Below are 72,089 nucleotides of genomic sequence, written 5' to 3' on the forward strand. Positions count from 1 at the left end.
TTCATCTGCTTTAGAGCCTCTTTTACCTCGAAGTCTCGAATCCTTCGATAGTAGTTAAAGTTTTGATCTTCTTCCCTTGTGCATAATCGACCAAGGCTCGGAAGAGTCTTCTGTCCCTCATTAAATAACTCGTAGAAGTAGCTCTTCCACCTTTCATTAATCTTCTCCTCTTGAGCCAACACCTCTCCATCTTTATCCTTTATGCACTTAACCTGATCCAAATCTCTCGTTCTTCTTTCCCGACTCTTTGCGATTCTATATATACCTTTTTCTCCTTCTTTCGTGCCCAAAGACTGGTAGAGACCCTCATATGCTCTTGTTCTTGCTTCACTTACAGCCACTTTTGTCTCTTTCTTAGCCGCCTTATATTTTTCCCAGTTATCTGCATTGCGGCATAAAGACCACTCTTTAAAGCATTCCCTTTTTATCTTTATCTTTTCTTGTATACTCGCATTCCACCACCAGGACTCCTTGTCTCTTGGTCCTATTCCTTTAGATTCACCAAAACTTTCTTTTGCTGTTCTTCTAATAACTTCTGCCATCTCCTTCCACATTTCTTCCGCGCTTCCATTCCCATCCCACTTTGCCTCTTCTTCTACCCGTCTTAGGAAGCTTCTTTGTTCCGCCCCTTTCATCCGCCACCACCTCGTCCTTGGGTTCTTCGTATGATGTCTTTTCCTCAATTTTTGCTCAACGCGAAAATCCATGACGAGCACCCTATGTTGTGTTGTCAAACTCTCTCCCGGGATAATTTTACAGTTAATGCAAAATTTCCGGTCGACTCTCCTCAACAAGAAGAAGTCGATTTGAGAGCTTGTCATGCCACTCTTATAGGTTATAAGATGTTCGTCTCTCTTTTTAAAACATGTATTTGCGATGAGAAGATCAAAAGTTGAGGAAAAGTCCAAAATAGTTTTACCCTCGGCATTGATCACCCCGAAACCATGGCCTCCGTGAATACTCCCATATCCAGTCACTTCTCTCCCAACATGGCCATTTAAATCTCCTCCTAAGAAAATCTTATCTCCCAAAGGTATGCCTTGAACCAAACTCTCTAGATCCTCCCAAAACCTTATCTTGTGTTGTTCGTCCGAACCCACTTGCGGTGCATAGGCGCTAATCACATGGAAAGCACCTCCCTCCACCACAAGTTTGATAGAGATGATCCGATCTCCCACCCTCTTGACATCCACTACGTCTTTCTTCCACTGCTTATCCACAATTATTCCAACCCCATTCCTATTCTTCACCTTTCCTGTATACCAAAGTTTGAAACCAGAAGTATCCAACTCCCTAGCCTTTGCACCAACCCATTTCGTTTCTTGTAGGCACATAATGTTAATCTTCCTCCTTGTCATGGTGTCCACCACCTCCATGGACTTTCCTGTTAGAGTGCCTATGTTCCATGTCCCAAATCTCAACCTTCTGTCGCTTCGACCTTTACCTTTTCCTTTGTGAACTAGCTTATTTACCCTCGTCCGTTCACGAAAACGCGAGAACCCTTGCTCATTTAACACTACATCCGGGCACCGATGCAGCGGCTCTTGCTTCGACACCGTACTCGAGCCATACGGCGCGTTGCTTCCGGGCAACGACCTAGCTTTAGCGCAATAATGTCTTTGATTCATGTCATGGGGGTTCGGCTATATTTTTATGTTGGTTGCCGAAGACCTAACACAACCCTCCTCCTTTATCCGGGCTTGGGACCGGCTATGTACCGCAAGTGTAACATAGGCGGAGTTTTGATTTTGTAGGTATATAAAAAAATTTATTTAAATTCATGTTTCTTTTAGTAATTTTTCATCTAAAAGTGATTTTAAGTAATATAATCCAAACAACATTTATTTTACTATAATCAATTTTGATATAAAGATTGCCAAACATAAATCACGTTAACTCAAACTTACTTATCATCAAAATCAATTTTGTAAAATCAATTTTATGCAAACTCCCGTTTGCAAACTGTAATCCAAACACACACATAATCTCCCTATACTTAATTAAGAGATTGTGGGTTCGAGTCTCCATATCTTCGGTAAAAAAAAAAAAAGATGCTTTTTCTAAAATATATTAGCATGCTTTTTCTAAAATATATTAGCATTGTTAATTTGTGAGTTTTTAATTTGAATATGTAACCAAAAGAAGTGTTGAACTCGCGTATGGGGAGGAGGGGTGCTTCACCTCGTTGTGGGATCAGATGAAGCAGAACTCGGACCCTGCGAGTTGTGTCCGACCATGCAATTTGTGAAGCAAAATTTCATGACCAAAGAACTCGCATGGTCCGAGTTGTGTACTCTGAGTTTTTTCAATTTTTTAACACAAATCGGACCCTCCGATTTGTGTACTCTGAATTTTTTTCAACTTTTTCAACACAAATCAGAAGGTCCGATTTGTGTACTCCCACAATTTAAAAAAACACCAAAAATTATCATGTTAAAATATATCACTTATTTTGCTTCCATATCAAAATTTTTTTGCCTTAATTTGTTATGTTTAATAAGTCAATTCATATTTATTTTTGGAATTCGAATTCCTACACTTGCTTAAATAAATTAGGCATAAAATTCGATACTTTCAGAACGTTTGGATTATTAAATGGTCTAATAACAAAATATTTTTTTAAGTTTTTTAATAATTAATAAATAGTCTTTATTTAATTTTAACTACAACTTAATTTATAACACCTTAACTTTTAGTACTTCATGATCGCACTAAAAGCTCAAACGTTACTTACCTCTAAACCTTTTTATTCTATACTATTTTTATTTAATATTGAGCATTCGCGAATACGAACTGAAACTTTCACCAAGAAAATGAAGAGTCGGTACTTTAAAACATTTAATCACAAAATCATATATATCCGCATAGCATTATATACATAGACTTACTCAAAGATCCTCAAATATAATTTCTACCCTCTAAAAACTAAAACAATAAATGACGAGGGAAAAATAAAATCTAACAACTCAACTTGTAAACATAATCTTCTATGCTCTTGTAGTTCTGCACTAAACCTTCGCACCTGTAGCTGAAAGGGGTGGAGATAGGGGTAAGAATTGGAGAGTTCTTAGTAGGCTCGGGGTGTATAGTTAAGTTCGTTCCATTATGTTCCCAGTCAATAATAACAGTCAACAAAGTATAATCCAAATAAGCAATTACATAACAAGAAATCCAATCACAAACACACACAATCAAAGAAAACACAATCACAAACAAATATGCGTAAAGAAGTATGATGCATGTCTAGTCCTATACAGGCCATGAGTTCATGTGTCGGTTTATTGCCCGATTCCCGACACTGGTTCTGAGATAAGCGTTTCATACCGCCGTCCTTATCTCAGCCAACATCCCCTCCATGAGCGTTACGTATCGCCGTCCTCATGGGAGAACCTTTCTTCCAGTCTCCAGTGAGCGTTACGTATTGCCGTTCTCACTGAGCCGTCCTTATAGTATCAAGTGAGCGTTACGTATCGCCGTCTCCACTAGACACTTGGCACTAAGGCCCAAACAGCATTCAATTTCTTTTCAATCTTTGCTCTCTACTCTACTGCGGTAGAGATCCCTTTAGTTAATACATTCTTTCATTCCTGCCATCTGCTCTCTTGTGGCAGAGGTTCTTTAAATTCTTTTAGTATTTGCTCTCTACTCTCCTATGACAGAGGTCCTTTAGTATTTTTCTTTTATTCTTTTAATTCTTTTGTTCTCGGTTATTTATTGAATTATATTTTCACTTAACTCAGTAACCTTTATCTGAGTTTGGCTTCCAGTATCATAACCTCTGTAAGAAACCTCTGTCTTACAGGTGCGACTCTCTTGAGTCGATGTATGCAAACATAACATCTGTAAACAACCTCTGTCTTATAGGTGAGGCTCTTTCTAGTCAATGTATGTATTGATAACCTTTGTAAGCAACCTCTGTCTTATAGGTGTGACCATCTCTAGGAGTGGTTGATGTATCTCTGGAAAGTGAATCTCAGTGGGCTCACCACCATATCTTTACTTATCTCATTTTCTTTTCGTTCTTTCTTTCTTTCTTATCTTTCTTATCATTTTACAATATAATTTATCCTCGCATCATTTCCTCGTCTTTCCTTAAGTGTCTTATGAAAAAGAATTATAAGGTACTTTAATTAAGTCTACGTTTTTCAAAGCTTTTAAGACCACTCGGTTGCTTTTCTCTAACTTATAATAATATTAATAATATTTCTACCAGTTAATATTCGTAATAAAATGTTAATAATAATAAAAATAGAATAATTTAAATAGTAAATAACTAATATATATATATATATATATATATATATTCTTAAAATGTAGTTTATAAAATTTTATTTTTAAATTTTTATTAATTATTTTTTAAATTATGAGCTTTTTAATATTATATTTTTAACCTTAATATTTTATAAAACTATATTTGAACCCTCACTTATTTTCATATTTATAAAAATAACCCTAAATTTTTATAAAATACCTATTTTTACTCTCGTACTTTATTTATTATCCAGAATCTTATATAATTACAAAATGTACCTCAATTTTTATATACAAACACAATATTACCCTTCAAGAATAAAATGTAATTACTAATCTTTTTTTTATACCAAAACCGAAACCCTTAACCCTTTCCTTTCAAAATATTACTTGTATTTTAATCCATTTTCGAGTCTTTCAGTTACCGATTTTTCTCAACTTTTAATTTAATTTTTCAACCACCAAATTTTATCATTTTTTCTCAAAATACCATATCACAACAGTTTCAAAATCATTAAAATAATCACATCTGAGCTGTTCTTTATAGCCAAACTAACAAATCACAAGTAACAATAATAATTCAACATAAACTCATTTAAACTCAAACAATAGTCATCAAACCAATAATCACACATCAAGAATATATTTAATTCATATTAAAATTACCAAAATCCTACCTTCGTATGAAATTAAATCAACGGGACTTCCAAAAAAATTTTTTGACCGAACTGCTGAAAAAGAAAACGGTAGAAATTTTTTGTGCCTTTTAGAACTCCAATTGACCGAACTCAAGAGAAAAAAAAGCTACATTACTGTCAACTTCTATCGAATAAAAGTAACACTAATGTGTAAAAAAAGAAAAATATTTTTATAGATTAAATTTTTTATTAGAGTTACGAATCTTAAAGATCGAAGCTGAAAAATTAAGGAAGTCACGGTTTCCTCCCTCACCCACCGTCTCTCTTTCTCTTATTTTCCTTAAGCTTAGTTCGGTGGTCAAATTAAAGAAAGAAAGGTGATTGATAATAATTTATAGCCAAGTGTTATTAATTATTAAATGAAAGAAGTATATGTGTCATGATCATGTATATAATTTCATGCATACAAGCCACATTTCATTCTTCCTTTTGTTTTCTTGTGGCTTCGGCCACTTTGTATTTTTTTTTTTTTAACTTTTTAATAATAATAATAATAGTAATAATAATTAAAATTTTTTTTATCTTTTTCGAAATAACTCATCATAATAAAAATTATTTAAAAAATCTAATAAATTTTAAATTCAAAGTATGTACAATTTATTTAATTATTTTTAGAAAAAATATTTTTTTAAATAAAATTCTCAATAAATATAATAAATCGTAAATCACTCATTATTTAATTTTTAAAAATTTAAAATATTATATAATTCTTTATATATTATTTAATTATTAAGTCTATCCTCTATTTTATAAATTATTACTTTATTATTTATCTATCATTTTTATTAATGATTAGAAAAAAAACAATAAAATAGATCTTCTATTAATAAATATTTTGCCAATGCGAATCAACGAATTTTTTCTGTAAACGCCATAAAAATCGTGTTCCTTGGTAATTCAATAGATCGAACGTACAACACAATCGATTGAATTGGACTATCGAACATAAGTTTTTTCTTATTCAATCAATTGGTAGTGTTGTCCAATCGATTGAATTTCACAAAGCAATAAAGATATTTTCTTATTTAATCGATTGGCATAGTAACACAATGCGATTGAATTGTGCTGTAGAGTGAGTTTTCTCAAAATTCAATCTATTAGTTTGGTAACAAAATCGATTGAATTTTGTACGTGATTAAAGTATTTTCGCATTCAATCGTTTGGTATGATAATACAATGGGTTTTTTAGATTTTTCAGAGATTTTTTAGACTTTTTAAAATTTTCTAAGATTTTTTAAGTTTTCTAGGATTTAGAATTTAGGATAATCTAAGTTCGATCCAATTTGTTATAATCATGCAAAACCAATACATCCAATTTGTATCTTCATCATGTATTAAAAGTATATAGATATTATTTAAAGTATAATTTTTAATATTAAAACTGTTTAATTAGCCACAATTAAATAATAATAAAAGTTACAAATCTTCGAAACAAAAATAAAAAAATTTCATGTTAAGAAATCTTTTTTTCAATTGTTTGCCTTCACACTTCATATTCTGTCATTTTTGTTATCTATTTTTTCTCCAATTTTTGTTAAGGAATTCCTTTTTCTTTTCTTTTTTTTTTATTTTGATAAAGTGTGGGTGTTTGAGCAATTCCACAAAATGGGATATAAAGAGGAACAAATCAAATGGAATTAAAAATCAAACTTATTTTAGTCTGATTTATATATAGCCTTAACATGAGAATTGAAATCTTATTAGAATTGAGATCGGTGCTATTTTTTATACCAAAATATGAAATAGAATTTTAATTCTCTAGAGAATTCTATTCCAAGGATTAATCAATGTAAAACATATTACTCTAAAGAATAGTAGGAAATTAAAAAAAAAAATTCTAAGTAGAAATTAAAAAATATCAATTTATGTCACAAACGTCTAAAGAATAAAAATAACATTAATATATGCAAACATATAAATAGAATACAAAAAATAAAAAAAAAATTATAAACAAATAAATTGTACGAAATAAAATATAATTGACAAGACATAATATTTATATGACATAGTTGTTGAAATAATAAATGAAAATGATATTACTTCATTGTAAAAATATGAGTTTTTTAAACTAATAGACTAATAAATCTTATATATTTTCATAAGTATAGGTATAAAATTTGTCCCGATAATAGATTTAGACAAGATATAAAATCAATAAAACACTTATACAATAAGTGGATCATTAGTATGATAAAACATGTATTTGCTTGTTAAATTCAAAACCCTCAAGAAATATAAATTATATATCAAGTTTTCTATTTGCTATTTCTCATTAATAAAATCAAGTGCTATAACCAAATGTTCCAAAACAAACTTTGCCAAATGTTCCAAAACAAATGTTTATATAACTGTATTAGACAATCTATTCTAATTTTTAACAAATGATTATCAAAAAGCTCTACCCATTTCAGCACATCCACCTGAGGAATCATTCAACTTTTGGCTCATCTTTTTCAGTAACTTGGCTGTAAGGTGAAACACAACACTGAGTTATGAAAAAAAAAATTAAATGAACAATGAATGAATCATGCAAGATGCAAGCAAAGGAAGTAAAACAATGCAAAAACCTGTCCAAAAAATCTGCTTTGGGGATCAAGGTGAGTCCTCTAGAAGCAAAATATCCACAGAAATTATGAAGGTTTCTATCGAAGTTCCAAAGACGGCAAAGGAAATTGTTGAACTGTTCTGATTCCTTCAGAGAAAATGCAGATAAGTTTAACCAGTTATATAAAGATGAACCTCAAATAAAAAGTTAACATATAAAGTGATGATTGAAAGTGTGATAAGAAGTAAGATAGATAACTTGATCAACAATGCACTTCTTTTGAAGTGCTGTTAAACATTCCAATGCTTCAGGATAGTTATCACCATCATTTGATTCATCGATCAGTTCAAATATTTTGTTTCTCGTATCATTGATTGCTTTCACAACAGAGTCTTGAGTATTTCTGCTTCCAGACATGGCTTCAAAAACTTGGGGTGGAGTAGGATTGCAGATGCTCTCGACTTTACCTTCGATGAGATTCGAAGGCAGTGGGGTAATGTCTCCATTGCCATCTTCTTCGCTAGAAGAACTCTTCTCAAGCAATAAACGCCTCAATTTCTTATGCTGCAAGATATTTTGAATGTAAAAGTTGTTTATGTTTGCAGACCATAACAACTAAGAGCAAAGTGTACATTCTTACCCTGGGATTTTCATTTGGCTCGAAACACCTCCGAAATGAGTCTATCACAGACTTGTTTTTCAAAACCAGGTTAGAATCAGGCTCTGTAATTTTCTTGAGTGTCTCGTCAATAGGGGGTACTGCAGCACCTGGATTCTTCGACTTCAGCTCAAGACAACGATAAAAGCGCTGAAAAGATTTATGAATGTGTGTTTTAAGATCCACTTGTCAAAATCATATCCTTCTTAGAAAAAATAAAGTCAACAGAGAATTGAAACATGAAAATAAACAGAATAAAAAGGTAGGAAATAAACTAGAAACAAACAAATGGGGCGAATTCATGCCTCTAGGACTGGATTTGGTGTAAGATCAGGTAGCAAAGCTTTCTCTTTTCCACATGGTGCAAGATCAAGCATTTCTACTAAGTTAGATGCTGCCTCTAGCTGCTGCTGATTCGGCTGTAGTGCTGCTGGGAACTTACTAAAAGAAGGGAACTGGAACTCTCGCACATCCTCGGCGAAAGGAAGTACATTGAAGTAAAATGAATCAGGCTGCAACAGCATGATCTTGGAATATGTTAAGTCATTTTAAAACAAATCAAGGTAGGGAAAGTAAACCAACTTAAAAAATGAAAAAAGAAGATTGACAAAACTCACAATATTTTCTTTATCAGATATATTCGGAATCAGGACCCCAATAACAACTTTGGTTTGTCCCCGTCGCCACACACAACGTAGTATCGCCAACTTATTCATTTCCTTCATAGCCCTTGCTAGCGCAGAAAGCGCAACCATGGCTTTCTTATTTTCCGGTTCAGGTATGAAGATATTGACATCTTTCATGTAGTGGTGTCTTTAATAGACATTGTAGGACAAGAGAAAATAGAATAATGATTAAGAACTCTCCATTAGCAAACTCAAATCAAATGAAGCATATTTGTATACATGATCTTTACCTCAATACATTAGAAGAATTAGTAAATCCTAGAAGCTTAACACCCTTTTCAGGTTTGAACTTAACAGCATCCAACGCGACCTTCGATATAGGAACTATTTGAGGACCATAATGATAACCTCTGACCCTTTGATCTGAAGGGACAGCTATATCAGGAAATTCGTAACATTTCTTTAGATTGGGAAGCTCTTCTATTGTTTTCTTATACACCCATACCTGATTATCATGGAAGTTTTCATGAAAACATGAATAAGTAATCATCAATTCTACAATGTTGTTCTTTGCACACAACTGGATTTAAATAACCACACAAACAAAATAGCAAATTGCAGTAGCCAAAATTGAATCAATACCAGAAATATGATACTTATTTTCACAAAGCACAACATAGAAGCAAACAAATACAGTAGAATTGAAATCTCATTAGAATTGAAATCAATGCTATTTTTTTATACCAAAACATGAAATAGAATTCTAATTCTCTAGAGAATTTTATTCCAAGGATTAATCAATGTAAAACATATTACTCTAAAGAATAGTAGGGAATTAAAAAAAATTCTACGTAGGGATTAAAAAATATCAATTTATGTCACAAACAGCTAAAGAATAGAAATAACATTAATATATACAAACATATAAATAGAATGCAAAAAATAAAAAAATAAAAAAAATATTTTTTATAAACAACTTAATTGTATGAAATAAAATATAATTGACAAGACATAATATTTATATGACATGGTTGTTGAAATAATAAATGGAAATGACATTACTTCATCATAAAAATATGAGTTTTTTAAACTAATAGACTAATAAATCTTATATATTTTCATAATTATAGGTATAAAATTTGTCTCGATAATAGACCTAGACAATATATAAAATCTATAAAACACTTATACAATAAGTGGATCATTAGTCTGATAAAACATGTATTTGCAGCACAAATCACAGCACAGAAGCAAACAAAAACAGTAGTATCCTCAGTTCACCATGGCTCAAAGTATCCAACTTAATCAGGGATAAAGGTTCATATTGTCCATGGATAACTCAAACTTAGAGCATTCAATCATCATTGAGAAACAATTATCCTTCCATTGATCATTCTCCTAATTATTAAGTAAAGCAAGAATTGACTACATTTAAGATTCCAAGATATTGAAATTATCAATTTTTTATCAATTATTTACTTTAGGATGATCTAGAAATACTCATAATCATTTATTTACAGAGAGTAAATAGGCCCATTACCTATTAAAAATTAAATTAATATAACAATGGAAATGAGAAACTTTTACTTTAACAAATGGTTTATCATCAATGGTGGTTGAGTAAAAAAAATGAATACAATGAACAATGACACATCAAAAACATTTTCATCATAGGCCTAGAAATTGAACTTATGTTATACATCATACCACAATTCTTACCTTGATCTTCATGTTTGAGCTTAGCTCAAGATCACCTCTGAAAACTGTATGTGGGGATTTATTCTGGGTTTTAAGAGCACCAAACAAAGAAACTGGATTCCCCACATACACTATCCTTGTAGAAGTTTCCTCTGAAAAGATATTTAAAAGGCGATGATTCTCATTCGCTGTAGTCTTATTTGCCTTCTTCTGACAAAGCTTTCCTCTCACAATTATGCTTTCCATCCTTGTGCCATGGACAGACATTTGTTTAGCAATGGTGGTAACTTGCTCTTCTTTTGTTCCTTCCATAGATGCTTTTATTGGACATTGTGCATTCGTAATAAGACAGAGTCGTTTCTTCACCTTATTAGCTTTAGGATACATTTTTATCAGCATATCCATGCCAACAACGATAGCATCAAGAACTAATATCAGAATTAAGGTATCCACAAAAAGGTAAAAAGACAGTATAGTAATGGAACAAAATATTTGTCACATGAGACATAAATTAATGTAATATTATAGTCTAAAGTCAAAGAACTTGCACAAAGTGTACTTTTATTTATAAAGGGTCTGGTTATTAATCAGTAGCAACTAGGAAAACATAACATTGAACAAGTAAAAGCTTCAACAGTATGAAACCAATTGCTCTGTGGATACAATCTCCATCTTTAGTTCCTCGGGGCAGTTTTTGTAAAGCCTCAACCATATCTCCATCCACATCTTTAAGATTTTTCAAAACCACGACATGTCGATAACCACCAATTTCCAAAGTAAGTTCGTTACAAGTTTCTGAAAATTTGAAGGTAAACACAGGTGAGGGAGGCCTTTAAATTTGATCAAACTTCGTTACAAAAAAATAAGATAACTCACTGAATCAAAGTAAACAAACAACAATAGTGTGAAGATTCTACATAACAATATGAATAGCATAAGTAACATCAACAATGGTAAATCAATATGGCAAAAACTCATTACAATTAAACACAGACAGTGTCAAGATTCCCCAAGAATGAGAAGCAAAATCACAGTATCATTACTAAAAGTTAATCAAGGGATGTTTATTGAGTTCTACCTCTACTAATCTACTATCAGCCGTTAAATAACTACTATCCATGATAGAAAAACAATAGCCTCATTTGATCATACAACAATCCACTTATATATCGGGATTTAGATCCTCTAAAGTTTGAATTTCACTTTAGAGAGTAAAGTGTGATCTTCTACCCTTGAATAGTTTTTCTTTCATATTTATTATTGGTCTCACCTATGAAATCAATGGTGAGAGATCAAATACTAAAATCAATGGTGAGAGTAATGATATAGTATCACAAAAGCATTGCCATATATCCTCCTAAATACTAAAATGTAGAATTGTAGATACTCTCAATGTCTTCAAATTTTAAAAAACAAGCAATTCTTTCTTTATTTAGTAGTTAGAAGAATGTTGAAGAGGATCAAACATTTTCAAGCTAGAAAATGCTGAATTCTTATTATTGTTTCGATGCAAAACTTAACACCAAGTTATGTAAAAAAATGTCAAGAGAACATTGTACACTACAATTTTTGTTTACATCATAAGGATCAAAGTAAGAACCTTTTGTCCCAAATAACACAACTCCCACTTTATCATGCCTGTTGTAGATCAGCTGCGCATAAATTAAAAGAAAAACACGAAAAGGGTCATGCAATGTTATTGTTGCATGTTGCAACTAAACAAAAGTAAAACTCAAGGTGGGTGAAGAATAACAATAGGAGTAATGAATAGAAACCTTCTTCTGCACAAGCATGGAACAAAGCTTCTCAATTACAGGAATAACAGAATGCATGGATGGACCCACGTCAAGCAGCAAAACCAAAGCTTCCTGTGATCATTATAAGCAAAATACATATTAAAGTTTGAATTTTTTAAAAATGGGTTTCTGTTATTCATCTTTTTATTAGAGCAGAAAAACCCAAAAGGCCAAAGCCTCTATGTGACTAAAGTTTGGCAATGAAAATGGAAAAGTTATTTCTTTTATAAAAAAAAAAAAAGGGAAAAAAGGAATATGATTGGATAACCTTGTTCCTAGCCATGGAAAAGCAGAGAGAAAGATTTAAGCTTGAAGAAGAAAGTATAGTGTTAAGTTGAGGTGATGGTTTGTCTTCGTTTTTTTCTTTTTCTTTTTTTTCTGCTGTTCCCGCTTCAATGGTTATAAATACCAAAAGTCACAAGTGTCCTACCATTGCGTAATGTTGTGATTGTTGTCATCATGTAGGATTGTAGGTTGCTTTGATTTTCACACATAATAATTCTATTTAAGGGTTTTTTTTGTTTCGTGTAATTGTTATTCTTATATACTATATTTATAAAAGGTTAATTACAAAATTTTCAAGAATAAATTTTATAACATATCATTTATAATTTATGCACCTCATATGATAAAATACCAATAAAAAAATTCAATAAATAATATGTAATCAAATATTATTTTAAGATCTTCAATATATTATAAATAGCTTAAATGAAAAATATTGGACTTATTTTCTCTTCTTAGTGAGACCTAAATCCATTTTGGAGGCTGTCTCTTTATAGGTCTGCACCTATTTATTAATATCCTAATCAAATTTTTTTAGAGTAACTGAGAGAGTCAGAGAGTGAAAGAGTAATTATAGGGTAAGAGAAAGAAAAGGAAATAGAATTTTCATTTTTATACAGAATACTCCACTTTAACAAAAATTTTAGTTAATTTTTTATTTAGATAATTTACATAATTAAATTGTTTGACCTCCAAAATTACACAATTACAATTTTATAAAGTAGAAGACATAAATACATTTTTCTATATTTTTATAGAAATTGCTGTTGGCAGTAGCGATTTACAGGGACACGTAATCCGCTGCAAGTAGCTACAGATTACATTGGTGGAGTGCAATACAGAAATCGCTAGAGACAGTAACGATTTATGTTAAAGGAGGGTTGTGTATAAACCGCTACTGACAGTAATAATTTATGTGGATGGGGTTGCGAGCGAAAATTACTGGAGCAGTTTTACGTTGAGTGGGCATATATGTTAATATTATAAATTAATTTTTTATAAAAAATTAAATTTTTAATATTATTTAAATGAAAAGGATATAACTTTTTGAAAAATAAAATGAAAATTAAAAAATAAAAAATATTTAAAAATTAATAAAATTTGTTATTTTAATTATTAATATTTAAAAATATATAATAAAATATATTATTATATTACTAAATTAAAATAATTAAGTTAATAATTAAATAATAATAAAATTAATAAATTCTGATTGCTTTAACATTTTTCTAACTTATATACTTTATTATCGTATATATAACAAATAACAAATATAAAAGACAAAAGTTTGTTAGAAATTTAAGAGGATAACAAAAATTGGTGCTTAACAAAAGTTCCTTGATGCTATGCCAAATAAACCACGACATCATGAATAATACATGAGAAGGATTAAATATCACGTATGTGAACGGTAAGGTAAGAAATATATATAAAATGAAGCAAAGTTAGGTTGAATTTTAAGGAGAGCTTAACTTTATAATTTTATAAGAAAAAAAATCTTTAAAAAGACCTTTTTTTTTTTTTAATTCTAAATTTTTTTCTCAATAAAAATGTTTTATGGGTATCATTGACTATTAACTAAGTCTAAATTTTTTTTATTATTTTAAACTCCAAAAAAAATTTGAATACTTTCTATTTATCAATGAAAAAAATAAAAAATTAATTTTTATTTATTAAGATGTGGCGTTTCAGCTTGGTCACCATAAAATATGCCCACTCAACGTAAACTATTACTGCCTCCAGTGGTTTACGCTCGCATCCCCACAAGCTCTCTTCAATAAAAACCGCTATCTCTAGTGATTTCTGTATTGCACTCCACCAACGTAATCTGCGGCTGCCTGTAGCGGATTACGTGTCTCGGTAGCGGTTAGATATGAAAAAATATATTTATGTCTTCTATTTTATAAAGTTACAATTGTGTAATTTTAGAGGCCAAACAATTTAATTATGTAAATTGTCCTTTGTATTTTGTATATTGTTGCATTTATTTTTGAAAATAAGATAATACAAGATATTAATAATAAGATACAAATTATAAAATACAAAATTTTGTATTCTATTTAGTGGTAAACTATAACAAATTATAAAAATCTAATTTATTCTCATTTTTTTCATTCAAAAAATTTGAGAAAAAAATATTACAATAAAAAATATAATATAAAAAATTAACAAGAATAATGAAAGAAAAAAATAAAAAATAAGTTGTATCTGTTGTTAGTATCTCTATATCCTTTTTATTAGGATGAACATAAAATACATTAATTTAGTGTCTTTGGATACAATGTCTCTGTACACATCTTATCTATCAAACACGATTGTGTCTTTGTTTGCCCGTCTCAGTGTCTCGTCTCACTAATTGTTGTCAATAGCTCTCATTTTGAGTATTTTTTATTTGGGTAAAATTATTAAATAATACTCAAAAAGTCATATTGTTGACAAAAATAATTCTAAAAGTTACTAATAACAAATAAATCTCTAAAAATTTTTAAAAATGCAACAAAAATAAATAGATATTAAATATATATTTTTTTTAAAAATTAAAAGTTAAATTTTAATGTAATTTTTCATAAGCATTATTAAAAAAATAAAATCTTTTCATTCTTAAAATTTAGTAATTTTATATCAAGTAATTTTTTTAAAACAAATTTTTTATTATGAATAATCAAGTTTTTTTAAATTAAAAAATATTCTAAAAATCGAAATTTGCTTTAATCTTTTTGTGCACCTTCTAAATACTAATAGTTATTTAAATGTTTCTACAAAAATTGAAATTAAATGGATAAAGTGTTTATTAAATACCAAATTTTTTTATTATTTTTAAAAAATATAATATTTATTGGTTGTTTTGTTTTCAAATCATTATTCGTATCTTTAGAAGTTATTTTTATTAGCGATATAAATTTTTGGGTATAATTTTGGCATTTTACTCTTTTTATCTTATTTTTTATTTGTAAAGTTTAGTGTTTTAGCTAATTATATATATAATTTGTGTTTTATTTAAGATTCTATTGTACCTTATATATGATTATAATAAAATTATTTTTTTAGTCTAAATGATTTGTGATTTTTATTTTTTATATTAATTTTTTTTTATATTTTTTATTTTAATATATTTCTATTATTATGTTATTTGATATATTTGCTTGTTGATAATTACTATATGATATTAAGAGTACTCTTGTATTATTCTTGTGTTAGATTTGTATTATTTTTTATTTTAGGTTCTTTCAAAAAATATTATGAATCTAACACAAATAAATTTTGTGGTTTGACTGAATGGTAAAATTATATACGAGTATATGGCTTTGTTGTTTGTTCTATTAGAAAAGTATAATAAATTAAATGTATAAAATTATACCAGCGAATCGAATTATAGATTTTTTTATATAAATTAAATAATTCTATTATTTATCGATATAAATAATTTTTAAATTTTTTATCAAATTGTATCGGATTGGTCAAGAAGAAAGATTATAACTCTGTCATTTCGGATTTCATAATTACAAACGGAAAGTATGTTGCCATTCCCATTCTATGTTATTCCCATAAATAAAATTTCACCATAATTTTCATACAGATATGTACCATCGACGGATATGAATGACTTGCAGTATTTGAAGGCTTTCACACAGGCAAGAAATGTCTAAAAAACCTTGTCAAACATACTGTAATCACGCACCAGGAGGTGACCATTATAATATGGAACAACATTGATATTACATACTGTTTTGGGACAATAATTCTGTAGTGTCTGCAATAACTTCGGCATCTTGTTGTATGACTTCTCCCAATTACCGTATATCTGAAAAATTACCTTCTACTTCGCCATCCACACCTTTCTGTACGAGGGTTTGAAGTGATAGCTTTGTCTAACTGTACCCTGTAGGGTGGCTATCCTCACGGACAGGTTGGATTGTATCACCGGAGGATGACACGACAGATGAGAGTATTGTCCAACTGTCGGTGGGAGCTAGACACGTGTGCGCGCCTCCCACCTTACGAACCTCCCTAAAGAAATAAAACTAGATTGTTTGTGTACATTTACCATAAAAGTAATGGCTAATAATATAGATGACATTTACATTTACTAATATCCGAGATTCTGTCGGAGAGCGACGCGGAGACTCTAAGGGCAGCCTGCTTCGTGTTGTCAGCAACACACGTGGTACTTTAATCGATCAGACTCCAGTACTCGGTACTCTGCACTTCGACGGATGCTATAATTCTTTACCCTCTGCAGTACTGCATCTCTGCTTTTGAATCTGTGGCCTACCTTGAACTCCAGACCCCCATCTAACTTTTAATCGTCTTCACCCGTGTTGAAAAATGGATTTTTCTCTTGCACCACATCCATGTCCAACGTATGATAATGACTTGGCACAGACGACAACGCCGGAATTGGGTGCGGGACCGGCAAAAGATACCGGTGTGATGGCTCCACCGGAATCTCGGGCACAAGCTCCTCCTCGTCATCATCTTGTGACGAATCGCTGTCGTTGCTATCCGCAACATAATCCTCGTTAGATCCTTCACTGTCAACATCCATTACATCCAACGGACTAGCAACATGGATGGACGGTGGTGCGAGAGGCGGATCATCCTACACAAAAGTCCGACTGTCCAGATTCGCTACCACCAACATCACCAACCTCTGCGGAGAGCTCCATCACTTGTTCGGCCATGATTCTACCATGGATGTCAAACATCAGCCGCACATGCTCGTCGCCATGCAGCTAAAACAAACAAAATCAAAAATTTTCATTTTCCACCAGTACTAGTAGCCTATACCCTACCCGTCCGACCTTTTTTCTCCCACTATCAGCGACGTTCCTCAATATCAAACTATTCAGCTCTGACAACGAGGCAACTCGCTGTGTGCGCAACAACATGGGATTCTCACACTCAAACACGACCTCATTATCACCATTTCTCATAAGGCAATTGGGATACACACATACAACCAAATATCCGCTACTACTAGACATTATGGCTAATTTGCGAAAAAATAAGGTGTAGGAGAAGTAGTGAACTTGTTGTGAAGAATAACAATGGGTTGCACGTCCGTTTATAGTTGCTGAAAATTTATCCTACGTATTTTCTTTACACAGTAAACAAATTAATTTTACATGTATTTCGTTTACCGTGTAAACGAATTTATTTTACACGTATTTCGTTCTCATTGTAAACGAAATGCAGTGTAAACGAAATATGAGATGCGACGCAATTTGGTAAAAACGTTGAAAATTGTTTATATCGGTAAATAATAGAATTATTTAATTTATATAAAAAAATCCCACAAAAATTTTTGCACATCACACAAACTTAGTAAAAATCATTTATATATAGCACATAATTTTTTGCACCTAACACATAAAATTTTACTGCGAATGTATTTTGTTAGTTGCCAAGTCAATATGTTTAGTATGTTGTCTTCAAAAAATTTTTGTACTGCGCACTAAAATTTATGTGCTATGCATAGGGGTAACACAACGGGCTGAACTCGTCGAATCCGCCAACAAAAGCGAAAAATGCTATGATTTTGAACTTGTCAATATTGAAAAACTGCGCTAAACCTGCGAGTTTTGGTGTCAAAGATTTTTTTATTATAAAAAAGTGATTAATTATACAAAAATTAACAATCATATAATTTTTAAACATAAATTTTTCATTTTTTTTTCTTTTTGTTCTTCTTTTTGTAATTCACTTTATTTATTTATTTTACATTTTTATATATATGCTGAAATTATGTGACTTATTTATTAAAATAAAGATGATTCAATTTGTAGATATTATTTTGAATAATTTTATTAAAGTTAAAAATTTTAAAAAAGATAGTGAAAAATTGTATTATAATTTGACTATTTTTTATTTATATTTAATTTTTTAATTTTCATATATTTATTATTTTTTTTAAATGTTAAGCAGGTTAACCCGCCAATCCGTCATAAAAGCCGGGCCTGACTAGTATTTTGAGTCCACTTTACTTGACACGCACGATGGGCTTTTTTATTGATGCAGTCTTTGGTAGGACGGACTATCCATTTTGCCACCCCTAACTGTGTGTATTTTGTTGGTTGAGTGTTAATGTTTTGACTGTAGTGCGTATTTTGTTTTACTTTGTTGATTGGGTGTCGATAGTCTCGACATGTGGTCTTTCGAAAATTTTTGTGTTTTATACTAAAATTTTCTGAGCTCTGCTCCAAAATTTATATGTTGTGCATTAAAATTTTTATACTCTAGTTTTATGAATATATATAGAAGAAGAAGATAATAAAGACGACTAAGACGATAATAATAATGATAATAAAAGAGGATGAAGAGAAAAAAAAAGTGAATAAATTAAACAATAATAACAACAACAGTTACAATAATAACGACGACGACGACCGTAATGGCAACAATAATAATATTGACGTTAAAGAAAGAAGTGTGAAATATATGTATGAAAAAAAGAAACACATGATGATTTAGTTGAAAATTTGGTTTAAAATACGTCCGGACATCTAACTTTATTAATTATTTATTATCGTTTTTACATCAAATATGAATAATTATGTTTTTTTATATATAATAAAAAGGGTTAACCTAGGTATTACAATGAAAGGAATATAAGTAGAAGGCATTGACAAGTTATTTAATATATAAGAAAATGTATGAGAATAAGAAGTCCGAATATTCATTGGTTGAAAAGAAACAAGTACTATCACGGTATTACTTGAAATTGACCAATACTATAAATAATTAAAAAATATAATTGTTTCTCTTTCTTCTAAATTCAACTAACTTAAGAAATTGTGATTAATTATTTCCCTAAATATACTAAGTTTTCCGTTGTCAAAACTCAAATTTAAAGCCATTAAAGAAAAAAAAGAGAGCTTAACTTCCACTCAATGACTCAATTATCCCATGACCATTAACCAATACATGAGACCATGACTATGATTCTTTAATATTATGTAATGTAACTAGAGACGTGTTTAAAACATTTTTACAATGGAATAAAAACTAATTATTATTAATAAAAAAGAAATACAAAGTTGCCAACCCCTTTTCCGTGTGAGAAAAAAGTAAAATGATCAAAACGCCGCGTTAAAGATGCAATATATGAATATATTATTCACACACGTGACTTATACATATAATGCTTTGCTCTAAACACAACCTTTCAATTTTTTAAGCTCTTTTCTTCATCAATGGCAGCATCTTCATCCAGCACCTTCTACACCAACCTCAAGTTTTGTACCAAACCCAACAACAACAACAAAGCTTCTTCTCTTCTACGTATTAGTCTCTGTCACAAGAATAATAATAATAATCATGAAGACAACAACAATAACAACAGCAACTTGAACCGAAGGTTCTCTTCTTCCACACTTTGTTATTGAATTGAAATTGTTGAATTTGAATGCCCATTTTCTGAAATTTCTAAAGTTCAAATCTTTTTACCATTTTGAAGGGAACTCATATTGAGAAGCAGTGAAATAGCAACCGTTGGTGCTATCTTCAATTTTAGGTAACTCCCTCCTCCTGTGTTCTTTTTTTTTTCCTGTTTTTCCATTTTCATCATTTGAAGTTGTTGGCTTTTTTTATTATATTAGAATAAAGTATCGTTTCTGTCTCTAACGGGGCAAGTTTTAGAGTTGTTCCTAATATTTGAATTCGTCTTATTTAAATGCCTAACGTTTCAAAATTGATCCAATGTTATTCTGTCGTTAGAAATGGAATTGACAGCGGGACAAAATTGAGACGATTTTAATACGTTAGGGACTTAAATAAAACGAAAACGTTGGGACAAAAACGATACATAGAAATAAATTTTAATTTTATCATTTACCAATATCAATCTTTTATTGTACATAGTATTCAATTATTTTTTAATCACATTTAAGTAAATTAGACTTAATCACATTACTTTGATTCTAAATAAATTTATTTTTTTTATAATTTTACTCTTAAAGATTTTTATTCATCATGAGATGTTTGTAAAATGGCTAGAATCATATTATTTTATTGTATATGTATCATTTTTTTCTCATAAGTTTATGTACTAGTCATTCTACAAACATTTTATGATGAGTAAACATTTTTAAGAGTAAAATTATAAAAAAAATAAATTTCTTTAGAATAAAATTAATGTGATTAAGTGTAATTTACTTAGATATGATTAAAAAATAATTGAATAAATATGTACCGTAAAAAGTTGATATTATTGAAGGATAAAAATAAAATTTATTTTTATGTATCATTTTTATCCCTAATGTATTCGTTCCATGTAAATCCATAACGTTTCAAAATCGTCTTAATTTTGTCTCGCCGTCAATTTCGTTAACAGATTCCTAACGGCAGGACAACATTGAGTCAATTTTGAAATGTTAGAAATTTAAATAAGACGATTCAAACGTTAGGGACAACTTTGAGACTTACCCCAAACGTTGGAGACAAAAACGATATTTTATTCTATTATATTATTATTTTAATGCAAATTTGGAATATCCTAAATTAAGATTTGTTTTCCATTATTGCATATTTGAGTGATGAGAATTGAGAATTAAGGGGTTTTTTGTGCAGTGGAAAAAAGCCTGATTATCTTGGAGTGCAGAAAAATCCTCCATCATTAGCTTTGTGTCCAGCAACTAAGAATTGTATATCAACATCTGAGAATATCACTGATACCATCCATTATGCTCCTCCTTGGTAAAGTTCCCTTCTTTTTGTGTATGTTAATCTAACTATTGGTTTTCTAGTACTTAATAATTAGCTGCAATTAGAATAATGTTCTATTTTTAGCATAGATTTCAATAACATGTGAACAATTTATATGAAACTATGAAAGAGAAAAACCCAAATTTTGTTATCAATTTTGTTTGAGTGGAATTTTATCTCATGAACATATAACATCATAACATGAGAGTATCATAATCCTACAACTTATGTTTGTCATAAAACACAATAGTAGCATTTTGAAGAGGGTTTATATGAAAAATACTTGTGTGTTCATAAAACATATTATGACCACTCTTTTTTAATATAACGTTTGAACTTTATAAATTAACTGAGTGATCGAAAATGTTGTTTAAACAATATGCTTCAAGATTTTGTAAGTGTTTCTATTTTCACCTTCTCCATCAATGTTTAGGAGATAATAAACTTGGTTTAGTAATTAGTACCAAAGGAATCTCGGATGGCGTATCCATGTGCATTACATTGAATTGTTGCATTCCCAATAGTTTATCAATTCTCAAACTTTGCGCCACGTGAGTTTAGTGTAGCTGATGAGTAATGTTTGTTGGTTTGAGCTGTTCAACATTGACGAATATTAAAATAAACATGGGTCGGTGAAATAGTGTACTTTACCACTTATTGTTTTTTGTTTTGTTTAGTTTACTTCTTCTGTAGCTTGGCCCTACAAAATTTAATACTTTATTGTGCAATTACCAATACATGAATCATGTTGTCACTTGTCTAAAAATTTAATTTTGTTACAGGAATTATAACCCTGAAGGTAGGAAAAATCCTATAAGCAGGGAAGAGGCAATGGAGGAACTGATAGATGTGGTAATAAATGATAAATCTGACTCAATAATCATGGTTCTTACCTTTGGATTATAAGGGTCTTTTAGGTTTTCAGAAAAACATATCTATATCCATTTTATATTTTCTATATTACATTATTACTAATGAATCAAAATGTATCAATGTATGCATCAATGTTCACTTTTTTATTTGATTGAAGTAAACCTTATGCCAATGCATAATGATAATCTCACAGATAGAATCAACACCAGCAGACAAATTTACACCACGAATAGTTGAAAGGAAAGAGGACTATATCAGAGTGGAGTACTCAATCTTGGGGGTATGTGCAATTCTAGATTGAAAATAAATAAAAGTAAACCTTTTGTGCATTTGGATGGTTTCTGAAACCAGCTTTAATTCCAATTCTCTCCTCTTCAGTTTGTAGATGATGTTGAGTTCTGGTTTCCTCCTGGTAAGGGTTCAACAGTGGAGTATCGATCCGCATCAAGGGTTGGAAACTTTGATTTTGATGCAAATAAGAAAAGAATTAAGGTAAAAATTCATAACTGTTTGGTTTTGGGGATCTTCTCCATTGCAAAACTTTAATCATACACTTGACATGATAAAGGATCTCATGTAATTTATTTTTTACTTAAGATAAACTATAAGTAATTGTATAAATTTGGTTAAAAGATGAGGTGGAAAAGTAGACAATCACTTCCTGATCAAAACTTCTTTCTTAACCGCAGGCATTGAGACAAGAATTGGAGAAGAGAGGATGGGCATCTGCAGAGACGATATAAGCAACCTATATAGAAATCATATAATCAATCGCAACAAGAACTCGAGTTCAACTTGAATAATTTTTTTTATCAGACCATAACCTATTGAACCATTGAATGGAAGACATGTCTTTGTTCATTTGAATTGCAGAACTCACAGAGTGCACAAATGTAACCCTTGTTCAAGGAATGAAATAAATATCTTGGTTGTTTTTCCAATTGATCGATTCTTTCACTACGAGTTTCCATCATGGTTTTGCATTTCTTTTATTGACAAAATGGTCAAAATCCCATGCTGGATTACCTAAGTAAATTGAACTAGCACTTTTTCTTCTATATCAAAAATAAATAGCAAGGGTGCCTTTACGTAAGGAATAAAGGTATTCAGCACAATGAATCAAGTTTCAGAGTAATTTTCTTCATGCACCTATCACTTTTAATCCCTAACCAAACACAAAGAGTAGCACCAATGCTCAAACATTTGTCAAATTGAACTACATGCTTCTAGCCATATGAATTTGTATGCATAAACCAAGTAAAGCACACTGTATAAAACACCAGTTAGAGCTGATTAGATTTTGCTGAGATAATACCATGATCAAATTTCATAATCTTTTACAACACAGTGGATTTGCATTAATAAAGATTGGATAATATCCAATGCAAATTTAATTGAAAGCAAAATCTAGTACTCTAGTTATAATGTAAACAAACTAGCACTTCCTTGAATTGGTTCCACACTGGAAACGCTTTTCTCAACTTTGCCTAATGGGAAATATCAACCATGACATACAGTATTTCAAACATTCTCAATTCAAATCCAGCACCTCCAACAGAACATTTCATTGTAGAGCATCAATCTTTCCTTAGATCCATGTACTCTCTATGGATACCACTAGCATTTAGGATGACAATTTCAACCTTATCTCCCTGTAAAAAGAATAAAAGTTAGCAACAAAGTTTATTCACGTGTGGCAAACAGATGTGCTATACAGTACGAAATGAACTTTAGACAGGATTTTTGAGAAACAAAATCCTACAATTTGCAGTGATGGACTTCTGTACCGTTAAGAATTACTGTATTGCATATTACCCATAGCAATGCTATACAAGCGTAGAGCGTATACAACTGTGAGTAGAAATCAATGGAACAAGTTTTGGAAAGGAATTTTCAAAATCAAATTCATAGAATTTGCAAAGATGCACTTCCATACCATTAAGAATTACTGAATGGCAAGCTACAAATGTTATACAAACTTACAGTGTATATATCTCTCTCGGTTGCAGATGCAAAAACAGTTTTGACCAGCTCGACTGCTTCTGCTTCAGCCAATGGAGTAACAGCATCCTGCAAGATATCAAAATTGTCGCATAGATATCAACTGAAATTTAGAGAATCAAACATTTCAAGAGAAGTATTAATTTCAGAACTTTACCACAGGTGGATATAGGAGTGGGCTGGGAGACTTCAGTTGGTTATCCAAAAATGGTGTAATGAGTGTTGAACCAGAACCTTGAGAGCTATAGCCGACCCTCTCATATGAACCAACAGCATCATACGTGAAAACACATCCCTTTCCTATTTCAGGTTTAAGTTATTAGCAAATAAAACAATGGTACATGGACAAACATAGAAGGGTAGATATAGTGTACCTTCATTGTCAAGACCACCCAAGACATTGAAAGAATAATAAGGGAAGAAACGTTTGTAATAGAGAGTGTTCGAAAGCAATTGAGCCATTGCAGGGCAGCTCATTTGCTTGTTGTGTTGATGCTGATAAATCTGCATTCAAATGAAAAAGACAATCATTTCAGTACCAACGCAGCTCCCACAAAAAGTACAAAACAATTCATAAATACAATTCTGCAGTTTCCTCATTTTCACTACTAGCATCTAACAACATAATCGATACAGCGTGTCCTTCAGGGAAACAAAACTATTCAATTCAAGCATATCTAAATGCACATGGAATCAATTCATAGATATCTTTGACTGCATAGTAGCTTTTTGAAAATTGATAATAGACAATGGAAATTCCAATAACTGAAACCAGCCTAATCCTAATACCATAGTTTCCAAACCTTTGAATACATGATTACATGGTCAGAAAAGAAAATGTATTTGGTCCAAATAAAAAGAATGAAAGCTCTCATATAATTAATAAATGTCAAATCAGTTCCTAACAGCTTCAAATCCAATTCAACTTACGATGCAAAACAAGTGGTCGCAATGTACTGCTTCAACTCTAATGGTTGAAGATAATAGTTTTCAGCACAGAAAGATTGAAAACAACTCAACCAAGAAAAGTTCATTCATCCAACTTAATCTGAACTGAGATATCTAACAATCTAAGAAATAAAACAACAAACCATACAATGATGGGATTAAACGTAGAAACATAATATCTAACTTGCTATGCCAGCGGCCAGCCTAGAAGAGCTTGAATCCGAAACAGCATTTCAACTATTAACTTAGTAAACACAAACAGCTTCCTAGGAGAACATATACTAAGAGATTAATAAGCATATTGACACAGCAGTTGCTAACTTGAAAGAACTCACACGCAAAATAAACATCTTTGGTAAATAAATTACAATAGTTGAGAATGTTGACTCACCAAATGCCTAGCAGACAACACCTTCTGCAAAGCTTTAACATCAGCTTGAAAGCCCGAAGAAGCCATAACGCATTTCTCAGCTCTGCCGCAAAATTAAAGGAAAAAAAAAAACTCCAATTCATATTCTCAAACGATATTAACATAACCACACACATAAACATCAAGGAAACTTTGCCCAATTAACAATTTAACAGTTCATGCAGCTCTCAAGTATAAAATAACCCACCAAATTTTAAAAAATTAAAAAAAATAATAATACTTAATCATGAATTAAGAGTAATAATTAGGTTGCACATACAATTGGGAGATTTTGGAGTATTCCCGAGTGAGGATGTTGTAACCAGTGGACATTCTTGTATCCGCTGCGATAACACAGTAATCAGCTCCGGCAATCGCAACACAGGATCTATTAAAGGCAAAAATTAATAATAATTAATAATTAATTAGACAAAAAAAATTCCCCTAACAAAAAACTGCAACTGAGAACCAAAAAAGGGAGAGAGAAGTACCCTCCATTGTTGTCATAGGGAGACCAATTAGCGTGCTGCTTCGTCATCGTTGTTGAATCAGAGAGTCACAGCGATGAAAGTTGAAGAAGAAGAATGAGTGTTGGGGTTTTTTGTGAATGTTTCAGTCTAATAGGGTTCGGTTTTCGATCTGTCTTTGCTAGCACGAAAGCAAAGTGACGAGCTCTCTTTTTTTTTCTCTCCGAAAAGTGACACAGTGTTCTTTTTTATAGAATGGGCTTTTTTGAACTAATTGGGCCTCTTTGGAAAGAGTCACGAAATAAATCGACAGACCCAAAAAGAACAAAAAAACGCAACTCTTAGTAGAGTGAGTGCTTGGTTCTCTCTTTCACCTAGTCGTCACACGGTCACACCAACAACGAAACGATGCCGCTTTACCGCCTCCTCCTCCGCTCCCTCCGCCGTTTGTCGACGCTCCAAGATGTTGCCATTTGTGATTCTCGCCCTTTCCCTTTCACTTCACAGAGTCGTTCATTCGCGTTCTCCTCCGCCGAAGAAGCAGCCGCAGAGCGCCGCCGCCGCAAGCGCCGCCTTCGCATCGAGCCTCCCCTGAATGCGATTCGTCCTCCTCCTCATCAATCCGCCGCCTCCCGTGACCCCAACGCTCCACGCCTCCCGGATTCCACCTCCGCCCTCGTCGGGCCCCGCCTTAGCCTCCACAACCGCGTCCAGTCTCTAATTCGCGCCGGCGACCTTGACGCCGCCTCCGCCGTGGCCCGCCACTCCGTGTTCTCCGTCACCCGCCCCACCGTCTTCACCTGCAACGCCATCATTGCCTCCATGTACCGTGCCAAGAGGTACCAAGAAGCCATCGCTCTCTTTCACTTTTTCTTCAACCAGTCAAATATTGTTCCCAATATCGTTTCCTACAATAACCTAATCAACACCCACTGTGATGAGGGGAACGTTGACGTGGCGATCCAAATCTATCGCCATGTCATTGCCAATGCCCCTTTCAGCCCTTCCCCTGTGTCCTATCGCCATCTCACTAAGGGTCTCATCGACGCCGGCCGCATTGGCGAGGCCGTCGATCTCTTGCGTGAGATGCTGACTAAAGGCCACGGTGCCGACTCTCTGGTGTACAATAATCTGATTTCTGGTTTCCTTAACTTGGGGAATCTTGACAAGGCCAATGAACTATTTGATGAGTTGAAAGAGAGGTGTTTGGTGTATGATGGGGTTGTCAATGCTACTTACATGGAGTGGTACTTCAAGCAGGGTAGAGATAAGGAGGCAATGGAGTCTTACAAATCCTTATTGGATCGCGAGTTTAGAATGACGCCCGCTACTTGCAATGTCTTGTTGGAGGTCTTGTTCAAGTACGGCAAGAGTACGGAGGCTTGGGCTTTGTTTCATCAGATGTTGGATAATCATACTCCTCCGAACTTTCAAGCTGTGAACTCGGATACCTTCAATATAATGGTCAACGAGTGTTTTAAGCTGGGGAAGTTTGGAGAAGCACTTGCCACTTTTAAGAAGGTTGGGACCAGGGCAAATTCGAAGCCTTTTGCTATGGACGTTGCAGGATACAATAATATTATTGCTAGGTTTTGTGAGAATGGAATGCTGTCTGAAGCGGAAACACTATTTGAAGAGCTGTGCTCGAAATCTTTGAGCCCTGATGTGCCAACTCATAGGACTTTGATTGAGGCATACTTGAAGATGGAGAGGATTGATGATGCTTTGAGGGTGTTCCATAGAATGGTGGATGCCGGTCTAAGGGTGGTTGCAAGCTTTGGTAATAGGGTGTTTGATGAATTGATTAAGAATGGCAAAGCTATTGACTGTGCTCAAATTTTGAGTAAGATGGGAGAAAAAGATCCTAAACCTGATCCTACTTGCTATGAGGTTGTGATCAAGGGTCTATGCAGTAATGGTTTGCTGGATAAAAGCCAAGAGTTGCTTAATGAGGTTATAAGGTATGGCATCGGCCTTACTTCTCCTTTGCAGACATATTTGATGGAGACTTTCCGGAAGGCTGGGAGGGAGGAGGAGATTCTGAGACTGCTAAACATGAACAGATTTGGATACCGTCCACCAACACCACCACCAAGATCCTCACCTCAAACGGCAGGAGGGCATAGTCCGCCTTCTGGCCCTCCACCACAAATAGCAGGACATCAACCTTATGGAACACCATACGGACATCGGCAAATGCCGGGGAATTATCCACCTTCTTAAGGAGGACAATATCAGCCTGTGTCAGAGTCAGGAGCAACTCCTCAGATTTCCAGATCTACTCCTCCATCATATGGAGCTGCAAATCAAATGTCGCCCCACCACTATACATCCCCTGGACTATATTCGCAGACAACTGAACCTCATCATCCATCATCAGGAGCCCTTTATCACATTCTAGAAGTCATGAACAAGTAGCTGCTTGATTTTTGGAGTTCAAGTAAACTTAGTGATCCTGGTTCTCTTTTGAATTGAAAGAAGAGGTGATTTATCATTACAGTATCTTTTTGTGTCTATTGATGCTGAATTATGGTCTTCAGAATTACTAGGCATTCGTGAGATTATAGATGATGATAGAAGGATCTATTTTGATATATTAGTCCATGATAATTCATGGGATATGGGCATGTTTTAATTTATTCTTGTAGCTCAACCTTTAATTTAATGTCTGGCATAGATTTATATGTTGTATTACTGATGTTATATTTTTGCTGAAATGATGATCGAAGATATTACCTTGAGAGCCTAAATAATAATAATAATAATAAATAAAAAATATTAATGTATGAATACTACTAGTGTTGCACAGTACCCAATAAACTGGGAGTAGTGGGAGTACTAGTAGTATTCATACATTAATAAAAAAAATGAAAATAAGCAATAAGAAAGATAGGTAAACAAGTTTGAATAAAAATCATAAATAAAAAGGCAAACAAGCTTGTTTCGTTACATTCAAATTAGCCTACTCATAAAACTGCATACATAGTGCAGCATCTACCTAATCAGCCGACAAATCAGAATACTCTACCTAACTACAACATTCTTAATAAATAATAAGAATAGTAGTGAGCTAAATCATGCTATGGTGGTGATAAAACATCAGACAACAATGTTTTGGAACAATCTTAATGGACATATAATAATAGAGAGAACATTGTAAAAGACACTCAAATTGATAACTCAGTAATGAACCCTTTGTTTTGTTTTGTCAGTGAAGACTTGATTGGTGATGCATCAACCTAACTATCCGAGTCGTGTTACATGTACGAGAATAAGTGAATACAGATAACATTTCTCTTTAACTATCTGGCAAAGATATGTTGATGTCGGTAGCCGACTTTCTTGAGTCTTGTTGCATGGAGTGCATGTTCACCCAATTTTCTCTTCTGAAGGGAGAAGGGGTAAGGTTTGATGATGAGTTTTGCATCACATGGTGTGCACCACCCATCACATGATCATCTTTCTCAGTATTGCTCGGGTGACTTGGTGCGGAAGACATCGAGATGACTGCCGGAGTAACAACGGGCGTGGAATAATCGGTTGGCTTCAGCTTCTTTGGTTTCTGATCTTGTTGGTTGCTTGGCAGGAAACTTCCCACCACCACCTGAAAAAGTGCATTGACCAATTTTCTTAACCGAGGAAGAAAAATCTCTTCTTTATAAAGAAAGCAACATTCTACAATTTTGTTTCACCAAAAAATATAATAGAAAATAAACATTTTATCAGCAAAACTCCACAGGAATATACATAACACATTACAGTATATGTTATGATTTGAACCTATATTGAACCTATATCTTGATGTCCCTATATTGTTAAGGGTCTAGGGGGAAATCGATAGTTCATTTTTCAAAGATATGAAAACAAAAACTAATACATAATAACATTGTTTGAGTATATCCTAAATGGGAAGTATGGCGGAATGCTAACCTGCACCGGACTAGCGGCTACTAGAAGTCCGGCAACACCACCACCTACAACACGACCATCAGGGCTTGCCAACGAGACACTCATTCCACCCGTCCTGCTTCGTGTTCCTTGGTTGTCAGTAGGCATGAACGATCCCGACAAAGAAAGTATATCGAAACGGCCCTACAGAAGTTAAAGAAGTGAGGTGAAGAATCATTTTTTAGCACCATGATGAATTCATGTCAACAATCACATAAAGAACCGCAGTTCTTAGACCACTGAAGAAAGCTAGGTCCATATGATCATCAGTTACCAATCCTTATCTTTCTATGATTAAAGTGCGAATCAATTGGCAGTATAAGTTATTATATTTCTGCTACATATTGATATGTCAAAGTTCTGGTTCTGAATATAAAAAATTACTAATCCTATTACTATCTGCAAAGCCTATGTTCATAGCTGCTGATCAAGGAAGTGATTTAGAACCACCATCACCAACTTTAGCAATGACTAATGAGTTAAGAGTGTGTTTGGAAAGCATTAAAGTGAGAAAAGAATTCTATTTCAGATTCAAATCCATGATTGGGAACAATTAATTGCATGAATGAAATGAATTATGTGTTCTTTACTATTTTGTCCTTGTGGTTTCTTTATTTGTCTTTATTTATTTATTAGGGACAATTTTGACATTTCAATCTTTAGTAATGATGGAATTGCAGTTTGAACACTAATGTGAGAATTGGAATTCTCTTGAGAATTGAAAATGACACTTTTATTGTATTCCAGACCAAAGAAAAGAATTCTTTTCTTGAGAGAATTGTATTCTCAAGGTATTCCGAACACACACTAAAAGTATCACATAAGCAACTGAACCTTATCAATAAGCATATCATTGGTAAAATGAAGGTTTGGGAAAAAAGAAATAGAAGTGAACTTTAATCAATGGCTACTCTGCTTCACCTCATAGGTCAAAGTGCCGCCAGAAGAATCAGGTTGACGAAGAGTGACATTCGAAATTACACCACTAGCAGATAAGATGCATATAGCTCGCGGTCCTTGCTGAGAAAACGATATAACCTTCATGGTAATGTCCTGTGCCGATGAGACGGTAAAGGAAAATAACATCATTATTCATTACTCATCTCATAAGGAAAGATTAAACATCACATCATAAAATATGCAGAATGGGAAGGTATGGATGAAGATTTTTTCATAAATACAAAACATTGTGCTTGTGCTTGTGCTTTTTCTCTTCTGTTAAGAATATCAGTTTTGAACTTCACCCAATTTCAGAAACTTGAAGTTGAAGACATTAGATATTTATACACATTCATGTATGATGGATCCATAAGGGTAAGTATACAACAAAGGATATTAAGAGATAAATTTCAAGGCAAACCTATATGAACTAAATGAAGCAAAAACCATTGTCCTGTCCCCTAACCCCCTCTGAAGCATACCTCTCCAGCATTAACAGTGATGATATGTGGCAGAAAGTTTGTACCATCAGCACATGCATTATATTCACCTACACAAGCACCAAATAATAGATTAAGAAATTCGGAAAACCATGAAAAAAATCGGCTCGCTTCAATGCATGGAAACAACAATGCACATTAATTCATTGCTAGTTTTGCAAAAGCTTTCCATATACAAGGATGAGTTCAATAAATTATCTAAAAATAAGAACGATGCATTTCGTTCATTGCATGTATCAAAACTGTCATGAAATCACTTCTCCCAAAAGCTTAAGCTGAGAGAAAGTGGCACATAAATGGTTATATCTCTAACAAAAACAAGGAAGATCAAGGAACTTTGTCAAATGAAATTCACTTGATAAACCATGGTCCATGACATTTAGGTTACATACTTAGTTTGGATTAGAGCATTAAGCATAAGAGTGTTCAAGTAGTATATTCAAATGAACAAATCAAGTGAGAAACTATAAAGCAGGACACTATTTATTTAATTCAGTGAATTGATGTGAGGCTAGACTATTCAAACTTGAAAATTCTAACAAAAAAGACCATTACCTAGTTGATCAAACCCAAGTTTTTTCGACTGCTTGTACTCCGCCCCCTTCGATTTCCCCCGTTTACCGGATGAAAAGTCATTTGAATGTGGACCTGAAGATGAGAGTGGCAATGGTGACAATGCCATAGTGACAGATCCATCCGGCCCATATTTCCTCGGTCTACCCCGTTTCTTCTTAACCGTCGATCCATCTATCCCCACACTCACCGGAGAAACCCCGGCTGCGGCAGCAGCAGCCGCAGCCGCAGCCACAGCTGCCGTGCCTCCCTCAGGCACATGAACCTGGTTTGGAGCTTCACTCCTTGGTGCCACATGATATGCTGATGGAGCTTCTGCCCCTATCACCGTAACCCCGGAACTAATGCCTTCTCTAGCTTCCATGCATATATCAAATTACCACCCCAAATTTCTATATAACCAAACACAAACCTGAAACCCCAGAAATCAAAATAGAAAATTTAGAAATCACATGGGTTACTACTATCATTCTCATCACCAAAATCATAACTTTTAACCAAACCCATCAATGCATTAAAAGTTAAAACCTTCTAGAGCATGCTTCAAAAGGCACACTGAAAAACCCATCAAAGGGTCTCAGAGATGAGATACAATGTTAAGAAAAGACTCAAACTTTGGATTCACATGAAGCTATTCTCACCATCTTTATCAAGAGATCCAACTTGGAAATTTAGCTATACATTGAATCATTAAAAAGAAATGCAGTTATTTTGAATCAAAGTTAACTTCTTTTATCTTTGTTATAAACTATTATCTTTGAAAGTTTAATACTTGCTGAGTTTTTCAAATACTAAAACCAGAAATTTACCACAAAACATAAGACAAAGTAAAGGGAAGAGGGGGGAATATATATTAAACAATAAAAGAAAAAATAATACAAAATTTTAAAAATTCAAATAAACCCACTTGGACAAGAAAATTTATTGAAAATGATAATTAAAAAAAACAAATAATAATTAAAAAAAAAAATCTTTGCTCCAAATATTTCCCAACCTGGTAACTCAAAACTAAAACAGAGGAACAATTATAAACCCTTTTGCTAAACTCATAAATCTGCTTCATAAAAACATTTTGCTAAACTTTGAAAGACAGAAAACTGATACTCAAGAAAATAAAAATGGTAATATAAAACCAAAAAATAAAAATAAAACAAAAAAAAACACACAAATAAAAAAATTTCAAGCCAAAGCTTCTTATAATCTTTATAGAAAGCATATCAACATCATGCTGAGGATATTCTTCAGAATGCAAAGATCATGACCTGTCACTATGATTTTCCACACTTCAGCAAGCTTCTTCTAAAGCTGAAAAACCTTCTATTCAGATTTCTTTTTCAGCTCAAAACAAAAACTTACTTAACTCACTCTCACCCCAGAAAGTAAAAATTAAAAATTTACAAACAGAGAAAAAATAATTAAAAAAAAATATATATTATATATGTATATGAGCAATAATGGTGATGGTTCCAGAAATTCAAAGCAACTTACAAATTTTCAGGTGGTGAAAAAAAACTCGTTGGCTGGTTGGTTTTTCCAAAGCTGCTAGAATTCAAAGTTGTAAAAAGAAAAGTTTTGGAAAGCTTTGAAATAAATGCTACTGTTACAATATAATAAATTTATTTTAAAGAAAATAATTAATAAGGCAAGGAGAAAAAACCAAAGATAAAACAAGAGTGATAGTAAAGTATGTTTAAATATTAGTAAGATATATCAAGATTAAGAATTTTTTTTAATTTTTTGGTTTGAATAAATTGCTAAACCCGATAAATACAATTTGGTTAAGAACAATTTGGAGTCCGGGTAGGGGCAATTATAAATTTTATCAAAAACAAAAATTAAGTATTTGGTAGCATGGTTAGTATGGTAAATTTGTAAAAAGTGATTGAAATTAGAGTGTAATAAAGTGATACCTTTTATTATTTTCTTACACATATTAATTAGTTTTCCCATTTAAAGCTGCAAAGGTAGTGTTGGACGGCCTAACCTTTATGTTTTCGCTGACCTGCTTTTTGTCTTTTTTCTCAAAATTAAAGACCATAGGTTATAATAATTTATGCCCTTCATTGCACTCTCAAATTTTTTGTTATGCCACGCTAGGGAATTTAAGTTCCCCTTTTTCTTTTGCACTTTTTTTTGTTTTTTTCTAACTTAATTTTGCAAATTCATTGAATGTGTTAGTGTTAATTAAGAGTGAAATAGTGAATTGATGTAGTATTTGATTTTGAATTGTGTCCATAAAAAAATTCTTATGATTTGATCCATTCTGGTCTATAGTCTATAATTTTCTAATAAATATCTTCAATCTATATATTAATAATATATGTTGGTGGAATAGCCTAAGTTTTTTATTTAAAAAAAAAAACACTCATTCTTCTTTTAATTAAAAAAAAACGCAGCTACTATTTTGTCTTTATTTTAACATATAGCTAATCACAGTTTGAAAATGTATAAATTTTTGTTATATAAATATTGAATGTGATGTTAATCAATTTATACATTAGTGAATATAATATGTTAATTCAAAACTTATATACTTCAACATAATATTTATTAATTAGGAATACTGTATATTACTTTGCCGCTTAAATTACTATACTAAAACAATGAAATTATTTATAAAAAAAAAAAGAAGAAATGATCAATTATATGTACTCGTGTTAAAGTGGAAATGGGGCCAAGTTTAATAATATAATATAGCAACAGAATATTCCGTGATAAAAAAGGATACTTTGTTTAACAATAGAACAAAAATTGTAACCTAAATATTTAAAAACTTAAAAGAATTTATCTTTCTTTATATATATAGTTTCAGGAAATCATGAAATTAAAACGTATATAAGTACATTTATATATATATGGTTAACATTGAAATCATTAACATTAATATATTTTTTCTTTGGAAAAATAATTATTCTCAATCTTTAACAAAGGGAGCATTAAAGTGGAATCATATGCCATCTTTACTATTTCATAATATGTTAAGAAAAACCATAATGTTGTCTTGAAAACTTTGAGAGATAATTTGCTAGAGTAAGAAAATACACAGACTTTAGTCTTGTAATTTATCCATCTTATAATCAATATATAGAATAAAATTTTTTTTCTAAATTTAACAAAATACTTCTCTAAACAAATTAACTTATTTAATTTTAACATACATACATGCAGGGCTATATATATTAAAAAAACCACAATATATATATATAGGTTTTTGTCATTATTTATATTCATTTGTTCTACCATACATGCATTTTAATGATGAATTGTTTTCTTACATTTTACACTGAATTTTTTTTTGGGCATTCTACTGTACAGATTGAAGTGTTATAGAGAAAATATAAATTATTTTATAATTATTTTTTATTATTTTATTATTATTTAAAATATGGATCCTACTTTTATTAATTTCTCTTTTATTCTATTAAAGAAAAAATCTGTAAATTTACATCTTTACCATATAATTCACTTTTTTTAAGCCATAGTTAATCAAAACGCGTGGGCTTTAAGACATAGCATTCGTAGATTTTTAATTTGAAGTCTTCATTATATTTATTAGTTTTAGTTTCTATTTGTCTCAAAGAATTTCAATTTATTTTCGGAAATCATTTATGTATCGGAATATATTATTTATATATTTCTTTGAAATTTTAAAATCTAATTAAAAGAAGTTATTCTCAAAAATAATTTCTTATCTAAAATAAAATTTTACTATACTAGAAAAAGTCTGAATTTGATATTCCCATTTCAAAAAAAAAAGTTAAGATATAAAATTACTATTATATTCCTCAATTATTATGTTTCTTGTCCAAGAACTCATCTTTTATTATTAGTATTGGAGTTATTCTAAATATTAAGAATTTGTTCTCAAAAATATGTATAATAGAATAATAAATATACCTTAATTTATTCTCATAAATATTAAAAATAAGAAAAATTCTTAATTATCGTAGCAATAACAAACAAATTTTTTATAATTCTCAAATACAATATTCTCCGGCATAATAATATTTTTGAGAATTTACCTCTTTGGAATATATATTTTAATCTCAAAACATATGTGCACTAGTATCAAATTTCCACAATAATGCAAAGCATTAATTCAAGTATTCAACTGACAATGATAAAAGGTGATCATGTTAGTTCTAAAAAATCTATTGTTTATATTAGAATTTAAACCTAACCAACTTTTTTCTTCAATGTTCTTATCTTTTTAATCGAGTATATATAACATCTTTGTCTAATCTTTATTTCCCAAATACATTATTAGTACAAGCACAATCATTAAGATGAGATTTTTTTTTTCTTAGTGAAGAATCCAACCTTTTGCTTTCTTTGATATCATTATTACTGAGATCTAGCAAATAAATTCGTATTTGAAAACAAGCAATTTTTTAGCATAAAGAAAAGGAAAGAAATGTCCAATGTTGAAAAATGAGAAAGACTCATGAGGATAGATATCTTCCTAACTCATTTATATAAACTTGTAAATATACTTACAAGTTAAGCACCACATCCGTTTTTAAATTTTTGTTTTTATTAAAAGAATAAGAAAAAAATATTAGATAAACAAATTATTTTTGTAATTAAATTTAATTAATTTCTTTTTTTTTGCTTCTTAACTTCTAATGTATTTTTCTTTTTTTTTATTTGTGATAATAAGTTATTAGACCAACTTATTAGTTGGATTTAGTTATTAAAATAATTATAACAGAAGCACTAAATAGCGACGGTTTATTTTGCGACTTGCAGCGGTTTAAAACCGTCGCAAATTCGATCCCCAGCAGTTCTCCCACTGACATCCTTTAACGTACGAGAATTAATTTTTTGCGGCAATTTTTAAAAATCGCAGATATAACCGCCACGATATGCCCAAACAGGATTTTTTGTTGTTTTGCGATGAACACAAACCACCGCTATTTAGTGTTGCTAATTTTTTTATTTTTTCATCGGTTTATAACTGCTACTAGATCTCAGTTTAAACTGCCACAAAAATATTATATTTTGTAGCATAAATCGCCGTTATTTTTCTTTAAATATTCTAGGTATATTTGGGAGTTATTTTTTAATATTAAAAAATTTATTATTTTTCCTCTAAAATCTAAATTGATGATGAAAACTCATGAAAATATAACTACAAAATAAATTAATATATTTATATTAACATCAATAAAGTATATCTCTAATTAAGAGTTGCATAGTCAACTTAAAAAAATGTATACTTTAAATAAAATAACATCAAATTCTAATATCTATTTTTTACTCTGTCCCTCCAAGGAATTCATTCCTGCAGTGACGTCTAGTGACAGCTTTCCACCTTGCTGTTGAACTAGATATCTTAGAACACTTTCCATTATTGCCTGCCTCTTTATCTTTTCTGCTGCTATTTCATCCTCCACTGTTTTTTTTTTTTATTTTTCAATTGCAACCCCTGCCTGTAGTTCAAATAGCACCCTTTGGGTCTTCTCTGTTTGAGTTCCACCACCCGACTGATGCGAATTCGGACCAAAAAATTGATTAGGAGTCGATCTGAAACCTATGCCATGCACTCCATCCGATTGCTCTTTTTCAAAAATTTGGACAAATGAATCATTTTCAAACAACACTCTAGAAAATTTATCATGCTGCTCATTTTGTCCAGTGTCTATAATTTTTTTCTACACACATAAATAAACATAAGTAATTACAGGTTAGAGCATATTCAATACAATTTTATAATTAAAACTAACAGAAAACAACATAAAGAATCTCAACATAATACTTACACTAATGACCCGAGCTTCTTCTTCATGGATATAGGAGCCATCACATCATTTGTGCATTAAATTCCATAACTCTCCTCTACTAATTTTTCTCCCTTGTAGTTCTGACTGTAACAATATAGTTTATACCATCATCATATTCCATCCAAATAAAAAAAAATATTGTCGAAAAGACAATTCAAAGTGAATTCAATGCTCTTTATCAATTTCCGGCGAACATTTTTCGATATTTGTTCAAGCATCTTTACTGAGTCTTTAATACTCATAATACAACTTGCTCTTTGTATCATTCCAAAACTTCTTTAGTATATTTTTTAAAATTGTACTCTTGATTTTTTAATACTATCTTCGTGAAAGTATGATAATAAATTCAAACTATTATTAGTAATTATTAAATGAAATTAATTTGATTCAATATCACTATAAATTTTTATCTAATCTTTTTCCAAATTTTCTCACAAATAAAAAATTTATTATAGTCAATAGCTAGCAATCAAAAAACATCATTCAATAGATCAGTTCCATCCGCAATTGGTTATTATGCAAATAAAAAATAAATTGACTAATTTATCCTCTATCCTAGCTAGTACATAAAACAATAATTTTTTCTTTAATTAGTTTGCCAATTTATTCTCTTTCATCACTTATTTCGATATTGATTACAGTAGTATTAATAAGGTATATGAATGAAAATAAAATAGTAATTGTTTGCTTGAAATTTGATTTTGAAACTAAGGTTGACCAATCTTATATTAAGATTTCAATTCAAGAAATATATAGAATAAATTAAATAACTGTATTAATTTCGATTCGATCTAGAAATTATAAATTCGATGTCAAATAGAATAAATAACTTTATTAAGATTAGAAAACAAGAATTCTTAAGAATATTTGAACGAAACAAGATCAAACATCAAATTGAAATGAAACTAGAAACTAAAAGTTAATAATAGTTGGAAAGGTAAATGAAGAATTGAAGAATAAAACTGGAAAATAACAACATACATTTACATGCATATACACATTATACTCTATCTTTTTCCACTTTATCAATATGACTTAAATTTTCTTTAGAACTTTACTCTATAAGTGAGTTGTAAATTGAAAGTCCTTTCTTTAGTTCTCAAACCATCTATTTATAAAGAGTCAAATTAGGTATTTGCAGGGGCAGAGTTAGATAAAATATTAGAGAGAGACTAAAAATATCTATATAATAAAATAAGATTAAAATAAAATTTTAAAAAAAATTAAATTGAAATTTACATATAATTTACACGTAAAAAATTAAAATTAGAGGGATTATTGCTCTCCTTTCCTACAATATAGCTCTGTCCTGGGTATTTGCTCAGAAAAATGTGTTAATTTAATGAACAACATAAAAAACTACTGTCAATGAGTGATTAACAAAATTTTATACCGTAAAAAGAGTATAGAAAAACTATATTTACAATTTTTTTCAATTACAATCAATTCATGACGAATTATAGTTATTTTAAAAAGCTCTGTCCTGGATATTTGCTCAGAAAAATGTGTTGATTTAATGAACAACATAAAAAAATTTTGTCAATAAGTGATTAACAAAATTCTATACCGTAAAAAGAGTATAGAAAAACTATATTTTTAAATTTTTTTCAATTACAATCAATTCATGATGAGTTATAATTATTTTAAAAAATTTAATTTTAAATTTTTAACAAGACAAAACTTTAGATAAAAGTGAATATAAATAGGATTTTATTCACCTGTATGTTATGATCTTTGAAAACAATTAATTTCTAATGAATTAATTAAACATATGAAAAGTTTTTTTTTTCACTATTACATTCTTAATGAGTAATGACAATGCTTAATTAAGAAATTAACTTATATAAATATGTATGAACAATTTTGGAAAGAAAAATGTGTACAATATATAGGTTATCTTTTTATTTATTGTTAGTAAATCACTTAAGGTGTTTGTTTCGATACGACGATAAATTTATACGTACTGATAAATAAAAATATGGACAAATTAAAACATGATATGTAGATTATGTTTTCTACGTTAATAATTAATTTTTTTTAAATACATATCATATCAATGCTTTTACTAAATTACCCTTATATTTTGATAAAAATAAAAATAAATTTTATTTAATTTAAAGAAAAAGACTTAAATATTTTTTTTCTTTTGTATTGGAGAAAAACAACCTTAATCTTTTTAATTTGATCAAAATTTAATTAACTTTAGTTTTATAATTTTATATTTGAGTCAATTTAAAAATCAAAACAAAAATACATCTCATTATTCATATATATTACAAAATTACTTTATTTCTCATGAATCCTATTCTAATTTCTCCTACCCCATTCATACAAAAAAAAAACATATCTAAAAAATTGTTCTTCATCTTTGTATACCAATCTAATAATAAAGAGTAACATCACCCCTAATCCCTTACCAGACAGCAGCAGTCTATCCTCACCCTCTCCCTTCCTCGTAGCAGCACTTCCTCTCCATCGGTCTTTACGCATAGCAGCACGCACCAGCAGTCGCTTTTCGTTCTCCTCTCCATCTGGACAAAGAAGAAGAAGAACCCAGTTCCTCCAGCAAAGAATTCTTTTAACGGCACCGTCGGCTCCGTCGCCGCTGCAGCGCACGACATCGCTTTTGTCGTTTACTTACATTTCTTTGCCAACATCATCCAAGTTCCTCAGCAAAGACTTTTTCTTTGTTAATTTATCAAATAATTTCTCATATTCTTCGTGCAATCTCTGCAAAATAATTTCTCATTTTGTCATTATACTTGAATTATATCTATTTTGGTAATTCACTAATTCAACTGGTTTGCTGGTAATATTCCAAATTGTTCTCTTTGAAAATTGATTGGAAGAAGATGGAGTTGAACCCTTGGTTGGAAATTTCTGAATGTAGGAGGGTGTTGAAGCCTTAGCAGAAGATGTTCCAGTAAAGTCTGTACCTTCCAGGCATTCATCAAAGAGGAGCAGAGCAGCAGAAGTTCATAATTTATCAGAAAAGGTTTTTCTAAATTCCTACCATAGATTTTTGTGGTACCTGGTTTTGATTTTATTCAAACTTATGGTAGTTTTTCTTGTTGAGCAGAGAAGAAGTGGGATCAATGAAAAAATGAAGGCCTTGCAACATCTAATTCCGAATTCTATCAAGGTAACTCCAGAGTTTCTTTGATAACATAATTTTGCTTACAATTAATAACATTATAGCAGAAATTGATAGGGGGCTTCTTGTGATGAAGAACTCAAAGCTTATGCTTAGATTATATATCAGGCTTTAGTAATAATATTCTATTTCAAGTTGCATAAATCTTTTCAAGTTCTTGACTGTTCTAATTGTTTTTACATGCTCTTTTTGTTATAGGGCTGATGTGATCCAACGTAAGTTTGACTTGGAGCAAAAGAGATTAGATGAGGATGCTTTTGTTTATAATTCACTTCAACAGCCGCTTAAATTCTCACCAGCATACCAGAAGGTATACTGATAATTCGAGTCCATTATAAAAGGATTGATAAATATCTTTGCTTTAATTTTGTTGCAGAAATATGTTAATGCTATTTAAATGATGCTTTAGTTTTTCTAAGAAATTTTTTATTATCTAGTTAATTAGCTTGGCTTCTGCTTATGAAGTATCTCTTATATTAATATGCTATGTATTCAACAAAGATGCTTGAAGTTGGGGCTTGCATGGACAAGGCGAAATTCCGTCAACTGGTAGAAAACAGAGACGACAAATTTGCTAATATTTCTTTTGAAGAATTATTAGCACAAGAAAAGAAGGATTCATTCTCGTTAGTTTCGCTTTTACTGTTTATCTTGTTCCTCTTTCCTTAAGCTTTTTAAGTTCATGAGAGCATCCTATTCACCCAACATTGTTTTCTGTATTTAGACATGCAAAAGAATGGGAAATAAAGACTGCTGAAGCTAATAATAGTTACTGGCATGGCTAACTGTAGTTAGTTTAGTATGTAAATCCAAAGTTTACAATAGTGTACTGTCACAACAATGTTCTTTTTGGTTCTCTGTTTGCCATTTTTTCTTGTTTATGGGATATAGATATGAATACAAAAAATATTGAGTTTTTTGGTAGAGTTTCTAAATAATATATCGGTATTGAAAAAGCTTCAAATCATAATTTGGTAAATTCTCATCTCATAAATCCTATTCAGTGAATGAGCCATTTGGTGTATTTATTTTTTGTAAGATAACTGAGTTGATGTATTTAATGTTTATCATTTAACTAACTTTTAATGAGATCTAGTATGTTATCCAATCATGGATAAATTATTACAATCTTATCTGCAAAATTAGTAGAATAATCATTTTTCATTCTTGAATATCCAAAGAGCATCTGTCTAATTTGTGTTCCAAACAGAAAATCCAAAATTTAGTTACTAGTCACGACTCTGTTACATCTGTTTTCTTTTGGATTAAGTAATTGAACTAAAAACTAAGATTTCCTAACATATAAAAAGGGTTAGTTGATACAAAAGATTTACTCTAAAGTTAAGGCAAAAACTAACTTTAATCACAAGTTCCTGAATATTCAAATTATTAGCTTAAAAATAACTTTAAAAAAAAGGGCCATAACAAAGGCATATAGGAATAGAATGACAGGCAAATTGTATTTACACTATTACTAACATGGACACAAATTTCACTTTGATTATTGCAACCTTTAAAATAATATATATATATATATATATATATATATATATATATATATATATATAAAATAGTTGAAAAAGTTTTATATCTAGGAGCCTTTGAAGAAATGGGTAAAGCAAAGTCGTGAAACCGAAAAGCGCCACACTCGTGAATAACATTTACTTGCGTACAAAGAAAAGCTTAAGCGCAAATAAATACATACATACAAAAGAGTAGAGGATCAAGGATATATAGTAGTCAAGCTCCAAGCTTAGCCTGCGAAGCTAAGGTTGGCCGGAGAATATTTGCATACATACATACATATAATTCCATATCTAAAGTCCTCAAAATAAACCCTAGTTCTCCAACAAAAGCCTATATGAGGTACCAAGGTATAATACATAAAAGGAAAAGTCTAAACATTTATATATACATAACAAAATATAAAAGCCCAAACTTCCGTTTTCGCTGCAATAGAACTTCAGACGCCTAGCGAGGTGCCTCTCGATCTGCATCTGAAAAATAACAATATCGTATGGGCTGAAAACCGGGAGTTCTCAGCATGGTAAAGGTACCACGTACATAAGATATAAGGTCCTGGAAATGCCAGAGGCAATCCTAGAACGCCGACACTCATATTATAATACTTAAAGGACTAAAATAGAAACCATGAATCAGGGTGGTTCTCTAAGGCTTTCTAAACTTAACCAATTCCTTAAATCTAACTAAAACTTAATTAGAACCCTAAATCTCTCTCGCCTTTCCTCCGTTCCTCTATTTTCAATGAAATTACACAGACAAACAAGTAGACAATGGCAAACACAAGTAGATTACAGGTACAGCAGGTAGCAAATATAGCAAGTAAGCATAATAATCACATAGGCAAGCCCAATTAATGCACGAGCAAACAAAACATACATAGGCATATGATGAATGTCTATCCTACTGGCCGTGAGCTCACGCGTCGGTTACTTTGCCAGAATCCGACACATCTGGTAGCTAATCCAGACATTTGTCTCTAGGTTACGCATCTCCAGGAGGAACTTTAACAAAGGAGAGTGCCTTTCCACCTTCTCCTGGAGGTTTTACGAAGGAGAGTGTCTTTCCATATCGAAGGAGTGTGCCTTTCTACCTTGCAACCAGAGAAGAATGTGGGGAAAACAATACAAAGGAGAGTGCCTTTCTACCTTCCCCTCATACCCATCACGATAAGAGAGGGAACTTCCGTTCTCAACCTGCCATCTAAATACATTTTTAAGTTAACATGCAAGCGGGTTCACACCCCAAATCTTGCCATCTCGACCATTCCGTCCATACCCAGTCATTGCCAGTCTCAACACTCACCCCTAAATTCTAATTCAATCACATCTTCGCACTTTCATTCTTAGTTCATCATTTTCCAAGCTTACTTCAGTCCCAAGTTATCATCCCTCCCTAGCTTCACCTTATCACTAGGCATACCACTAAGGTCTAGGGGCTAAAGAAGTAAAAATAGAGGTTTAGAGGTTCAAAATTTGGTTTGAAACACAAAATGTTCATTTGCTGAAAAATAGGGCTATACGTACGCATGTCATGTGTATGCGTATGCATACGTGTAATTTTGCCCATTATGCATACGCATTGCCTTGTCCGCATACGCATACTTGCCAGATAGAGACTACCCTTTGCGTATGGAAGGGTTCGCGTACGGAAGGGTTCGCGTACGCATATAGTGCAGATCAGTCAAAAATGACTAAGTTTGCAGAATTTTCAATTTTGCACTCCAAACTTTCGACGGCCATAACTTCTTCGTTTTAAAATATTTTTCATCCGTTTTTTGAACGGCATAAACTTCACAAACCAAATTTTTTATAAAATAAGTTTGAAATAATTTGGGAGTCCGGAAGCCGAGTTATGGCTCGCCAAAGTTTGGCCAAAAATCAGATTTTCACAAAATCTTCCAAACCTCTATTTTCACAAAACATGAATCACTAACCATATCAACTCAACCATACCCTGCTCCAAAACATACCAAAATCATAGCAACACAGCCCTGAATACTACCACAACCAAACATGCCACAATCCTAAACAATCTTATATATGAATTATTCAATTATACTAACAAGTGCATCAATATATCACCACATACTCATATTCATTCATGTCATATGGTCCTTCATCATTAATCATCATTCAACATTCCATTATCATCACAACCATCAATCACCAAACTGATACTCAACCTATCCAACAATTATCATCAAAGGTGCTAAGTAATTAACATAATCATGCAAATCCAACCTATCCTATGGTCATCTAGCCTATGTTTTCACAAGATATGATATATTAAATACGAGAAATCAAAATCATACCTTGGCCGATTTCTCTCCTAAGCCAAAAACACCCAAATTGACGGGGTCACAAGCCTCCGACACCGAAACCTCAACACCCAAGGCTTAAACAAGCATCCAATCTCACATATACACTACCTAACATATATTATCATATTCACATGCACCAACTTAATGCTAATTCATAATTAACAAAGGGATTCACCAGGTCTGAGGATCTTTACCTTGTATGTGCCTTAATCAAACAAGAGCCTGCTAATTCTCCAGGCTAGATTGGCCCTAGAACATCAACTTCACCAAAACCTCAACCTCTAAGCTATTAAATTTCAAAATTAAGAAGGGAGAAATAGAGGAATAAAACGTGACTTTCTTACCTTACAAAGTATTGGGCTTTGTAGAGCTCGACGCTGTGGTCGCTTGGCTGTAAACGATGCGGCGATCGGAGCTCCGGATAAAAAGTTATCTTGATTTGATTGGAGGATTAGGTTTTGGAACTCAAACCCTTCTCTCCTTGACTTGTTTCAGTGTTCATGCTGAATGGAGGAAGAAGATGGGGTTTTTATTAAATGTATGTGTCTTGTAGGTTGGGCCTTGGGCCCAATACAGGCCTAGTTCGCTCTGTTCGGTCCGTTCGTCCCAATCTTGGGCCGAATTCTTTGAATTTAGTGTCAAAATTCTTATTTTCATTACCTCTATCACATTAAACTACAAAATTTTATTTTCTAATTTTTTTATTAATAATTAATTTATTCGCTAATTATTTACTAACTCTCGGGTTTTACACTGTACATCCCCGGCTGACAGACAGATGTCAACTGGTCTACTTGAGACAAAAGCTTAAAATTCTTGACATATTGATCCCACACTTCTTCGTTCATTGACATGGGAGGATTCACTACTTGAGGTTGAAGTGCAACAGAATTCTCTTGAAAATCTGATACGAGCCCAGTTGATCGGTTTTGGTTAGCAAAAATTTGGTTAGAAGAATACACCATCCATTCATCAATGTCTAGCTGAGGAAGCATGTTGTTTGCAATTGCAGAATCACCTTGAGGCATGTCAACAAATTGAGAATGGGATACTGATGATTCTAATTGAGGTTGTATAAGCCATGAACCGGGTTGTGCAAGTGACTGTCTTTGGTCTACTTTGCGCAAGTCACTGATACCAACTATTGTACCCATATGCCTACAGGATGATGAAGCATATATAAAATTTTCTTACTTGTTCAGGAATTTTCACATCAAGCTGAATGGTTTAGCAACCATATTGTAGTACAGCATAATCCAAGGATCGAAAAATTACATGCGCTTACCGGATTCTTCTGTCTCAAACATTATACCAAATCTCATGCCAACTGAGAGTTGTGTCCCATATACAGATTTTCGGTACTTAGCAAGTGGAATAACAAATTCTGAAGGGCATGCCTTACCAATAAGTAGAAAGCAAATATTTCAGACACTAAAAAAAATTACCCTCACAAGTATCCTAGTTACATAATTTTCAAATTACCTGATAACTAGAACAGAATCGCCTACTCTAAGTCTTTTAGATCCGACAAATAAACTCCATCCTGTTATTAAATGGTGTCTATTGGGCTGACCTACACACACAAGTGTAAAAATTGCAAGTCCAGAGCACTCTCAAAATAATACAAAAAATATGCATTCGACCAAAATATCTAATTAAATTCTGTTTTAATTTTTGGTGTTTTATGCTCAGATTTTTGGGAAAGAAAAATGAAAATAGTGATTTTCTACCAAAGCAAAAGACAGAGTTGAACACTAAAAGGACCCCACCCCGGTATATATGTCAAAATATCCAAGTATTGTCATGCAAATCACGGACAACTAGTTCTTGTGTTGGAGACTGAATTGTGTAGTCATGAAATGAAAGTGAAAAATTAAGAAAAAACAAAACAAAATCAGATTGATACAACATCTCAAGCACAGGCAAAGAGGAATTAGTGAATTATCAAAATGGATATAATTCAAGTATAATGACAAAATGAGAAATTATTTTGCAATTCAATATTTTGCAGTGGTTACACGAAGAATATGAGAAATTATTTGATAAATTTAACAAAGAAAAAGTCTTTGCTGAGGAACTTGGATGATGTTGGCAAAGAAATGCAAGTAAATAACGAGAGTGGTTCCGTGAGCTGCAGCAGCAACGAAGCCGACAATGCCCTAGAAAAAGTCTTTGCTGGAGGAACTAGGCTCTTCTTCTTCTTTGTCCAGACGGAGAGGAGAACGACAAGCAGTTGCTGGTGCGTGCTGTTATGTGTAAAGACCGACAGAGAGGAAGAGCGGCTACGAAGAAGGGAGAAGGTGAGGATAGACTGCTGTTGTCCGGTAGGGGATTAGGGGTGAAGTTGCTCTTTATCATTAGATTGGTATATAAAGATGAAGAACAATTTTTTAGATATATATATATATATATATTGGTATGAATGGGGTAGGAGAAATTATATTAGAGTTCATGAAAAACAAAGTAATTTTATAGTATATATGAATAATGAGATGTATCTTGATTTTGATTTTTAAATTGATTCAAATATAAAATTATAAAACTAAAGTTAATTAAATTTTAATTAAATTAAAAGGATTAGGGTTATTTTTGTCCAATACAAAAGAAAAAAATATTTAAGTCTTTTTCTTTAAATTAAATAAAATTTATTTTTTATTTTTATTAAAATATAAAGGTAATTTAGTAAAAACATTTATATAATATATATTTAAAAAAATTAATTACTGACGTAAAAAATATAATCCACATGTCGTGTTTTAATTTGTCCATATTTTTATTGTATCAGTACGTATAAATTTATCGTCATAACAAAATAAACACCATCAATTAAATATTGAGTGATTTAGTGTTTAACCAACTTTTGAGACGTTATAATTTACGAGAAATGTATTGTCAATTCGTGAAAATATATTGTAAAAAAGCTATTTTTTTATTTATAAAAGACTAAAAGTACAATTCATAAAATACGTATTGACAATATACGGAGACGTATCGTCAATTTGTAGGGACGTATTGCTACTTTCTAATTTTTTTTTTTTTTTTTTGGTTAAACATCATTGTGTCCAATAGATGTGTGTTTCACACACTGTTATGCAATATCAAAGCAAAAAATCCCAATATATATGCATTGAATAAGGGTGAAGGACCAAAGTCCAAAGTGTTGTCCTTTGTATTCCAAAGGGAACTTGGTTTTTTGGAGTTGAGCAATAATAGAAGTGTCCGTTACGTTGCATTTGTGAGTTGTGACTTATAATGTTAGTTGTAGTTATGTCATGTGTGTCGTAGGGTTGTGAATTATATGTATCACTCACTAGTCACTATTTACTACTACTACTACCTTAGACTGATTAGGTGACTATACCCTTGCCTTCAGGCTTCGTCTTTCTCAGCTAAGTGCATGCCACATGCCTATGTCTCATTCTCAATATACCTAATGGTCAAAGTCAAACCCAACATTATGACCCTTTCTTTGTCTTTTATATCTTTCAATTTCTTAGATACTTTAACCAAGAGAGCATCAGGTGAAGATGATATTATAGATTGATAAATAGATGGACAGATAATTAATTAACTTTTAACGTATTAAATTATCTAATGATTTATAATATTATTTTTATACAAAAAATTAAAAATGTTTTTTTTAATAAAAATGTCCACTTAATAAATTTAGTTTTAAATCTACCAATTTTTAACATAATTAAAGTTTAGTTTGATAATTTTTTTTACAATGTTTGTACTTTTTAAAAATATAAATATTTTATTTTGTGTTTAATAAATTAAAATAAGTATATATTTATAATTTTTAAAAGTTATATTGCTTTTAAAAATATTTAAAAAATTATTTTTTGAAATTTATTTGTATTTATTAAAATTAAAAAATTTAATATAATTTTATATACTAATAAATATTCAAATTTACTATTATGTTTATATTTATTATGATATTTTTAAATTTAAAAAGTTGTTTTAATAACGTAATTATTATTGTTTGTATTTATTAAAAATTATTTTTAAATTAATTTATCAAACATAAATATTATAAATTTTTAGACAGTTATCTTTTAAAAATTAGTTTTAATAAATTACTTTTAAAAAATAAAAATTTTATCAATCCCATCCTAAATTCATTAATTATTAGTTCCTAACTACTTTCTTATGTGTTTTTTTGAATTGAGTAATTTTAAATAGTATTTGAGTTGCATTTTAAGATACATACATAGACACTAATTAAGTAAGTTAACTTTGTTGGAAAAACAAATATAGGTATTGAACATAAATTTTTAATATTTTCTTTTATTTGTGAAAATACAAATTAAAAGTGTTTTATTACAAATAAAATAAAATATTAAAAATTTATGTTCATATATTTGTTTTTCCAACAAAGTTAGCTTACTTAATTAGTGTCTATGTATGTATCTTAAAATGCAACTCAAATACTATTTAAAAGGGATAAGTATGATTTTGGTCCAACGTAGAGGCTGAAAATTTTTTTCGTCCCTCACCTTTTTTTTGCTCCAAAATGGTCCCCAAAGTTTCATTTTGTTTTAAAATGGTCCTTCGGACAAAAAATACCTCTCCCTCCCCTCTTCTTCCTCAACCAGAAGCAGAAGCGCAAACCTCCATCCCCTCTTCTTCCTCAACCAGAAACAGAAGCAAAAGCGCAAACGCAGGCAGAAGCAAAAACAGGTAGAAGCAGAAGCAACCAAAGCATCAACAACAACAATGAAATAAAAGGAATAAATAGAAACAACCAGAAGCATCATCAACAACAACAACAATGGAATCCTTTGAATATGAAAAATTAAAGAAAAAGGAATAAAAAATTAAAACAAAGGGAAAGGGTTGCGGTGGTGGTGAAGAGAAGGGGCTGCGGCGGTGAACGGCGACTGCGGCGGTGTGGAGCTGCTGCGACGGCGACCTTCCCCCTTCCCCCTTTCTCCTTCCCCCTCTTCCCGAAACAACACCCCCTCCCGCTTCTCTTTCTCCCGCCTCCCCCGTCTCGACGGCGCTGTGTTTTTGTTGAGGAAGAAAGGAGCGGCGTGGAGGAGCAGTGGCGTGGAGCGGCTGCGGCGGTGTGGAGCTGCTGCGGCGGCGACCTTCCCTCTTCCCCCTTTCCCCTTCCCCCTCTTCCCGAAACAACACCCCTGTCCCGCTTCTCTTTCTCCCCCCTCCCCCGTCTCGGCGGCGCTGTGTATTTGCTGAGGAAGAAAGGAGCGGCGTGGAGCGGCTACAGCGGTGTGGAAGAAGAAGAAGAAGAAGAAGCGGGCAGTGGCGGGATCGGCGGTGCGGCAGGACGGCGGTACGGTGGTGCGGTGGTGCGGCAGGACGGCGGTACGGTGGTGCTCTCTCCCTTCCCCCTTCTTCCCTTCCCCTCCCCCCCGCCCCCACCCCCCTTCTTTCCTCCCCCGATTATGTCTCTCCCTTTCTTTCCTTTTTTTTATTTATTTTATATTTATTTTATTATATTATTTTTTTTAATAAAGGGTAATTTGGTAATAAAAAAATAAAATTGGTAAAAGTGATCATTTTAAAATAAACTGAAACTTTGGGGACCATTTTGGAGCGAAAAAAAGGTGAGGGACGAAAAAAATTTTCAACCCCTACATTGGGGACCAAAATTATACTTATTCCTTTTAAAAGTATTTGAATTGCATTTTAAGATACATACATAGACACTAATTAAGTAAGCTAACTTTGTTGAAAAAACAAATATAAGTATTGAACATAAATTTTTAATATTTTATTTTATTTGTAATAAAACACTTTTAATTTGTATTTTTCAGCAATATAAAAAGAATGGCAACAATGAAAAAGGAAAATATTGAAGAAAAAATGTCTCCCAATAATATTGTTATTATATTTACATTTTTTATCGTCTAATTAATTTTATATTTTTTGTTTTATAAAATATTCCAAATACTACTTTTTAGCACAAGTTTTTAGCATATTATAAGAGTAAAATATTTAACTATTTTCTTTTATCTACATTTATTTATGTTTTAGAATTCCAAAAATCTCAAATTTATTTTTTTAAGAAAATATTGAATCTTATTATGATAGCAATTTGCAAATGCTTTTCTATTGGCGCCCGTGAATAAGCCGACAAATTAAATATTATTATTTTCATCCTTATCTTCTGTCGTACCCTTAGTCCTTTTTATATATATATTTTTCTCAATTTATGTAGGGTTTGCATAAACCAGTTTAATTATTTTTTTAAAGTACAAGTATACAACAATCTTTTATTTTATTATGTTATGATGAGAAAAGCTTAATAAGCACACTACTCATCGTTATCATTTTAACTTTTTATATATTTAATTAATCTAAACGCACATCTCAAAAAATTTGCATACACATAAAGAAAAAGATAATAACATTTTTTATCCATTATTAATATTCTCTACTTGATTTTTTTTAATTAAAAAAATCTATATTTTTTTCCCGTGGGCATTGAGAAGCCACCTAGCAAGTTCGAAACAAAACTGTTCCAAGATAAAAAATGTAAGGTAGAGATTTGAAGTATAATAACTATGATCAGATATGAAGTATACACTAAAAAATTGTATGACAATCAAATGTGTTCATATGATATATATAATTATTAGCACTATATACATTGAAGAGATATTTGGCTTAGTGGTAACAAGACATTGTTAAAATTTTTTCTTCTTCCAAGTTTCAGTTCGAATCCTACCTTCTTCGTTTAATGATTGAGTCCGGTCCGATTCTAATAACTATAAACGGAAATACTAAAATTTGGTAGCAGTTCTGAACCGCCGCAAAACAAAATGTTGTTTTCGTTTATTTGCTATTTAGCGGCGGTTACAAACCGCCACAAAATTGATAGACGTTTAGCGACGGTTATTCCAGCGATTAGTTAAAACCGCTACTAACCGTTTAGCCACACCCCATCTTCTGACGTTTTATTAAACCGCCGCAAAATATTTTGCGGCAGTTCAAAACCGCTGCTAAACAGCCCCAACAACCACCGCTAAATACTGGATTTGTTGTAGTCAGTTAAGCTTATCTTGTTTAAATTTCTCTCAAACTACACGTCATTTTCATCATTTTCTTAAAGTAAACTAATTAATTGGGTTAAGATCACAAGATTACAATAGATATACGACTTCAATTTTCAAAAAATTTAAAAATGCAATTTATTAAGGTATGTTTATTTAATTTTTTACATCACTTTATATATAAAAAAATATTACGGTCCAACTTTTAAATTAAGTTTAAGGTTATAGTTAGTATAAAAATGTCAGTACAACTAAATATTCTTTAAAAATTATTCATCATTCACTCTTTAAAAAAAAACTAAAAAATAAATAATTTTTCATAAAAAATAAATAATTTTTATAAAAATGAATATTTAAATTAATTAAATAATATTATTTAAATTAAAAAATTAACTAAAAATAAAAAATTTAAAGAATAAATAACATTTCTCTTTTTAAAAGTACGTTGATCTGTATATAAAAAATGAAATTTAGATCATATCTACGTAAAATTTTGTGTATTTGATAGGAATATCTATCTGAATATTTTTTTAAATTTCTTTCTAAACACTGTAAATAAAATTATGAATCTAATTTATGGTATCTATCCATTCTCATAGACTATTACTAAATTGATGTTAGTTACTCCTATATAAAGCGCAGACAATGTATTCAATGAATCGGTGGGAAAAAGGGAAAGCAAAATAATGTTTGATCAATGATCATGGAAGTCAAATAATGTGGTTGGTATTTCATTTGATAGACGCATTCAATATAGAACTAAATTCAACTTCTACAATAATATTACCAATTAACACAACAAACAATTCTGTCCCAATCACAATGAATGAAAATTGAAGCTATAGCTATAAGTATATAACTATATATGATAAAATCAAATGCTCTAATAAGAAAAAAAGGTGATATATATATAGATATAAAAAATATATTTTTTATATTAAAACCAATTACCATATATTTGTGTAATTTATTTTTAATGTATATTTTATACTGATAACTGATTTTAATATACACATAACATAATTATATACATATATACTCAACTTAGTTGATGAATTTTGAATTTTCACTTAGATATTATTAGTTTGATTTATGAGTTTTAACCATATTCAGTTTGATAATAAATTTTATAATAATGATGAATTAAATTATTTTTTGTTACTGATTTAGTAATAGATATTTATATATATGTAACTATGTAAGGTTAATTGTACTGCTATAATGATAAGTTGATAACCTAATGAATAGCTTATATTGCACTAAATGGCTTAATTATTTAAGTCTCTTAAGAGACTAAAATGTCACGTGAGTTAGTTACTCATTTTATTACGATAATAGACTAAGGTCCGTTTGGAAAATTCTAGAAGTAGCTTTTTTTTAATTTTTGACTTATGAAAAGTAGTAGTATTAATGTTTGGTGTAATTTTTAAAACCAAATTGCAACTTTCTAAGAAGCTATTTTGGAGCTTATAGAGAAGTTAAAAAAAATGACTTCTCTCATAATACTTCTACTTTTCATTACATTTCTATAAAATAAGCACTTTTAGAATTAAAAATCCAAACACAAAATAACTTATTTATAAGTTACTTTTTAACAGAGTCATTTATTGTTTAAGTTATTTTATGAAAAGGAGCTTAATTAAGTTGGTTACCCAAATTGGACCTAATAATAAAAGAATAACTTGTTTCATAATTATATAGAAACTAAATTAAACAAACCATATTTAAAACTCAGAAATCAAACTTATTATCGATAAAAACTTAGGAATCAAATGAGTGTTAATGTTATATAAGCAAATATAAATAGAAATGTGATTTGCGAAACGAATTGTTTGAAAATTTTTATTTTTGTTAACAATTTTTATGATAATATCAAGTGTATAGATTTTTTTGTGCTTAAAATCAGAGATATTATGACTTAAAAGTAGCGTGTTAATTTTCGTCTGATCCTGTAAAATACAAACACAGTGACAAATATCATAAAAATGACGACATTAAAATCGTATTTGCAGCATGCAGAATTTCCAATATCTTAAAAATAATTTGAGATGAGTATTTAAAAAAATCGCTCTACATCTTTTTAATCCCTTAGAACTTTATTTTTTTTTATTTGGTTGTTTCAAATTTTTGGTTACCAACAAAAATTATAGATAGGTCACTCAAGTCCAAATACATGGCCGAATGGCAAGAATGTCTTTTTGGTCTTATCCAAATGTACTAAAGTGGTGTGTCTCTGTATGTCACATCCCATCTACTATATGTTAGGTTGCATTGTATTGGATGTACTATGTAATAATAAATTATATATATATTTTTTATACATTTTTTATGATTAAAAAAATAAAACTTCATTTTTAAACTTTTTTAAAAAATATGTATATAAAAATAATGCATATAATGTTTTATATGTAAATTCAACTACACATGTGTTCAATAAAAGTTTCAGCTTCCAAACCAGTATATTCCAAATTCCATTAGATTCTTTTTTGGACGGGTTAATGTGGACATTAATTAGTCTGTTTTATCTTATGTATGTTAATTTTTAAAAATATTTAGCAGAAATTAGTTTAAATTAATTTATATTAAATTTTTATTTTATTTTTATTTGTAATCTTATATTTTTTAGAAATAAAATATGTTATGCTTATTTTTTTGAATAATTTTTTAAAATTATTTTATTTTATATTTATTATTAATTAATTTTAAAATAAATATATAATATTAAATATAATAAATATATAATTTTAGATATTATATACATAAAATTATAAATATTAAATTAAATAAAATAATTTTAAATTATTATCTTTTTAACATTATTTTTTTAATTTTTTTCCCAATTCCGTACTTGACTAATGATTACTGATTAGCAATTTTCATAACTTGATAGGTCCTTTCGAGCTATATCCTTTGTTCTCATGTTTCTATACTAATTAAGGTGTTTCTCTATCTTACCATTTAGCAATTTTATTATGGAAGATAGAAAAATAACGGTAATAGTAAGTAGAGGTGGCAAACGGGCCGAAACCCGCCGGGTCGGCCCGCGTAACCCGCCAAAAAAGGCGGGCTGGGCTGAAAAATTAGGACCGCCAAATAGCAAAAGCCCACCTAACCCGTACCGCTTAAACCGCGGGTTTTGGCGGGCTTTGGCGGGGCGGGGCGGGCTTCCCCGCCGGGCTTAGTTTTTTTTATCAAGGGGTATTTTTACAATTTTTTTTGCCAAAACCCAACTTCCCCCACCCCAACTTACAAGAGAATGAAGATGAAAATTGAGTGTTTTGGATTATGTTTATTTTGTTTTAGAGACTATTTATAATTATGTTTTGAATTATGTTTATTTTACTTTGGGAACAATATTTATAATTATGTTTTGGATGAAAACTTGGTTTATAATTATGTTTATTAGATATTTATAATTACAAAGACTTTAATATTTGTGAATATAAAAATTATAATTTGTTTATACTTTTAGAAATTATAATAGTTAAAAGTAAAAAATAGAAGAGATTTTTTTATACTTTTATATATATTATTTAATAGTTAAAAGTAAAAAAAAAAAAAGATATTTAGCGGGCTTAGCCCGCCGGCCCGCCAACCCGCCGTTAGGCGGGGCGGGCTGGGATTTTGGGACCGCCTCACTAGGCGGGGCGGGGCGAGCCAGCCCGCCAAAGGGCGGGCTTCTGGCGGGGCGGGGCGGGGCGGGGCGGGCTTCCCCGCTTGCCACCCCTAATAGTAAGGAGATACTAATTTAAATATTTTATTTAATTTAATATTTATAATTATATATATACAATATATAAAATTATATATTGATTTACATCTAATACTCTTTTTATTTATTTTAATAACAATTAATGAATACAAAATAAAATAATTATAAATTAATTTAGGCTATTTTTTTAAATATATTTAAAAAAATAATAACATGCTATAAATATAACACTAATTAGTAATTGGTAGATTAGTCATTTCAAGTAATAAAAATAATAAGTAAAATATCGCTTTCATAAGAAATTGTCAATAAGCATCGAAGTTATTTTTTTAATGGGGAGCGCTACACATCCATGTAATCATGTAACCAAGTTGGCCCAATCCCAAATAGAGTCACGCGCATTAATGAGAGTGAAAACACGCGCCCGCTCATTATGAAAAAACGTTACTTCTTCCTCAGTTCTCCGTTACGCTTCTTCTTCTTCTTCTTCTCACGCTTGTTTACGCACGGAGCGTCTTCTTCTTCTTCGCCTTCCTCCTCCTCCTCCTTCTCCTCCTTTTTCGCGTTCCTTCTTCTTCACGTGTTTTCTCCTTATCGTCATTCTTTTGTTGTTGTTGCTGCTGTATTTTTTTGTCTTTTTCTCCTTCTCTCTGGTGAAGAAGCAGTAGAAGGTGAAAAAGAAGAGTTTTGAATAGTGCATAATGAACCGAACACAGTACTCATGGTAAACCAAACATAGTACTCATGGTGAAACAATTGTATAGTATTGAGTGAACGAAACATAATCCATTATATAAAATCAAATTCAAACAGCTTTCTGAAGAATGAACCGAACACAGTACTCATGGTGAAACAGTTGTATAGTACTGAGTGAACGAAACATAATCCATTATATAAAATCAAATTCAAACAGCTTTCTGCAAAATGAACCAAACACAGTACTCATGGTGAACCGAAAAATTATGAACCCCTAAACCCTGAACCCTAAACCCTAAACCATAAACACTAAAACTAAAACTTTGAACACTGAACCCTGAACCCATAAACCCTAAATCCCTAAAACCTAAACCCTAAACCCTACACCCTAAAACCTAAACCCTAAACTCTAAACCCTGAACCCGAACCCTGAACACTGAACTCTGAACCTTAAATGCTAAACCCTAAATCCTAAACCATAAATCCTGAACCTTACCATAAACTCTAAACCCCTAAACCCTGAACCCTGAATCCTGAACCCTAAACCCTCAACCATGAGCATGGTGAACCGAAATTAATAGACGGGGCGAATCAAAAGTTTGAAACACACTGAATCCCTGTACACTGAACCATGAACCCATAAACCCTAAACCCTAAAACCCTAAACCCTGAAACCCTATCGTCATTCTTTTGTTGTTGATATGGATTGCCTTCATCGTTCTCCTTTGGTCGCGTTCATCTTCTCGTTTTCTTATTTCGATCTGTTTGCATTTATCTTCTTCTTATTCTTCTTTGTTTTCCTCTTCGATCTGCACTTCTGAATCGAAACAATAAATGACTCAATTTCAAATCAGGAGAGCGATTTGGATTACTCTCCTGAAACGAATCAAACTGACAAAGTTCGGATTATTCAATTTTGAATCGAATTGAATGGAATGCAATTGCTAATTTGAATTGAATTAAATAGACGGAGGTGTACTAAATTGAATTGAATTGAATTGATAATATGTAAATTGTAGGCAGAGTTATTTGAATTTGATTTTATATAATGAATTATGTTTTATTCACTCAGTACTATACAATTATTTCACCATGAGTACTGTGTTCGGTTCATTCTGCAGAAAGCTGTTTGAATTTGATTTTATATAATGGATTATGTTTCGTTCACTCAGTACTATACAATTGTACTGTGTTCGGTTCACCATGAGTACTGTGTTCGGTTCACCATGAGTACTGTGTTTGGTTCATTCTGCACTATTCAAAACTCTTCTTCATCACCTTCTATTGCTTCTTCACCAGAGAGAAAAGGAGGAAAAGAAAAAAATACAGCAGCAACAACAACAAAAGAACGACAATAAGGAAAAAACACGTGAAGAAGAAGGAACGCGAAAAAGGAGGAGGAGGAGAAGGAGGAACGCGAAGAAGAAGGCGAAGAAGAAGAAGACACTTCGTACGTAAACCAGCGTGAAAAGAATGAAAATGCAATATGTTATATAAAGCACGTGTATAACAAACGACTGTGGGTGGGAGAACGTGTGTGTGAAGAAAGTTACTTTGATAACATCCATGTATTTTTTACATGGATGTAGAACTTTTCCCTTTTTCAATTATTATTTGGTTTACAGAACTTAATTTTGTTGTTTATTTGATTGTGTGTTATAAAATATAGTAAAAATATAAATAGTAACAAGAGCAGTTAATAGAAACACTTTTTGTATGCAATAAATCATACCCTGCAAAAAAATAAGTTTAAAACAATTGGATTTACTAGTGAAATTTCTTAAAAAATCCAACAGTATAAATGTCGCTAATAACTATTTATCAATAAAATCGAAAATTTCCACCAATAATAGCTTCCAAGATGACCACTTTTATTTATATTTACCATCGAAAAAAAAGCATATGGTAATGTTGACTCCTCTTTTTATTTTCTTAGCGTCTTATTTACTATTGAAAATGTCCATTAGACATTCCAATAACAATGATATTTAATAAAATAATTAAAAAATTTAATTGATACCGTCATATTTATTCCACACAAAATTTAATGGTAATATTTTTATAATAAAAAAAAAAATATATTTTTTATCTTTAATATTTTTGAAATTCTTCACAAATACTCCTAACAATTAATTTGACTCAAACGTTTGAAATACACTTCAATTTTATCTTTTATATTAATTCTGTGTTAATAAAAATTTTTTCTTCCAATTATACCCTCATCACATACCATCTTTTCTCATCTCTCCTCATTTTAGCAACCTCTCCACTTTCATCATCACCATCAACATCCTCTCTCAATACCTTTCTTACTCTACCACCACTTACTCTGTCTTCATCACTCCACTTCCATCATCAACATTATTTTTTCATCTCTCCAATTTCCATCACCACACCTTCCTCACTCTGCCACCATTGTTACTGACCCACCTCCACCAAGCCTACCTTCTAATTTCGAAACAAAATAAAAGAAAAGTGATAAAATACTGCCTCCATAATCCAACTACTCCCTCACCGTAACAATATCAACATATTTGTTGCAAAGCCACAAACCGACATCAGCTAATGCACAGAGTTGATGCGCCTCCACTAGGGGTCAATGTCACCAAAGACTATTCGGTGGCGTTAGGATCCGTCGGCTCGACGTAGAGAGTGAAATTTGCGGTGGTGAATTAGGGTTTATGATTTTTGTATTTTCAAAAAGTAAACAAAATGGAAAAACTGCTTACCTCTGGTGCGGTGGTTTTCGGCAGCAACGATGGTGGTGTAGTGTGACTTCCAACGGCGATGGATAGTGATGACGATGGGTGGAAACGCAATGTTTTACACTATTTTGAGACTCCCACAGCAGTGGCGACCACGTTCTACACTACCGCAATGATGGAGGAGAGGTTGTGGCGGCGACGGAGGAGGTTGCAGCGACCACTAATGGAGCAGACGAGAGGAAGAGAGAAGATAGAAGAGGAGATGAGAGAGAGTGAATTAGCAAAATGAGAGAGAAGGGGCTCGCGTTTTAAATTTAACTCAAATTTACTATCGGATTTACTAGTGAAAAAATTCCGATGGTAACAAACTGATAGTTACCAAAATAATGCATTTTATTTTTAGTGTTACCGTTAAATTTTTTTTACCGGTAAATTCAACGGTAATGTTAGCACTATTAAATTTCTTATTTGCGTAAAAAATTACCATCAAATTTTGAGACGGATGACCAAATCTGTTGGTAATATTTTGGCTAGATAAATTATTATAGTAATACCATGTAAAATCTGATTATAAATTTGATGAAAATGTCCCATCTTAAATCCAATAGTAATCAGTGAATTTCTTACCGTGACAATTACTAGGATATTTGATTTCACCGCATTATGAAATATAATATGTTAGATTTAGTGTTTTTCAATGTATTTGCAATGAATTCAAATTGGGGCAGTTTTTAGTCATTTTCAAGATTTAAGAAATTCTCTTAAACTCGCATAGATGTACTAATTTGTTAGCTATAGTGATGCTGCCATTGCTTTGAGAAATTCTAAATCAACCTTCAAATATGACGTGTTTTTCTTTCGTCCTCCCCTCCCTTTTTTCTTTTCTTTGTGTCGCTTTTTTATATTCAAATGATCAACATATAAGTTTAATCTCTTGTTTGATTGTCATTTTTTTTACTTTTAATAAAAAAGTATTTTAAAGATAGACCGGTTGAAAGAGTGATGAGATTCTTTGTGAAAGATAAACCATAATATAATAAAGTGAGTTGGTAGAAATAGTATAAGGAGTAAGTATTAAATGAATTGCCATATGTATTGCTCCTTTTTAGTTTCTTTTTGTTTTATTATACCTAAAAATAAGAAAAAAAAGTGATGAAATAAAAATGACTTTAAATTAAATGAACCTAAATAAAAGATAAATATTTTATTAAAAATTCTTCAAAACTAAAGTAACTAATTATTATAAATATGATAAAAATTAATTTTTATTAAAGAATTATCAAATAAATATAAAGTTTTTTCAAATTTTAAATTATTAAACATACTATTATAATATATATATATATATATATATATATATATGAAAAATGAAAAATTAAGCAATTTAAAAGAAAAGGGCTCGCTTAAGTCGCTTTTTAATTTACATATGGAATGGAGCTTGGCGTAGATATGGGAGAGCGGTGTGCTAAACATTTTTGTGGTGTCAGTGGCAAAGCTAATCGGACCCTGCGAGTTGGGCATGACTAGCTAAACGGACCGTGCGAGTTGGCAAGGAGTAGCCACTCGGACCTTGCGTCTTGCGATATCCAAACGGACTGTCCGATTTGCGTTTAACCAAACGCACGGTCCGATTTCTTCTATTCTCTCGACACGCGTCGCGCATGGTTGGCTCCCAGAAGCGGTGTCCTGAAAAGCAAACGAATCCAACTTACCTACTCTCACCATCCGAACCCATTGTATCATTTCACTCTCAACCTTACTCACTCCCAGCTCCTTCTTCTTCCTTTCAAAAACGCTCTGAAAGCTACTGCTTGAAGAAAGAAGAACATGCCAAAGAAAAATAAATTTAAAGATGTTGATCGACCTGAGCTTCACATTATTCATTATATTAGTCATTCTGATTATGTAAGTGTTATTTATAAATTTTGTAAATTTTTTATATTTATAATTATTATTGTTAGAAATATAATTATTATGATTATTGTTAGAAATGCAAGTTAGAAATATAAATAGAATGATTATTAAGATATCTCCATAATTGTTAGATTTTGTTAAAAATTTGTACGAGATTTTTTTTGTAATTTTTTATTATAAATATTATTATTAAGAAATTTGTTATTACTATTATGCTTGCTGGTTTGTTGTTATTAGAAAAATATAATAGTTAACGGCGGTAGTTAAATTTTAAGAGAGAATGTAAAATTTTTTGTAATAATTTATTAAATTTTATTACTATCTGATTTATGTAGGGTATGTAAGTGTTATTTTTAGATTTTAGAAAATTTTTATATTTATAATTATTATTGTTAGAAATATAATTATTATAATTATTGTTAGAAACGCAAGTTATTAATATAAATAGAATGATTATTAGGATATATCTGTATTTGTTAGATATTTATAAAAATTAGTCTGAAATATTTTTTCTAATTTTTTATTATGAATATTATTATTAAGAAATTTGTTATTACTATTATGCTTGCTGGTTTGTTGTTATTAGAAAAATGTAAACAGAACGGTGGTAGTTATATTTTTAAGAGAGAATGTAACATTTTTTGTAACTTTTTATTAAATTTTATTATTATCTGATTTATGTAGGGTATGTAAGTGTTATTTTTAGATTTTAGAAATTTTTTATATTTATAATTATTATTGTTAGAAATGTAATTATTATGATTATTGTTAGAAATGCAAGTTAGAAATATAAATAGAATGATTATTAGGATATCTCCGTATTTGTTAGATATTTATAAATATTAGTCTGAAATTTTGTTATTTTTTATTAAATTCTATTATTATTATAATTGGAAAAAACCGTGTAAATTTTTTAAGATTTTCTAAAAAAAGTTTAAAATTTTGTTACTATAACTGTTATGGATGAAGTTAAACATTATTGTTATTGTGAGAAATTGTTGAGGGTCATGAATGATTAGTGGAATTATTTTTATTAAAGCACGTTAGGTTTTAGCATGAGGATATTTAAATTTTGTTAGTTCTAATCATCATTATTAGTAAGTTAATTGTTCTTACCGTTGTTGACGAAATATGAAGGATACCGATTAGTAATATTTTTTGATAGTTGAGGAAATAATGTTTGAATGATAGTAAATCAGTAATTACTATAAGATATTATGGTAGATGTTGTAACTTCAGAATTTTGGTTAGAAATTTTTGCATTCATAACTGTTTTCTTTAGTTGTGAGTTTTGAATAAAATTAAGGCTTAATAATTAATTTTAGAAGTAAGAATAATTAGCGTTAAAAGGATTTAGTAAAATGATTCATGATAGTCATATATTAAATGTTAATGAGCTGACTATGAATTTGTTATCTTTTTTGTAGAAATTAAGAATGTTGGCTTGTAATCACCCAGTTCCTCCGGACCAGTACAACGATAGGGCGGAGGACCTTTTACGACTTACCGGTTTCTACCATGTATCGCAGATTGGGGTAGTGCAGTGTCAGAAAGCATTGGTGAATACTCTGATTGAATGTTGGCACCCGGAAACACATATGTTTCACCTGGACAATTGAGTCCCATCCACCTGGACAATTGGCTTACAATGTCTGAATGCCCTAATACATGGGTAATAACTCCAAAATACTCGATGCAGTACTTGAATATCACGCACCAACTCATCACCTTGATATGCAGGCATAGTCTCAAAATGGACAACAGCTGATGGCTCCTTATGACACATGGCTTGGAACCATATAGGCAACGCTTCAAACGATGCCTTCCAACCTCCAAATATTTTTTCCACTGCCCTTTGCTTAGCCAACCATGCTTTCCGGTAACTGACGGTGTAGTTGAACTTCGATTGCACTTCTGCTATAACCGACTTTACCTTCAACGAGGGGTCAGTCTCAACCAATGGCTTTATCACTTCCGCAATTGTGATAGAATCCAGTTTCGAATGATCCTGTGAAATGGTGGCTCTGGTACAGGTGTGACTACTATTATGCCTCCTTATAACCCAACAGTACTTCCTGCTGATCATGCTAACCCTGATAAGCCAATCACACCCGGACCCATACTGCGTACATTTCGCATAAAATGTCAATGGCTCATACTCATACACCCGGTAGTCAACGCTTCGTCGTATGGTATAATCCTTTATCGCCTTAATAACAGCTTCCCTGGAACTGAACTCCATACCGACGGCAAATTCACCATCTGCGACAATAGGAACCTCTGCAATTAAAAACCACCATAGGAAAAATCAAATAAAGACACTGAGATTTCAAAACCAATAATATGGGCAAATCTACAGTCACTGCCTCTAGTATGATATAAATCCAAATCTTACAACATGTTATTATGTCACTCTAATTAAAAAACGAACAACAGCATAAGATATTAAAAACGGGCCGGACATGCCGGTTCGATCGCCAAGCCAAATGAACCGGAACCTAACCGATCCGGTTCACTAGATTTTAACCATTGAAGGGATCGATCAACTGCGAATGATAATTAGAAACTCACGTAATAGTTACTAATCATGTTCGAGAGAATATACTTATTACCTAATAAGTACTTATACTATACATATATAAGTGAAAAAAAATAATTGTTGTTATAAAAAACATACATTTCAACTTTGTTATTTAACATTCGTGCTATTTTTTATTTTGTTATTTACATAGAACCAGCGGTTGAACCAGTGACTCAGTCACCTGAACTGCTCGACCGCCGGTTCGATGCTGAGAAATATGACATTAACGCATGATTATATAATGGCAAATAAATACTAATTTATTCATAACTATATCGATATCTGTCTAAAAAAAATTCAAATACGAGGTCTTACGTACCTGCAGTCATATATTCCGAAAACTCCGGAACATGCATGGCTTCCAAATCCAAAACTCGCATGAATGATGGCTCCTCAAACGGTACTTCGTTTGCGAGTGCATTTGCCACCTCTGTCACATCTGGAGCCGTATTTCCATCAACTTTATCTTCATCTCCATCTGGACCAACAAACTCGTAGTTACTTTCGAACTCTTCTTCACTGTCACTATTATAATCTTCCCTTACAATATTCCGGTCAGCCTCAGATTGTTCAAACTCAACATACAACTCGATGAACGTGATCTGAGTCCGGTTTTCAATATACATTGAAAACATCTCTTGCATGCTCGCCTCGTCCGTCACATATTTGGTTTGAAACTGGATGAATCCACGAAACACCTGTACGGGATATCGGTAGAGAATACAGGATATCTTTCTTGCCCTCTCAGAATCAACATTTTCACATATCACACCTTTGAGCTCTTCAAATGAGATGATAAAAGGAATAACAACATCTAGTGGATTTTCACAAATAAATTTTATTCCTTCAGATGTTTGTAGTAAAATCTGACCAAAATAATACACTTTTAGTAACACTCTATCACTCATTTTTGTGAATCCCAAAAAAAAAACATAGAAATAGCTACTAGATTTTCAACTTTAAAAGATCAAATAAAAAAGAAACGAGAAAGAAGAACAGAAGGGGCAGCCGCTCAAGTTAGGGACGAAGAGGCGAGTAAGTTATGAGTTCACTTCTCACTTTTATATAGACCACTTATTACAACTCGTACCCTTCGAATAGGTTAACATGATTAAAATAATCTTATAAAACGCACTCGGACCCTACGACTTGAGCTCCCACTTCACCAAAACAATTTCCATTTGCACTCAAAACAGAGGGTCCGAGTTCTTCTCAAAATTCTAGCATGGAACTCGGACCATGCATCTTGCACTACACTGAGGGTCCGATTAGTTCACCCCAAATTTTGCTTCCCTAAACCATGCAAATCGGACCGTGAGATTTCTCATGCAAAAATTCAGAAACAAAGAAAACCCACGGTCCGAGTTCTTCACTGTGACACTGCCAAAAATCTGTTTCACATATACGTCTAGTGCACCATGCTTCCATATCCAAGAAAAGCACACATTTGGTTTCCATTTCGATAAAATTGAGCCCGCTTAAGTTCAATTTTTTTTATCATTATTGAACTTTTTATATATAAAAAAGAACAATACATACAATAAATAATACAAGAAAATATCTTTTATATATATATATATATTAAAAGTATAATTTTCTTTTAAACAGGGTAGATTATTTTTGGTTTAATTACTTTGCAGGTCCCTATAGTTTCACCGAATTTTTAATTAGGTCTCTATATTTTTTTTCTTTTCAATTAGGTCTCTATACATTTTTTTTTTCAATTTAGTCCTTGTTAACGTCAAACGTTAAAAAAATGTTAGTGAATTGTGAAATTGCTTGTATATCCCTAGGGACCTAATTGAAAAAAAAAGTATAGGGACCTAATTGAAAATTCAGAGAAATTATAAATATTCAATGAACGATATTCCTATCATCCCTATTTAATGATTCTACGACATAAAAAATATTCCTATAATCCCTTTTATTTTATCACTATTATTTTTTTCTTATTTATATACAAATTGTACCAAAAATACCTTCTCTTTATTTTTTTAACTTTCAAAATACCTTATCTTAAGAATATACAAAAAAAAGTAATGGATAAAATGAAACAGAAATAGTAGTAATAAGTATAATATAAAATTCAATTTCTATCACTCAAGTATTTATTATGACCAACATAATGAAAGAACTTGCATATGGCATATGGTAACAATGCAAGAATCATTGATAGAATAATAACTAAAATCGTTTACAAAAATTGAGTTCTATATAGTTCCTCAAACAAGAGAACCAATTTGGTTGACAAAAACTCAAAAGCAAGTATATCGAAGAAATGAATTTTCCTTATGGTAACAAGAACCATTAGAAAAAAGTTCTTAAAGGCTGCTTGCTCTAGCATAAACAGATCCCATCTTCCTTGGATATGATCTTTGCCATTGCAATTGATGCCAAGTGACGCACAGGCCGTCGAGCACCAAAAGTGAACAGGGAATACAATGCATCCTCATACCGTCTTTGCCACAAATAAATATTTTCCTAGAAGATATGATAAATTGTAACATCAGAAAACACACTAAAATTTTTAATGAAAACCCAAATCAACAACAAATAATATCAAATGAATAGCACCAAACTTTAATTAAAAGTCAATTCTCAGAAGGTATATTTTTCATTCCAATTTTAAGAGTGGCTGGTCCATTGAATGGACAGAAAATCCACATTTCAATGTCTGTGAAAGTTCTATCAAGTGCCGGCTTCACATGAACATAAAGCCTTGCACTTTGCAAGTCTCCACGTTTGAGAAAGTCCTTTCTAGGAACAAAACTCCTGTACAAAACCCCTGGTCCATTCAATCTGCAACAACTTAGTTTCAGTTTGTATATACAAAATGATCTAAATGCACACAATTAACGATGTTCACAGCAAACTAATTCATATGTCAATTCACCAATTAACAAAATTCCTGTATATAAATATTTATATTGTAAACCCTAAACCATTATATAAAAAAATTTCAGAAATCAATTAAAAAAAATAGAGAACCTCCAAACATGGGGATTGCATCAAGCATAATAGGGGATTGCATCAAAATAGCACTGAAGGCCTCTTGGTTGAACTTCAAAATGGGGATTGTATCAAACATAATAGGCTCGGGTTCAGAGTCATTAGTATGATGTTCTAGCTATCATAAACAATGAAAAATTAAAATCTAAATCACCAACAGATAAATAAGTAAAATAAACAACATCACAACTTAGGTATAAACTAAACTACTAATTAGGCAAAGAATAATATCATCAATTTGAATTATATGATATATGCAAATTCATGAACTCGAAGTATATGATATATAGAATACTGACCTATAAAAAAATCTCAACCACATACTCATCTTACAAAAGAATCAAATGAAAGTGCAGTATATATATTGTTCAATACCTATATGCCAATTCTACATCTGATTGAAATTTATAGCCAAATTACAAATTTATTCTAGAAAAAGGATGCAGCATTTGCATCATTTGATATAGAAGCTTACAAAAGAACCAAAATTATAGCTGTCCTCATTCCTTATATGCCTCAAGGAAGATTGGATCAGAACAACAATCTAGGAACCATGACCAAATAATACATAGTATAGAACTAATTTTCACAAAAGTTGAACAGAATATTAAAAACTCAAACTCATGTTCACAAATCACAACTCAGAAAAAAGCTTAATAAATCAGCTCAAAAAAGGAGGGGGGTTTGAAGAGGTGAAATTTTTACCTGTTCTATGTCAATCCTGGATTCAATCTCATACATCATGCGAAATTTAACACTCCCTCTTATCCTCCTATAATTGATTCTTGTGCGCATAAACACAATGAAAGTGGCACTCATCCAAAACCCAATGACCGTGGTAACCAAATTGGTACCTGAACCCATCATCTCCAATCACCAATTTTTTCTTTTTTCAAATTTTAACACAACAACAAGAAGAAGAACAAGAAAAAAGAGAAGAAGAAGCACACGCCGAGTGGCGGACAGAGCTTCGACGGCGAGGTGAGGCGAGGCACGCCGAGTGGCGGACAGGACCGACGGAGGAGAAATGCATTGCACACTATTCTCAGAGAGCAAATTAGGAGCTGGTTAGGGTTTTTTTTCTTTTGGGACAAAATGTCAAGGGTGTTTTGGGTATTTTGAAAAAATAGAGACATGTCCAATTAGCATATTTAATCCAAACAGAAAAATATTCATTTTTTAAATAAAATATTCTGTTATCTTAAACGATATTCTTACGGTAGGAACTTAATTAAAAAAAATTAACGTATAAGAACCCAATTAAAAAAAATATAGAAATTTAATTGAAAATTCAATAAAACTATAAGAAGCAGAGTAATTAAACCATTATTTTTTTCTCGACAAAAAAAGCAATATATATACGTGTTTACAGATACATCACATGCATGCACATATATAAAGAAGAAGAGTTCGATCAAACGTTTTTCTATTTTTTATTTTTATAATAACACTTACCATTTTTAAGGTTTGAAATTTTGTTTAGGAAAAAGAATTATTTTGAACTTCTCAACATAATTTGAGTAAAGAAGAAGGCATTCTTATCATTGGTGTTTTTGGAATAATAAGAGAAATCTAGACTACGCATACTCTAGCTTATTCTCTTTTTAATTGTATATGTGAATTAATTAATTAACAAATAAATAAAAGAAAAGAAAGTCTTTTATGATTACTCTAATAATGTGCACGCAATAAGAAAAATCTAACAACAAATAAAGATACCCTTGTAATATATAAAAAAATAGGTTAAAATAGATATATCATAAATTGGTGGACTATATGAATAAAAGGAATCCAAGTTGAACATAATTTTCCAAAAAGGTGTTTGCCTTAGCCAAATCTGATAGGGTTTTTGCATAAAAAGTCACACAAGTTGCATAATTAACCAAGTTAAATACTTATATCATCATCAATACCTGTTTCTTTATTATCTTGCCAGTTGTGACTTTTCAACACCAACTATAACTTAGGAGAAATAAAGTTGGAAAATATCTATTATCTATTATATATTTTTAATTTTATAATTAAAATGTATTTATGTTATTTTTTTATTGTAATTAGAATTAAATTTTTTTCTAAAATTAAAGAATTATTCTCTCCTTTATACTAATTTTACAATCAAAATATGTCATATATCACTCCCTCATTGTAATTAAAATCAAATATTATTCTCCAAAATTAAAATTGAGCAAAAATATTTTTGCCAAAATCAATAAACTCCCTTTCTAAATTCTCTCATCTATCTCTCCATTTTTCTATTTCTCTCTATCATTTTTACTCTATATATAATTTATATTTTATATTAGTAATTTTGACAAATCAAAATATGTAATCCGATATTCTTTTATTACAATTAAAATAAAATTTTTTCTTCTAAAATCAACAAACTCTTACTCTTACTCTCATTCTTTATCTTTATCTTTCTCTCTCTTTTCTCTCATTTTCTGTTTTTTCTACTCTTCTGTTCTACAGAAAATAAAATTAACAAAATAATATGATTCAAATAAAAAATATTATTATTATTATATACATCTTTTTTTAGTTTTTTATTTAGTTTTAAATTTTCACCGCTTATCTTTCTAATCTATATTTTCATTAATGAAATATTTATTACATATAATTTGGAGAGAATACTAATGTTATATTAAAAGTTAGAATCAAAATTCAATTGTTTTAAAAAAAATAATTTTGAGTTAATTTTGTAACTATCAGTATGATTTTTTTATGCTAATATATAATTATATTTTTATATACATAGAGAGAAAAATATTATTTTTAAATAACAAGTATAAAAATTAATTATTTCTATTTGTACAATAGACTTAACACCTAATTAAATATAAAATTATATACGTTAAATTGTTTCAAATTTTAGATAACAAATGTTAAAATTAATTATTCATAAAAAATTAGATTTTTTCATATAAAAATAATAACTAAAAATTTTAGTATTTGATTTTTTATCTATAGATACCTTGGTTTTTTTAGTCAGAGACTTTTGTCAACTTACAACTTTTTTTTGTAAAAGTAATTTGATTTTATAAATTTTTTGTGTCATACATAATCTATACTGTAAGAACAAAGTAGACCATAATTTTAAAAAATATATATTTCTATAGTATTATTATGAATAAAAATACTAGTATTCTATATTTAAATTACAATTTCAGTGCCTTTATTTTCTTTCACAAATAATTACATACAACCATATATATGAATTAATCTTTTGATCAACTTTTAATATAAAATAAATTTATATGTATATTTAATTACATAATATTATATTAATAAAAATATTTATTTTTTATATTAATTACGTGAATAATTATCTAAAAAAAGATATAACTAAACGATTATATAAAATATTTTAAATAATTAATGTATAAAAAATTTAAGTAATATAAAAAACTAATATTATATTTTAAATATTTTTTATTAAATTTTGGATGTTTTTTTTTTTCTATCAAAGTTGGCTGCAGTATTAGTTCCTAATATTTTATCAAACATATATATATAAAGAAAAAGATGAGAACTTGAAGGATAAAAAAGTAATTTATTGTTGTAAATTCAATAACAAAAATATTTGATAATAAAAAAATTAACAAAAAATAACTATAATTTATCTTATTTAATATTTATTAATTATTATGATAATTAATAAATATTAAATAAAATAAATTTTAATTGTTTTGTTTTTTACTTCTTAACATTAATTACCGATACAATAAATAAAAAAACACAATTCATTTCTCTCACACGTATAGATAGATAGATAAATAGATAGATAGAATCATAGAAAGATAGATAGATAGTAGTGGATAGATATTCGAAAATCCAAACTAGACATATATATAATGAAAGTAACCTCCATAATATAATATGTCCTCTTAAAATAAATCAATGTTTTGTACGCATGCAAGTAATATTTAATTTAATTAGCTAAGAGTAATGCCATGTCAAATCATTTTTCCCCTTAAAAAGATAAACAAATATATATCTCAGACGACCCAATCCAATTTCCCCTACCTACAAACCGGTACAGAAGGGACAAGCTAGAAATTGAACTTAAATAATACATTTAAGTTTTACAACAGATCATAGCATGGGAGCTTCTAACATGAATGAAAAATGTTATTTATACATTAAATAATTTTTATATTTGTATGAATATTCATACAAATATACTATTGTTATTAATTAATTATGTATTTAAATTACTTTTTAATTAATAAAATAAAAAAATTATGTATAATTATTAAGAAAAGATAGATTTTTATATGTTTAATAAAAAAATAAATTATTAAATAAGTCATAAAAAATTTTGTAATAGAACTATAAATATCATAAAATTATTTTTTTAAAAAAAATTACATTATTAATAAAAAGAGTTATATAAATAATTTGTTTTAATACATTTTTTATACAAGAGTTTCTTTTTGAATTTGTGTGAAATTTATATGGACTTTTACGATAGCCTTTTCTTGAGTTTGTTAAGATTTATTTTAATTAAACTATATACCTATTCTTAACATATAATTCGACATAGGAAATATCTATTTTTTTAATTTGGATCTAATATTTTTTTTCTTTATCTATAAGTGTTATTGAATTTTTCTATAAATATTTTTAAAAAACTTTATTTGATACTTTTTCTTTTTCAAAGATCTGTAAATCAATTGTAAAATTTTATTAAAGACTTATTTATTAATACTGTATTTCTTTAGAGATTAATAAATCAGCCACAAAATTAAATTCATAAGAAACCGAATTATCTTATTATTTCTTGTATTACAACTACAAGAGGCCAAAAAACGAGTGTTGAGGAGTAATATTGTTGGTTGGTGAGCACGACAAAGAGCGAAAGATCATATGCTATCCAATTAAGAACACAATTGTGTATTTATTTGTTTTATATATTCGTTTAATTAACACACTTTCTTAGTTTCTTTTATTCGGCAGAATCCGAAATTAATATAAAGACAGATAGAAGTTATTTAGGTTAGGCGAGTCATCAACTAATTAGTTCGCTTAAATAAATATTAAAAGTTTAATTCTATTTTGTGTATATAGTGTAATTTATTGGCCAATAACAAATCTTTAAATGAAATTTAAATTCGTATCAAATTAGTCTTTAATTTGTTTAACTTAAGAATGCCATAAAAAAAAAAAAACATAAAAACATATCAATAGATTTATATGATAATAAAAATATATAAGCCGATTTAAAATAGATAAAAATAACACAGCGCATCTCTAAAAATAGAAAAATGTATGTTAAGAGCCAATACTATTTGAAGAAAAGAAATTAGAAAGTTGATTAATATTGAGTTATTAATTAGTTCAAATACAAAGTAAAATATAATGAAAAAGTATTAGTCATTGCCATCTCTTTGTCTTGTTTTTTTTTTTCTTTAATTTATTATTCTAATTTTCTCTTTTCCCCTTTTTCTATTTAAAAAAGCTGTCAAATCTATTTGTATTTTAATACTTATGCATACAAAGTATATGAAATTGATTATTTAAACCATTATTAAGGCTTACATGAATATAACATAACTTTTCAAAAATTTGTCTTTTATAGAACATTTCCTACTGTCTAACGGTTGCTGAGTAGTAATTTTTAGAAGAAAAAAAAAATACAGAGAACTGACTTTTAATGAGTTAATATTAATTATATTTTATTAAAAAAAATTATTTTAGAAAATTTAATAAGGTATATAATAAGAGTTTAGTATATACAGAGACGAATATTAG

At 30.8% G+C, this 72,089-nt stretch overlaps 5 protein-coding genes and 1 long non-coding RNA gene across 8 annotated transcripts; 3 read left to right on the plus strand and 3 right to left on the minus strand.

The window, feature by feature from the left end:
• Positions 1-7,188: 7,188 nt before the first annotated feature.
• Positions 7,189-12,659, minus strand: LOC148575344 (ATP-dependent DNA helicase 2 subunit KU80-like). Its single transcript, XM_088503956.1, has 12 exons — positions 12,541-12,659; positions 12,252-12,344; positions 12,077-12,128; positions 11,140-11,271; positions 10,498-10,904; positions 9,069-9,283; positions 8,770-8,965; positions 8,458-8,664; positions 8,135-8,302; positions 7,753-8,058; positions 7,517-7,641; positions 7,189-7,414 (listed from the first exon to the last, which is right to left on the minus strand). The coding sequence occupies exons 1-12, from the start codon at positions 12,553-12,555 to the stop codon at positions 7,378-7,380; spliced, it is 1,953 nt and encodes a 650-aa protein (XP_088360082.1). The 5' UTR covers positions 12,556-12,659; the 3' UTR covers positions 7,189-7,377.
• A 7,030-nt stretch (positions 12,660-19,689) lies between these two features.
• LOC107625976 (DUF1499 family protein) lies at positions 19,690-23,074 on the plus strand. Its single transcript, XM_016328727.3, has 7 exons — positions 19,690-19,914; positions 20,014-20,070; positions 21,126-21,251; positions 22,043-22,112; positions 22,327-22,413; positions 22,512-22,625; positions 22,823-23,074. The coding sequence occupies exons 1-7, from the start codon at positions 19,751-19,753 to the stop codon at positions 22,874-22,876; spliced, it is 672 nt and encodes a 223-aa protein (XP_016184213.1). The 5' UTR covers positions 19,690-19,750; the 3' UTR covers positions 22,877-23,074.
• A 331-nt stretch (positions 23,075-23,405) lies between these two features.
• PBF1 (N-terminal nucleophile aminohydrolases (Ntn hydrolases) superfamily protein) lies at positions 23,406-26,193 on the minus strand. The gene is made up of 7 exons (XM_016328729.3): positions 25,983-26,193; positions 25,772-25,879; positions 25,474-25,555; positions 24,509-24,638; positions 24,292-24,434; positions 24,117-24,203; positions 23,406-23,785 (listed from the first exon to the last, which is right to left on the minus strand). The coding sequence occupies exons 1-7, from the start codon at positions 26,027-26,029 to the stop codon at positions 23,711-23,713; spliced, it is 672 nt and encodes a 223-aa protein (XP_016184215.1). The 5' UTR covers positions 26,030-26,193; the 3' UTR covers positions 23,406-23,710.
• Positions 26,194-26,292: 99 nt separating this feature from the next.
• LOC107625978 (pentatricopeptide repeat-containing protein At1g10270-like) lies at positions 26,293-28,649 on the plus strand. Its single transcript, XM_016328730.3, has one exon. It carries the CDS (start codon positions 26,367-26,369, stop codon positions 28,179-28,181), a length of 1,815 nt encoding a protein of 604 aa, XP_016184216.1. The 5' UTR covers positions 26,293-26,366; the 3' UTR covers positions 28,182-28,649.
• Positions 28,650-28,852: 203 nt separating this feature from the next.
• On the minus strand, positions 28,853-33,802 carry LOC107625979 (AT-hook motif nuclear-localized protein 1). 3 transcript variants are annotated; one of them, XM_016328731.3, is made up of 6 exons: positions 33,407-33,802; positions 31,901-32,330; positions 31,328-31,395; positions 30,828-30,959; positions 29,889-30,050; positions 28,853-29,562 (listed from the first exon to the last, which is right to left on the minus strand). In XM_016328731.3, exons 2-6 carry the CDS (start codon positions 32,280-32,282, stop codon positions 29,257-29,259), a joined length of 1,050 nt encoding a protein of 349 aa, XP_016184217.1. In that variant the 5' UTR covers positions 32,283-32,330; positions 33,407-33,802; the 3' UTR covers positions 28,853-29,256. The 3 variants fall into 3 exon arrangements, with proteins under 3 accessions (XP_016184217.1, XP_016184218.1, XP_016184219.1); XM_016328732.3 differs by having other exon boundaries at positions 33,181-33,444; XM_016328733.3 differs by lacking the exon at positions 33,407-33,802 and adding an exon at positions 32,447-33,190.
• Positions 33,803-40,557: 6,755 nt separating this feature from the next.
• On the plus strand, positions 40,558-41,491 carry LOC110268118 (uncharacterized). Its single transcript, XR_002356182.2, has 4 exons — positions 40,558-40,696; positions 40,781-40,843; positions 41,054-41,165; positions 41,357-41,491. It is a non-coding gene; the product is annotated as an uncharacterized LOC110268118 (long non-coding RNA).
• The last annotated feature ends 30,598 nt before the right edge of the window (positions 41,492-72,089 follow it).

This window comes from Arachis ipaensis, chromosome B2, assembly GCF_059453495.1.
Source record: "Arachis ipaensis isolate K30076 ecotype BB chromosome B2, ASM5945349v1, whole genome shotgun sequence".
In the NCBI taxonomy this organism is placed as follows: Eukaryota; Viridiplantae; Streptophyta; class Magnoliopsida; order Fabales; family Fabaceae; genus Arachis; species Arachis ipaensis.

Coding starts and splice junctions, on each gene's coding strand:
- LOC148575344 (XM_088503956.1), bottom strand. Junction 8,059..8,134: donor AGCCAAATGAAAATCCCAGG/GTAAGAATGTAC, acceptor AATATCTTGCAG/CATAAGAAATTGAGGCGTTT. Junction 7,415..7,516: donor AAAGCAGATTTTTTGGACAG/GTTTTTGCATTG, acceptor TTCACCTTACAG/CCAAGTTACTGAAAAAGATG.
- LOC107625976 (XM_016328727.3), top strand. CDS start 19,751: ATGGCAGCATCTTCATCCAGCACCTTCTACACCAACCTCAAGTTTTGT. Junction 21,252..22,042: donor ATCCATTATGCTCCTCCTTG/GTAAAGTTCCCT, acceptor ATTTTGTTACAG/GAATTATAACCCTGAAGGTA. Junction 22,414..22,511: donor TGGAGTACTCAATCTTGGGG/GTATGTGCAATT, acceptor TCTCCTCTTCAG/TTTGTAGATGATGTTGAGTT.
- LOC107625978 (XM_016328730.3), top strand. CDS start 26,367: ATGCCGCTTTACCGCCTCCTCCTCCGCTCCCTCCGCCGTTTGTCGACG.
- LOC107625979 (XM_016328731.3), bottom strand. CDS start 32,282: ATGGAAGCTAGAGAAGGCATTAGTTCCGGGGTTACGGTGATAGGGGCA. Junction 31,396..31,900: donor ACTTGGGTTTGATCAACTAG/GTAATGGTCTTT, acceptor GTGCTTGTGTAG/GTGAATATAATGCATGTGCT. Junction 30,051..30,827: donor GCGGCACTTTGACCTATGAG/GTGAAGCAGAGT, acceptor TAACTTCTGTAG/GGCCGTTTCGATATACTTTC.
- PBF1 (XM_016328729.3), bottom strand. CDS start 26,029: ATGACGAAGCAGCACGCTAATTGGTCTCCCTATGACAACAATGGAGG. Junction 25,880..25,982: donor CCCTATGACAACAATGGAGG/GTACTTCTCTCT, acceptor TGCCTTTAATAG/ATCCTGTGTTGCGATTGCCG. Junction 24,639..25,473: donor TGTTGTCTGCTAGGCATTTG/GTGAGTCAACAT, acceptor ATTTGAATGCAG/ATTTATCAGCATCAACACAA.